Consider the following 71588-nt stretch of genomic DNA (forward strand, 5'->3'; position numbering starts at 1 on the left):
AAAAGTAACATAGCATCAAGTCACTTGAATCCCATTTTATACAAATCCAAAAATAGCAGATCGATAAGTTTACAACATGTCGAGAATGCGACGGGGCTCTGAGCTTGTACTATGGATCGGGGGGGAAAAACACATCACATAACTTATGAGGGTCCCTGGCACAAAATCTTTTCAGAAACTGATCCACGGTCAAATACAAATCGATTTGGGTGTCCTTGACATCATAGCAACATTTCGGTCAAAAGACCTTCTTCAGATGCCTGAAGAAGGTCTTTTGACCGAAACGTTGTGTAAATAATCATTGTGTACTGTGCATTTTTTGAATACTTCTATGAGTATATATATACACGTCTATGAGCCGATCAGGTGTGCATAAGACTGTTTCGGTCCGACGTCCTTGACATGAAAATGTTTGAGAACCACTGTTGTTTTACACTGGAATACAAAGACAGTTAGGTCACACAGCGTACGTACCGCCATGGCCTTATGGAGTCTCTCTGCGAAGTAGGCTGGGGTGTTCCTGATGCATTTCACTGCAAGGTGACAGGAGACATGAGTGTTCAGCAGTGGTGGGAAAAGTACTCACACGTTTTACGGGAACCCATCGTCCAAACAAAATGGAAAAACAGCACCCTCTGCTGTTTGTTTCCTCAGAATCTGTTCTTGAGAGATTACTGGTGTTCAGACACTAAGAACAGATAAGATGCTTCACTTCAAAACACCACTAACATCATAATGGAACAGTGTCATCGTCGTACATCTGATAAGTGATTCAGCCAAAGCTCGCTAATGTGCACTTCTGAGATTTAGGTCATTTATATGATATGCAACCTTTATTTAACCAGTGAAAAATATATTGAGACAAAAAGTCTCTGCACAGCACTGCTGGACAAGAGGCTGAAACATGCATACAAGACAAACTCCACCAAAGAAGAGCAGACAGACTACCGAACATTGCTGTGAGTTAGTTTACGTGAGTGTACTTGAAGAACTCACCAACTGCCACCATGCCACCCTCCACGTCTCCAGACATCTCCCTGCAGATGCTCTTCTCAATGTCCCGGCCACACATCTGCTGGTACTCGTGGAAGACTGGCGGAGACAACAGTTGCCGGTTATAGTCAAACAATATCGTACATACCACTAAGACATTATTAGTAGTGAAAATAACAGGTACTCCCGGTAGCATACCTGCACGAAGATGAGGCTTACTGCGAGCACATAAGATCGCATTGAACTGAGACTCATCAGTCCCCACTTTATTTTCCCCAGCAGCATACAGTTTCTGTCAGAAGCAAGCACGCACACACAATTACTATCATTGATGCTCTAATCAATGGATGTTGGACGTTCTAAGACAATTATCAGTTTTAAAATACAATCGTCACCTGAGCGTCCTGTTTGGCCATAGCGACATCCACGTTTTCCCTCTCATCTCGGTTGCCCTGGAAAAAACCAACAATTTTCGTTTCAACAGGCGGCGGCGCAAACAAATCTTAAATCTAATGCATTACTGCTGCCTGGTCAATAATTCGACGTCGTCCTCCTGAGTGCAGGACGCTCTTGTTTGAATAATAAACTGCAGCAGAAAGAAACCTAGTACCTACCTGACAGAGGGAAACCAGGAGTCTACGGAAGTGTCCCGAGGTGTCATTGCTGATGGAATCCTCCAGGGTCTTTCCATACTCTGAAGGCAAAAGTAACAATACATCTGATCATCACCTTCACAGTATACAACACAGAGTAAAGTCCACATTACATACATTCGTTGAATCGTTTGGTTACTAGTGTCCTCCATTTCATTTACTTTCGAAGCTTTTTGTACACCAGAGGGCACTGAAACCGCAAAAAATAAACCTGTGGTGAAACACAGCTGAACTATTTTACACATGTTGTACTTAAAGGTTAGTATTTTTTGTGTGGCCTTGGTCTTTCCCTGATGGAGTGATCGAGGGTAACTCGATCGAGTGCAGGACTGCACGAGTATGTTCAGATGCAAAATGTGTATCGTCCCACAAATATGTTAAGAATCTAAAACATGTGACCTCTTTTGGTACACAAGTGATGGCAGGGGAGGGCGCGAGCTGGGCTTGGTTTGAAACACAGCAGCTTATTGTGATTGGCATTGCTTATTGTAGGAGCTCTGTGAATCCCACAATGCAGACATTATACAATCCAATTACAATCATGTGGTGAGTACATACATGCTCATCACCTTCCTACCTACATGGCTGCCTGCCTAGATATGTCCCAAACCACCCCCTCAGGCCTTCCACTGCTGGCCTACTCGATGTGCCTAAAAAAATGGCAACTAAAAACACAAACTCCCACTATACCTTCGACAGGCAGCCTCTGTAGACTTTATTTTTATTTTTAAAGCACAGCTCAAGACCTACTTCTGCACTCTTGCTTTTAGTTGAGCTTTTTAAATCCTTGTTGTTATTCATGCCCTCACTGGATTGCCTTATTCACTGCTATTATTTTAATGTTGTTTTATGCCTTTGCTTTCTTTTTCCTTTTCTTCACTGCTCTGTAAAGCACTTTGTGCTGCATTTGATGTCATGAAAAGTGCTATACAAATAAAGTATTACCTGAAACCTGAAACAACAGAAATAGATAGATAAGAGTGCGGGGACACTCACCAGATTTGTACACCTGATTGATTGCACATATCTCTGCATTGCTGCGAGATGACAGGATCTCGATCAGACATGCCTCATCGGTCCCTGCACCCTGCACAGGAAAACACATGCATTATGTTATACTTTAACTATTGAAAAATAGCAGATCTACAAGCTCATAGCGAGGCACCGAGTGCCACACTATGAACTTGTAGATCTGCTATAATCTTGAAAATGTGGCGCAAATCATTGAATGTGATTTGTTTTTAACACAAATCTTTGCTTCTGGGCTTCTTTCCCTGGACAACATATTTTCTGATGGGGGTCTGCAGCCAAATACAGATAATTCTGGGGGTCCTTGACATGAAAGGGCACCACTGACATAGAAACATTAGAAGATTTTTTTTTTTTGTCAGCCTCAGTCCTAAAGTCCTTTAGTCAAGTAATGCAAAGCAGCTTGTGTGATAAAGAGAGAGCATACAGTACTGGCTGTTTGTTTCACTCATGATTGAATTTTCCGTGTATCTGATGACGGCATTGTCAGAAGGGACGGAACTTCTTCTGGTCACATTGCGTGATGATGAGTCACACCCATTGCTGACGTACCACTGTCTCCCAAAACAAATATTGTATCGTCTACTTAAAAAAAGCCATGGAATTACTGAGCTGCCCTCTGCTCTTACATGTATGGACTCTCTCAGTTCAGACGCATCAAAATGTGCAGACGCCTGCAGCATGGCAACGACCAGTTTCTCATAGTTTCCAGTCAGCTCCGACTTCAGATCGTGGAATAGATCCTATGTGGAAAAACAGACAGACAGACAGACACTCAAGATATAACTTCCACTTAGAGTTCGGTCAGCCTCTATATAGGATTTTGTCTATTGTTTGTATTGTTTCTATGGATCCCCTGAGTGTCTGGAATAAAGTTTGAATTGAATGGCCAAAGGAAGCATGTTTAACTGTAACTCCTACCTTCCCATAAGTGGTTTTGTAGGCAGCCACCAGTGGGACCCTCTGCTTACTACTGCGACTTCCCAGAAGTTCAGTGATAGCCGACTCATCAGTGCCTGTTCCAAAGAAAATGTTAATAGTTGTTTTAAAAAGGGATTGCATGTATTATTAACCCCATTATTCAAACGGGTGCAAGGATATAATTACTGACCAAATCCCTTCATTGCTTTGCGGAGAACTTCAACATCCCTCAGTGGATCAGCTCCTGCATAGTCTTTAATGGAACCCCTGAAACCTCTCTAATCAACAAACATAAGACAAACACACACACTTAAAAAACAATAAAACATTTAAAACAACTTGTTACATATAAAAAGCATAATACAGGTTTTCACTCGCATACAAACATTTGAATCAATTATCATTTTTTGAATGAAATTTGCACATTTTACCCCTGTTGTCATGGTAACGAGAACACTATTGGGGTTTTTAGACTTGAAATTGATTTTATTGGATTCCTTGACCCCAGAAATGTACACTTTGACATACATCTTTTTATTATAGCTTTAACAGAGGCAAAGATACGGGCTATGCTGTATTGCTGTAAATGGTGACGGCCATTTCGAAAAATGTGTATATTTCACAAATGAAAGGTGATGCAGCTTGTCTCTTTGTATAAATCTTTTCCTATGACCCTAAGGTACTTCCATGCCAAAGAGGAAACTAAATGAAAGCTTTAGAGGGTGAGGGGGTAAAGTTACCCTGTTAAAACGTATTCTTTTGAATTAAATTTGCATATTTTACCCCTGTTGTCAACGAGAAAACTATTGGGTTTTTTATTCTTGAAATCTATTTAATTGGATTCCTTGACCCTAAAAATGTATACTTTGACACCAATATTATTATTATAGCTCTAACCAAAGCAAAGATATGGGCTCTGGTGTAATAGTGGTTCATTTTTTGGTGGCCATTTTGAAAAACGTGCATATTTCAGTAATGAAGGGTGATGCAGCTCGTCTCTTTGGATAAATCTTTTCATATGACCCTAAGGTACTTCCATGCCAAAGGGTTTCTCTGTATCATGACTGATCAAATGTGCCTTAAACATTCCACTAAATCCAAAAGTTTTAGTTCGTACATTAACAGGAGAGTGAGGGACAGCAGGGGCACCTCCTCCGTGTCCCGGACTAGTTGCTGGGGCACCGGGGTAACCCGGCATCGGCTGTCCTGGCGCCGGGCCCCCTCCATATCCCTGCGGGGCCCCTTCCGGGCCCCCTCCATATCCCTGTGGGGCCCCTCCCGGGCCCCCTCCATAGCCCTGCTGAGCCCCTCCATATCCCTGCGGAGCCCCTCCCGCCGGCCCCCCTGGATAACCCTGCGGAGCCCCTCCCGGCTGTAAAAAAAAGAAAGGGGAAGGGCACTGTCATTAGCGCTATAAGTACACAGTGACATAACTTATCTATAAGAACAAACCAACGGCCATGGTGGGAGGGACTTAGTAGAATGCATGTACGTATAGTAGGTGTTTTTGAGCAAATAAAGAGATTTCACATAAGTCAGTCCATATGCTATTAATCTCTCGACAGTGTGAGGTGAGGTGGGTAGATAAGAGATTAAATGTACCATTCCAAAGCCGCCTGGTGCTCCGCCCCATCCTCCTCCTGTGGAGACAAGGGATTGGTTACATAATGCTCAAATGGAGGCGGGGTTTCGCTTACAGGCCAACCATTAATTCGTCAATTCGACATATCCTATTACACAGTCAGTTGTTTATGATTGACATTGATTCTGTGAACGAAATAAAACAGCGGCATTTAGCCTTACCTCCTGCTGGGGACGGGTAGCCCCCTGCTCCAGGTTGTTGCTGTGGTGGGTATCCCCCAGCTTGGGGAGGGTAGCCCCCCCCGGCCTGGGGTGGGTAGCCCCCGCCTGCCTGCTGAGGGTAGCCCCCTGCCTGGGGAGGGTAGCCGCCTGCCTGGGGAGGGTAGCCGCCTGCTTGTGGAGGGTAGCCCCCGGCTTGGGGTGGGTATCCACCTGCCTGTGGGTAGGGTTGTCACGATCATATTTTACTTGACGATTAATTGCCATACATACAACAACAACAAAAAAGTGTGAACCACTTTTCAACCTATGTTCATATAATTGGTCCTCACTAATGTTCATGGTAAAGTAGCACCATTTTCTTCCTACTCCGTTTCTCATAGGAGGGCTGTGGGCAGTTCAGAAAAACACCATCCTTAGGCAGATATTGTTAAGATTACACTGGTGGCTTGCTTCCATTATAGAATTGTAACTTTTCAGGAATTGAAAGCCTGCAGCTTGGATTCCCCATCAATAGAGCACCGAAGTCTGACGTCACTTTCAGTAGAGGGCGCCAATATAAAGTACACGAACCTGTGGATTTGTGCCCTCTACTGACAGTGACGTCAGGACTTCGGTGCTCTATGTCTGTCTCTGGAAGTTCAGGTTAGTCACACAGACACTTCGATGGCTTGCGTAGGAAGAGAGCTTTTTTGTGCCTGGCCCATGCCCCCGCCACCCCCACCCAGAAACGTGCCTGCACAGCTGAGTATTATCATCTTACTTGAAATGTGATGTGATGTCTTCTCTCCCCCCCCCCCCCCCTCTCTTTCTTTCTTTTCTTTTCTTTTCTGAAGATGCAAGTAGGCCGGGCGCAGCGCACGCTTGCGACCAGCAGCAATAACTTTGGTCTGACTGATGTATTTATATGTGTTTCAAGCCTTATGACCTGCTGTAAAACCTTTTGCCCTTCGGGGACACTAATAAACAACCTTGAACAGACAGGTAGGAAAATATTGTGCAGAATTGGCATTAGGTAAAGTTGTGACAACTGTACCTGTTGTGGGTAGCCCCCTGGTGCAGGAGGGTATCCCCCAGCTGCTGGAGGGTAGCCCCCCGCTTGGGGTGGGTATGCCCCTGGCTGTGGCGGGTAGCCCCCACCTTGAGGATACCCACCAGACTGATCAGGGTATCCAGGATAGCTCATCTTTAGGACCTATAGGGTTGAGAAGGAGATTATATAGTCTCAGTTTAGTTACCTTGTTGTAACGTTTCACTCAACTTGCGATGCGATTCGGTTAAGGAATATCAGACTTACAATCAAAAAATGGAAAGAAGTCGAAGTCCAAATCAAGTAAAAGGTCAAAAGTGAATGAGAACACAATCACTGGTTTATTACAAGACCGGTCCTGGAGCAGCACAACACCGGAGTATTATGACAACTCCCAATTACAGGTTTCCATCCTCTCTTATACAATTCGAGAGGGTTCAACAAGCAACAAGACACTTCTTTAACACATAGCCTTATATGGTTTAACACATGTCCTTGTATGATGTTGTTCTATTCTGCTAGTCTAAACACAAATAGGTTGTTCACTGCTGGTAACAGGTGGAAGAGTATTTTCTCTCAACAGTTAGCTCACATAGACTGAAATGTCATTTTTCCATTACAATTCGAATCACGATACTAGGTTCACGAATCACGATTTTACGATGTAAAAAAACATATGTTATTTCATTTCTCTCACACAAATCCAGTATTTTCTTTCTCTTCAAATGTTCTTGTCTTATCCTCTTTTCAATATGGAAGCAAATGACTGAAAACTTGTTTTGTTTGTTTATCAATTATTTCTCTGCTGCATCGTGATACAAATTGTGATTTACTCACGATGTAAATGGTCACCAGTTTGAATTTGTTTTTAATTGATTTACGATGTATGACGTTAGTCATTACACATTCCCAGATGCAGAGACAATACTGCAGGAAAGAAACATAAATCAAAAATAAATAAATAAATAATACAGTCAGATAGAACAGAGATTAAAGAAAATAGCTTGCTTAGAAATTGGCCAAACAGTATTTGTGTTAGCAATGTCTAATATAAGAGAAGAAAAAAAAGAGGAGAGGGGAGAAAAAATAAAAGAGGGGAGGGGGGGGGGACCACCTGTGTAGACACCGGTTTACACGACGTTTATGATTAAGAAAATAATAGGCCTATGCATTCACCATTCCCTAATTAAAATATCGTTCATCTCTGGAACTCTTTACATGGTCCGTCTGGTTAAAAGAGAAGTAAAGGAGATTATTTTCTTAATGTATGGAGGAATATTAGTCCCTGGGGGAACACCAAATAGGGCCATTAGCGGGTCGGGTGGGGTGTATACGCCTAATATATCAGAGTAGGATTTAAATATATCTGTCCAGAAATCCACTAACCTGGGGCATGACCAAAACATGTGTGACAGGCCAGCAGCGGGTTGTCTACATCGGTTACATGCATCATGAAATATCTGTGCTAGTCTTGCGTTAGTGTAATGAACCCGACGAATGATCTTACATTGTATGAGACTATGTCTAGCACATATTGAGGAACTGTGAACTGGACTCAAAGCGGTCTTCCATGTCGCATCGGGCAGTTCTAACCCCAGGTCCTGCTCCCATGCTCTGCTGCCTAAGACGGTTATATTTAGAGTTTCTGGGTTCATTGAATTAAGTTAATTATATATTGTTGAAATTAAGCCCTTTCTATTTAGGGTTCAGAGAAAGTATAGAGTGCACTGCAGAATGGCTGGGATGGATTGGAAAGTTTGGAAATTGTCTTTGTACAAAGTGTCTGATCTGAAAGTAGCTAAATAGATGGGAGCCGGCCAGCTGGGCTAACAGAATTTGAGAAATGTGAGAATGGTGCCATAATCCTGTACAGATCTTTAATAGTTCTGATCCCCTTGTCAAACCAGTTTCGGAAGACAGGATCAGTACATGAGGACTTGAACACATCATTACGGTATATTGGAGATAGTAAAGATGGACTTTTGAGACCGAAGTGCCTCCTGAATTGTGTCCAAATTTGGATAGTGTGTGTAACAGGGCATAGAGCTGACTACAGGGGTAAGCGGAAGGCCTGAACATATTAGTGAAGAAAGAGAGTTTACAGCTCTAGCAGTGATTCTCAGCCATTTTAATTTCAAGGACCCCCAGTTTGACATTAGTCTACCCCCATTTCAGGGCATTTCTATGTCTAGGATGACACAGACTTAGAGAGAGACCCCAATTTATATTGTAAAATCAATGTTAATTTACCTCTGAGAGCGTACAAATGGAAACAATGGCACTCTCTGAGTTACAGACCTATAACTAGGGTCCATTTGGTTCCTAACTATCTGTCATTTAGCTGGGGACCCCCTGGAGCTCCCTCATGGACGGACACCACTTTGAGAACAAATGTATTAGCCAATACTGGACTTGGTTTGGTGTGCCTTCCTGTGTTATTTGACTTGCTCTGTTTTCTTTCCTTCTCTAGTACACACTAACTCTTATTCCTTCCTGTAACTGAAATGTTGAGTGCTTGTTTTACGGTTTGACACTTATGTGATTGTGTGTGTGTGTGTGTGTGTGGGTCTCTTAAGTTTTCTGTTCTCTCAAAGTAGCCTATATACTTCAATTGGTTATGCAAGAATTTGGTGTAACGTCAATTTGAACATATAAATGAGTAACAGAAAGTTGTAACAGAAAGTTGGTTGTTATTATTAGGTGCAGGCCATCAGGCCCCGCCTCGTCTAGGCAAATTAGGCCTGTAATTTCAATGTGGAAAGCCAAAGGCGGGCACCTGTTGCAGTCATGCAGCAAACAAACATCGATCAGAAACATGACACCATTTCCATGATGGGGCAAAGGAAAAGTTTGTTCAAGGACATGCATGTCCTGTACTCCTCTGATACTAGGCAACGCCCTTCCCCCCGCTCATGTACTGTCTGATTACTACCGTCTCTGATCCAACATGAGGCCCACACACACGCAGCAGCCTAGCATAACAGGATTTGCATTTAAAGCTTTCTAGTTCAGTCGAACTGGCTATAGGCCTGTGAGTGTGATTTGTGAATCGCCAGTAGTTTGTAAACACAGATTTACCCCCAAGCCATAATCATCTGTACATACACAACGTTACAGTATGTTGTTTGTCGCCATCCACTCTCTCTGCACTGTCTGTTACATAACATATCATCACTGTGCCACATATCATCAACTGCCACCGCTGAAGTTGCGGACACTGCACTGGTCTATCGTCCTAGCATCCGGGTGACGGCCGTAAACAACATAGATCATTCCGTCAGTCACTCACTCATCATTCATTCATCACATTCATTCACTGCGGATCTGATTACAGTATCAGGTTATCCCGTAGGCACCAGTCAACCGACGTTCCGTTTAGATTGGCTTTGCTTGCCTTTTGAATTGATCCTCCACACACTGTAGCTAACATTAACCTGACCCTGCCTTCTTCTTCATCGGGCTAACGCCGACGCAGCTATATTGTAATCCAGATATTAGTCTGATGCTATAGTCAAACCACGTACGTTTCTTACACTTGTTATTAAATGACACGTTAACGATTTACGATGCCAGAGCAGAACGCTCTGAACGTTATTATATCATATAACCAGCACACTTTAAATGGAAAAATACACTTACTGTGGAGGAGAGCAGTATTTCAGCAGAGCAGATCCAGGAAGGGAGAACAGTGTGTGTGTTTAGCTATAAAGCAGCTAAGTGGGTGGGTCGGACTATGCGGGTCCACAATGTTGTTTCCGTTCTTTTACAATAGCCTACTAGACTGTAATAACCTTTGAACAGCTTGCACTGACATTTCAGAAATCATCAATACTTTATGGTGTCGACCACAGTTAGCAGCACAAACAAACGGGACTTTAATTAATTCCACTCCTATGCCACCAAAATGTGTAACGCCCTACCAACAGTCATTAAGACATGCGAATCCCTTGACTCCTTCAAAACCGCTCTCAAAGGGCACCTAGGCGGCTGCAATTCGAAATTGGCCCCCGTAAAATCCCCACCCACCCACTCTTTTTTCCCCTCACTGTATATACCCCCCCCCCCCCCTTTTTACCTCCTCTATAATGATTTCCTGTTTATGGCTATAGCCATACACTATATAGCCTAGAAGTATTTGTACGTATCTAAATGTTATGATGAATTGAACATGGTGGAACCTATTGTAAACAAGTGTAATGCTTTATGGTGTCGTCCACATATGCAGTTAACAATTGAGTTGTGCTTGAAATGTACCCAATTCTTCAATCTGTTAATAAATCCTACAATCAACACTTGTATTCGAGTTGTGCCAGTAACACAGTAGCCTACTTGTGCGCTCTGCTTGCGCAAATAATAAAATCAGATGGACACTTTAATGCAATTACAAACCAATAATATGATTTTGAAATGGACCGTTCTGCATAATGATGGGTGCTTAATTACTTTTGCTTTATTTTAATGCTGATATAGATATAGTTTTACTCAAGTGTTTTGTATAGCACTCCCTGAAGCACATGCACAATCATAAACAAATCATAAATGTGACACACATACAATATAAAGCATTTTGCAATTAGCCTATACAGTCAGATTGTAATCTGTTTTTACAAGTATTTGTATCTGTCTGCCTGCATCCCATACATGGAGTTCTTGTCAGGCATGCCCTAAAACGAAATGCCTGCCGACTTCTCAATTTTGTATTTACTTGCGCAAGCAGAGCGCGCAAGTACTGCGATCGGCTGGGTATGTATGTTTTGTATGTCGGGGTATGTATGTTGTTGTCCTCTTTCAGCCAATAAGGGACCACCATTCTTGGTGACGTAACTGTACGTTTCAAGGTTGATATAAGGTCAATAACGGGTCTAAAGGATTTAGAACAGTTGTATTACACATTAGTTAGTAGCACTCAAAGTAGAGAGGATTTAGCCTATATCCTATAAGGGTGATGCTAGTGGTGAGTGCACAAGTCGCTCTGCTTGCACAAGTATATAAATGGCCATACTTGTACATGGCCCTTGTGTGCAAGGCTCAAGTTGGCAGCTCGACAGAGTGCATTTCTAGTTATATTTTGTAGACAACCATGGTTAAAATGCATTTCTGTTTATTTAGTATTTTGATGGCCTGATATGTAGGCCTATTTATTATTTTATTATAATAAGGCTCGGTTTACGTTTTATTATATATGTTTGATTTACATTTGATATGAAGTAGGCTATTTGTTTTGGAATATATTTTATTTTCTATTTTACAGATATTGTTGGTCTCCTTTGTTTTTGCCAAATTCACTGTATGACACTTGGGGGAAATAAATCATGTTAAATTCTGCATAACTGCGTTGCCTTGTCATCCTGCCTTAATGATGTATTGTATATGGTCGAACTATTAAGGGCACAAAAGGTCACACGGTCACACCCAGCCGAGACAGCTGGGGTGTGACACGTACACACATAGTAGTATAGAAGTAGGCCTATAGCAGGCTATAGCCTGAGAAAACAGAAAATTTAGGAATCAATTTAGAGAGACACACACACACACACACACACACACACACACACACACACACACACACACACACACACACACACACACACACACACACACACACACACACACACACACACACACACACACACACACACACACACACACACACACACACACACACACACACACACACACACACACACACACACACACACGTGACACGACCATACGCAGCGACAATCTACACAGAATATAATTGGTAATTACTCACTATAAACACTAGATGGCAGCAAACTTTAGACGATTGATACCATATGACTGATTGATAGCCTACCATAATTTTCTTACTGTTTTTATGATCAAAAGGTGGGCACTATGTTTATTGAACAAGATTATTTATCACCATGAAACATTAACAAATATTGATTTTTGTGCACATTATACCTACCCTAACCCTTTAATTTGATAAGGAACACCAATTTTGTCTACAAATGGAACCAAATTGACATTTGCATTTGTGTACACTCTCAGAGTTAGAGACCAGGGTCCATTGTTTCAAACTATTATTAACAGTTTTGCCTACTTTAGCTTAAGGGCAGGCAGTATAGCCGCCCTACCCCATCAAGACAATATGAGTCAATGACCCATTGACCCCTTTGGAAGTTGGGGTCCCATGACTCCCCGGGCCCCACTTTGAGAATCACTGGGCTACAGGGCTAGTATATAGGAACCATATTGCCCCCCTGCTGGACCTCCTATTATATGTGTGACTGTGACGTAATAATCGGGACCGGGAGAATATGCAATATGCGAGCAGCGTTCATCCTGCGATCATCAGCCTGGCTGGAGCGCACAGAATTTGGGACTGGCACCGCACATACATTCTGCCCTGTCATGCTTTCACTGCGCTGCCTCCGTGATCGTAACCCAGGGACCACCGGGACGGGGGTCCCGTACGCAGAGCATCTGAAGCGAATGCATTGAAAAAGGATCAATAATCCTACGGATCGCAAGAAAGAAGTGGAATGATTGAGTGAAATCGACTATTCAGAAATACAGCTGTTCTGACGGAGCAGCGCAGAAGCATTATTTCTTTCTTTCTTGCACAACAACCAAAAAAGGCCAATATGATGTCGGGTCCCACGTCTGTGTACCACCAGCCCGCACACCAGCTGTTGAACTGGGTCTACATGTCCCTGCAAGACACTCAGAGTACCAACGCTTTTGACGCGTTCAGAACCGAGTCCACTTCTTCCTCCTCTGCACCGGACCTGAACAACGCCAAGCGCCAAGCGGTCGAGCTGAGCTCCAACTATCTCAACAACTTCCTACAGCTGAGGAGTGAGGTACTAGAACTTGTGTGTAATGTGTATATGTGTATGTTTGTTCTTGTTGTAAAGCAAACGTTAAAACCTTAGTGGTCATCAAACAACGAAGAGTGTAAAAACTCTCACAGTTACAAATGGACCAATTATATTACCACAATGTCAATATTTTACTGTGTAGTATAGTCTAGTTTATAAAGGTTTTCATATCAATTCAAAAGCTTATACAATAAAAAACAGTTGAAAATGGGGAAAGTATATACAGTTGGAGAGTAAACAGAGCTATTTCACATTTCATGTAACATGAGATTTAGCCTCTCAGACCCACTTTATAGAATATTTTTTGGCATTGGATAAGATTTTGTCCACAATTTGCATGCTGTCTTGATGTTGGTACCATTATAGGAACAACAGCCAAAAGTTAACTTAAGTAGGCCTAATGCAGATGATTAACAATAATTTAATCTATAAGGGTCCATTTGGTTATATCAACTCTCCATCATTTAGCTGGGGACCACCTGGAACCCCCCCCCCCCCCCCCCCCCCAAGGACCACTGGTTGAAAACCACTGGTGTAGTCTACTCTATTGCATGGTGACTGACTGAGTGATGTCTTTCAATATTAAAGGCTTTCCCGTGGATATATTAATATGAATTATTATTATTTATTACACGTTAACATTTCATGTTGCAGGTTTTTTTCTGCTGCCCATAGGTCAGCTGAAAACCTCTCGCTCTGCATTCCTCCATTGGAGTTGCACTGCAGTGACAGAGTGAAGCCCTTTAGCATATGAATATGTTTTTTGTACCCAGGCTGTATACTGCCCGTGTGTATTCACACTGTGTCAGTAGTCTGCTGCTGAGGAGGGAGGTATGGCAGGTTGGGAGAGAGAGAGAGAGAGAGAGAGAGAGACACACACACACAGAGAGAGAGAGAGAGAGAGAGGCCTCTGGCAGGGTATTAACCCATTTTGACCTGAGATCAGATTCTCGATTCTTCGATTTTTCAAAAATAGCAGACCAACAAGCTCGTAGCGCGCGGCGCGCTATGAGCTTGTGGATCTGCTATTTTTCAATAGCTAAAGCATAACATAATGATAACACCAAAAGGGGTTCCCGCCCAAAATGGGTTGTAAAACGCACAGTGGTGTAAAGTAACTAACGAAGTACATTTACAAGTAGGCCTACTGTACTGTAAAATGTCAAATAACTAAATACATTTACTTTAGTACTGTACTTAAGTACAATTTTGAGGAATTTTTACTTGAGTATTTCCAATTTCCAGTACTTCTAGCCCACTATACATCTCAGATCCAGATATTGTACTTTTACTCCACTACATTTATTTGATAACTTTAGTTTATAGTTACTTTAAGTTTGAATGGTGTTACAAAACATACATTAAAACCACTTCAGCCCTATATTTTGGCCATTTGAAAATAGCCGATTTACAAGCTCACAATGTGAGCATCGTGAGCTTGTAGCTCTGCTATTTTCAAAAGATTATTTTTTTATACATTTTGAACTTGTGAAATGGGACATTCTGCATAACGAGTATAGCTACTTTATAATTCTGCACAATGAGTATTTTGATACCAATACTTTGGTACTTTTACTCAAGTAAACTTTGATTACCCTACTTTTACTTGTAACAGAGAAGTTCTATTTAGCAGTATTGATACTTTCACTTAAGTAACAAATGTACTTTTTCCATCATCACTGGATGTAAAAGGGTTCACCCAGGTCGACCCCCTTCCTCTCTTGGACAGAGGAGTATGTGCAGCGCTCCCCACATGGAGCCATACTGTATGTACATACAGCAGTGCTTCCCAAACCTTTTCATGTCAAGGACCCACAAAATGTATATGTCAGGGACCCCTTGGTGTGGTTATGTGCAATGAATTATCTTCCCTTTGTATTTAGGGTTTTTCCTGGAGGCTGAAACCTTGAGCAGTCAAACGTTCCAATGAGAAAACTAAGTGATATAGTGACATGACATCACAATATCATTATGTCCGATTGTCATTATTAAATTGATCCTTTTTTTTATCATACAACCACAGCTGTGGGTGCGGCTTCAGTTCAGGTGGATCACCACCCATCACCACCCACCAGGTCATACCAGGCATACTTAATGACCTGGTGGGCGTGTCCACATCAAAACGACATTTTAACAAATACTGTACACCTTTTAGGAAAACTAAATCTTCCTCCTTATAATAATACCCCATGATCATGTTTTAGGGTGGGAAAAAAATCACGGCACTTCATCTTTAACCTTGATTTACCGAGTTACAGAAAAAAGCATTAGTTGGCGGTGGCATTTTGCAATCCAGAGTTGTATGGTTGTTTGAACTCTTTCATCTGTGCCTGGTTGGTGTTTAGTCGACGGTTTATTAATCGAGGGAAGCGCGTGACCTGATTATAGCAGACTGATGTCTAAGACAAAACATCAGCCTCGGCAACGGACATCACATCACTCTGTTATCCAATTGCAATACAATTCCCTTTCTGTGATGACTTGAGAGTAGCTACACTGTGTAGCCTGGTTCTTCTTCACGCTTTCTCTCTGGTACCACAGAACCCACATATCCTCAAGAGAAACAAACAATGGCGCTGATTGTTATCATCCCCAACTCCCAACAGGACCAGTTGGAGAGAGAGAGAAAACCCCCCCCCCCCGCACGACAAGGGCATTTTGTTCTGTTAAGGAAATGGACACTATAAGCTTGTAGAGTAAATGTGGCGCATCTGCGGAAATGAAATAACGTCTACTACTGTCTGTCCTCTGTACAGTGGAGAAGAGGACTGCTGGCTCATGACAGTGAAACAATCAGTGTGATGGACTGATAGGGGAATGGCCTTGTCGAAAACTGCTCTTTCATGCAATGTTGCAGATGTGTGGTCCCATGTTTCTGCAGAGATATACAGGGGAATGCTGGAATTTCTCCTCGGTTTTCTTATTTCCTTCTGAAGTTACACTTGTAGCCTACTAGAATGCCAAGCGTCCGTGTTATTATTTCTCCGTGAATATCGTGTGTCTGAGTGAGACACGGACAGGCGAAAATGGCACTTCCGCATAATCCGCATACTCTGCATACTCTGCACACATATGATTTGGCCACCCAAACTGCACGAAGCTGTGCGCGGCTGCGTGCACAATAGATAGATAGATAGAAGACACATTCACACCACTTTGTTATTAATCTGAGTTCCCATAAGTTTTATTTTTCGCCACTCTTTGTTATCAGTGATATATATTCTATATTTTCTTCCTTTCTTTGACAGGCCCTGAACAATTTCTATAAGGGGTCCTCGCCGTACGGGTCCCTCAACAATATCGTGGAGGGCCTCAGCTCGTTGACGGACCATTTCTCCGACCTCTCCATATCCCCAGAGTCGCGCAAGTCCAACAAACGGCCGCCACCCAACTACCTGTGCCACCTTTGTTTCAACAAAGGCCACTACATCAAAGACTGCCCTCAGGTGAGATGTTCACGATATGGATTCTGACACTTTATCTGTACTGCCACACTGTCAAAAGAGCTGCGGACGTCCTCGGCTGCGGACAGCCGAAAAAACGGGTTTTTAGACAGCTGGTGGATGGAATAAAAGCTCCACTTCCGCGACTTGCGCGACGGCTTGCGGACGACCGCGGACGACTTGCGTTGAGGAGAGCGCAAGTCGTCCGCGGAGGTGGAGCTTAATTCCCATCCACCAGCTGTCTAAAAACAGCTGCGCACACGCCGTCACAGCTCAGGTGTGGAAACCCGGTATGTCTCTTTCACGCACGCACGCACGCACGCACGCACGCACGCATGCACACACACACACACACACACACACGCAATTCCGTACATACACTACTAGAAAGAAACCCAAATCTGTACATATTACACTATTACTGTTTTGACCGCGACGGAGGCGTGGCTTTCACTAGTAGTGTATGTACAGACTTGCCAATCCGTGTTATGTCATCGTGTTTGGGTGAGACCGGGTTGCACACACACACGCGCACACACAGTGGCTTACTTTGAAACAGGTGTGTCATGTATCATGGGAGCTGTATATCAATTTAATGTATTGAAGAACGGCTGAAGTGCTGCATTCTAACAGGATTGAAAGATTCAACTTCCCTCATCATTGCGAGATTTTGCTCATCTGTGTTTCATTTGAATTTATTGAACATACTGTAAATAATCACATTTACCAATCAGCAAATCCGAATCTGAGATGTTGGCAGGCTTCTTTCAAAATGCTAAAGTGATTCGACAGCACATTATTGTATATGCACATATTTGAGTTAGTTGTGCCACCACAGGTTGGTAATGAAGAGCAGATGCTAGATTGGATCTGTATTCTGTAAGCCAGCGTTAATGAAAGACGATAGGCTTTTCTGTGGACCTAAGCAAAAAGCTCCACTCTGAATGGGCCTGAAATATTACCACAACCTTTAGTGCACCTGGAGTTGCCTATTGATACATTTTCAAAAGGAAATACCTGACATTTGTCAGATGTAATGAAAATGGATCAAATGATTGATGGGCAGGATGTAAGAGGTATGCAGTGTTAGAAAAAACTTCACGTTGAAGTCCAGTTTCAACTCAAACAGGTACGTAAAAAGGTAAAATTCTGTATGCACTGTTAAAGTGTAATGGTTTCATTTTGTGAGCCAAATGCAAAACAGATTACTTAATTTGATCTTCTCATGTGTGGCAATTAAATATCTACTGTATCTGAAAATACAGAGTACCTTCCATATATTATTATAATCGAAAGAATATATTCTCAGAACATCAAACGATCATTTAACAAAAAAGTCAGTGGTGGAACCTCAAAATTATTATGTATTTGGCCTCCGACACCCATCTGAAAATATGTTGTTCCAGGGACCCCCAGAAGCAAAGATTTTAGTTAGAAATGTTGGCTATGAAATAATATATATTCAAAGATTTACGCCACATTGAAGATCTTTCAAAAATAGCAGATCTACAAGCTACATAGCGTGGCACTCGGTCACTTACACTACCTTAATTTGTCTGTGTACTACGACACACACCGGCCTGTGGAATGCCCGTAACAGGCCTCCATACATAGCTGAGTGGATTGGATCGGAGCAGCGAGGGATAGGAATCAGAGAATGTCATGGCTCAGTAAGAATGGAGAAGAAACACACAGGAAATGGGTCTCCTCTCCGCTTTCACAACCTCTCAGCCCGAGTCACTGAACTCTGAAAGTCTGTCTCTTTTATAAGACAACGTAGTGGGAATCTATGGCAAGTTGTTCTCAAACATTTCAGAGAGGGATCCCCAAATTGATGCGTATATTTATTATGTCCGCGGACCCACATCTGAAATATTTCGTGCCAGGGAGTCAGGGACTCCCATAAGAGAAGATTTGTGTAACCCCCTCCCACTCGCTCCATTCCATTTGAAAATAAATTCAGCGTTTTTTAAATAGCCGATCTACAAGGTTGAAACGTGTTTGTAGCACATTCCCAAATTCTGAGGAGAACTTTAGCCAAAAATCAAAGAGGTTTGATTGGTGTAGACTAGAGGGAGAGAAGAAGTACAGACTAAGTATTGACAGTGGTTAATTGTCAGAATATCTAAATACACATTAACGTGAATCCAACACAACGCTTGACAGTCAGTGCTGTCAAACAAGTATTAGCTTCATCTCTCTCTCAGCTAAGGGGTCTTTGGCCCGAAAAACGTTGAAGACCCGTGGCTTGGGCTATAGTACTCTGAGATATTTACGATTCCCTTCACAGCCCCGCCCATTTAAATGTGCAAAATCTGGAAGCCATCTCTGCTGGCTTGATGTTCCCCTTTGCTCTCTCTCTCTCTGTTGTAAGGAGGATGATGTCAGACGTTTATCATGTGTTGCTGAGCTTCCAACCCAAAGCAGTGATTAAAGAGCCGCCCTCGCGACAAAGAAGCCCTCAGTTGAAGCTCAGCCGAGTATCCCGTAGTAGCTAATGAACACACTGCTTGTTGTGGCTGTCGGGTGGAATCTGTGGCATTTTGTAGTGTGTTCAAGTCAACTGTCGTACAGTATGTACAGTATAGATTGCTTTAATGTCTGTTGTTGACAGACAGTCTGTGGCACAAGAGTAAGACACAGGTGCACGAAGTGGACATTTAAAATGACAAAATAAGACATCACTCTCTTCAATATCAGTCCCCAATCAGCTGTTTATGTGTCACCTGATGGCTGTTTATTAATATTTACCCAATCATTCTGCATATTGTAATAAACATGTCACCGGTCCAGCCTGTTACACCCCCTAGCCCCAAGGTCGTAACATTCCAGTGACCCTTTACCAATTAAGCTTCTGAACCCAGTGACTGTAAAAGTGAATAACACAAGTGACAATGTGCTGACAGTGAATGGCTGCATGATGGGGAAGGGCTTCTTGGGCTAAATAAGGAGCGCATTGTTTCTGCAGAGGGGCCGGGCAGGCGAACCAAAGGTCAGGAAGTCAGTCGGGCTGTATTGTTGGCTGTGCACTGCGGACGCAGGCCGCAGTCATGCAGTCATCCCTAGGGGGTCTAAACTAAGTACTGCACCCCATGTCTCAGCCGACCGTCCCTCTGCCAGAGAGCCAACTGGTCCCTCTTGCAAAGAGGCAGTGGTCAGATACACAAAGATGTCCAGAGCATCATGGTTTTGGGAGTCACTCACAGGCACAGCTGAGGCCACGGTGTGTCATTATTTAGGGTTTAATAATGTTTGAATGGAGGGTAGATGACATTATTTATTTTCTTTTTTATATATTTTTTGTCCCACGATTTTGTAACCCATTTTTCACCCCTGTGTCAATCATCTAATGTGATCCTGGGCTCTACACACCCTCCACCAACCTAGTCCCCTATATATGGGGGACATGGGGAGAGCAACGGACTTGAACTCATGCTTCCTTCATGCCTGAGTGTCCAAGTTGCTCCTTTACACCTGCGTGGAAGGAACACGTTATTCCAACCAGTTCCTTTCCCCTCCATCAGGCGACCAGGATTACTGCATGTTTTTTGTGAGGGTACCTACCCTAGGGAACACGGGGAGAACATGCAAACTCCACACAGAAAGGCCCTTTCGCCAACCCCACCTTCGGGTATGGGCACTGATGACGCAGAGGAGGAAACACGCCGCCAGCACCCACAGCGCCCTGAGCGGGAATCGAACCCAGGACCTTCTAGCTGTGAGGTGACAGCACTACCAACTGTGCCACCGTGCCCCCTAGATGACAGGTTTGATGAATGACTTCAGACAGAGAATCCTTCGGTGATTGAGAGAGGGTCTAGTCCGTGCTGCTTTGAAGTTTGAAGTCCTCTCGTTTCTCACCGCGGTTCACGTTTTTTGTCAAATGATATAAGATATTGGCAAAATTGTGAAAATAGCCGACCTACAAGCTCACAACAACGCCACGCAGTGCGAGACGTTGTGAGAACTAACTAGAACTAAATAAACTAAACTAAATTGAATGCCTCAACTCCTTGTCAGGATGGGAGGGGGGGGAGTTCAAATAATATGATTATTTTGGGGGAAGCACGGCTTGAAAACCACTGGTGTAGAAGAGAGCGATACAAGTGGAGTGGTGCGACTGCCTTGTGACTCTCGACGCTGCGTGGCCCATAGAGATTGCTTTGGTCCTTTTGTGTTTGCTGTTGATAAAACATTGTTATCTCTGCCCTGACTCCTGAGCACGGTCTCTGTTGCTCTTGGCTGGGGAGTCTGCTGAGGATGGAGCAGGAGGATGAACGAGATAGAGAGAGAGAGCGAGAGAGAGAGAGAGGGAGAGGGAACATTGGAATGTGGGCTAGATCAGTGGTTCCCAAAGTGGGGTCCGGGGTCCCCCAGGGGTCCCCTTCAGGGAGTTCCAGGGGGTCCCCCAGCTATGATGGATAGTTAAGAACCAAATGGACTCATGGATATGTAACTCTGAGATTGTACAAATCTGTATTTGTACACTCTCCGAGTTAAACTAACAGTGATTTTACAATATAAATTGGGGGTCCCAGAGATAGAAATGCCATCAAATGGGGGTCCGTAGCCTATTGCATGTCAAACTGGGGATCCTTGAAACAGGTTGAGAATCTTAGGGGGGTCCTTGGCATATCTTTTCAAATGGGGGTCCGTGGGCTGATTAGTGTCAATTTGGGGGTCCTTGACATGAGAAAGTGTGGGAACCACTGGGCTAGATACTATAGACTCCCTCCCAAGGCCCATTCTTTATTCTGCATTTGGGCTACGGACCACAGGGGTTTACTTGTTGCTGGTGGGTGAGCTACAGACCACAGGGGTTTAGTTGTTGCTGGTGGGTGAGCTACAGACCACATGTAGGGGTTTAGTTGTTGCTGGTGGGTGAGCTACAGACCACAGGGGTTTAGTTGTTGCTGGTGGGTGAGCTACAGACCACAGGGGTTTAGTTGTTGCTGGTGGGTGAGCTACAGACCACAGGGGTTAGTTGTTGCTGGTGGGTGGGGGACAGTCACATTTCTGCATTCAATGCAGGAATGCTGTGGCCTACATAAAATTGTACCTGTGTGTGTTGTCTATAATCTATACATCAGGCTGCATTTCATACGGGCAGATACAAAGATACAGACAGTGCACCATTCATTTTCAATGGAAGTCAGCGACATGTGGATACTGTTATGACCTGGCTCTTGGGCCATAACAAAGGAGGAAGACACACGGCTGTTTAAAAGTGCACAAAACAATATTTATTTACCATATAAACAATTATGAATCAAACAATACTAAAGTACTAAGGTGGAGTGTGTTAATCAGTAGATCAAGTGAAGTAGTGTGAGGCCCCTTTTCCACTATGGGGTGGAACCAGAACCAGAACCAGAACTTTCCAGGACCCAGAACTACCAAGAACCATGTGTAGTTCCAGAACCAAGTTCTGCTTCCGTTTCCATATAACCAGAACCCAGAACCTGTTAAGTCTGCCCCCCCCCCCCCCTATTCCCCCACTGCTGAGTAGCTCGGCCGGCAGGGCCCCCTCCCCCTTGGCACGGCCGGGGGGGTCCCGTAATACAGAGATATTCATGTTTAAATAATGACTGGTTATTATTCAACAGTGGTGGAAAGTAGCTGTATATAGTATTCTACTTAAATACATTTCGGCCATTTGAAAATAGACAAACTACAAGCTCGATGAGACACGTGAGCTTGTAGATTGTCTATTTTCAAATTTATTTGCTTTATTGTACTTTTTTAAACCAATAATATGAACATATTTTTATATGCCACAGCTGTGGCAGCCACATGCCACAGCTGTCACATATATTTCCTATACATAATAGATATACTGTATATGCACATACTGTAGTTTATATGAACATGGATATATGCAGCAATCATTATATAGGCTATATTTGCCGATATGGATTTCCTTTCCATGTGGGGAGTGGGACAACAGTAAAACACCCGTTTTAAATGCATTCGACCAGTTGTTCTCCAACCTTTAGCCTACCTGTCTACAATATATTTGCTTAAACTGCAAGAGAAAAATATATCTCATATAGGCTATAGCTCATATGATGATAAATGATAACCCACCTTTTGAATATAGCATTTAACATTGTGTGGGTTGCAATTATAGTGCCTCTTGAGCAGATTGAGCAAATTGTGCCATAACATCCAGTCCAGTTGTAATGTCAATATCAAGAAATGTGCAAATACAAATCATTTAACCGTTGTGCTAGTTGAATTTAATTCTTCCAATGTGTAGTATTGTGTACAGCACATTTCTAGTAATGATATGCCTAATGCATTGCCCTGAAAAAGAAAGACAATTCTGTTCTGGCAATTTAGAATAGATTATATCGCTCTCGCGCGCGAGCACACGCACGCAAACACATACACGCACGCAAACACATACACACACACACACACGCACACGCACACACACACATCTGCAGTTAGCCTAGCTGTTAGCTGTAGTGTAGAACAACAACTGCAAGCAAACAACTCGTCGCGACAGCTTTATGGCTCTCTCTCTCTCTCCCTCACGCACACACAAGCTCTGTCTCTCCCTCTCTCGTGGCCATAGTGTTTCTGTGTGCTTTTCCAGGTTATTTTTATGTGTGTCCGCTGTCGCTGTGTCGCACTTAGGAGTTTAAAATGTGCGCTGTTGTGTTGTGTGCGCTTCTCCTCGCTCCGGTCTCCTCAGTGCTCAGAGTGCTGTCACCTCAGCTCGACCAATCGAGAGCAGCAGCGCTGCTGGCCCCGCCCATAGGTTCCCAGAACTCAGCGTTAGTACTACCTCAAAAGCAGGGCCGAAAAAAGGTTCTGAGAACCTGGTCTGAAACCGTGCCGTACCGCGCTGTGCGCTGTGGAAACAAACCCAGAACTAAAAAAAATAGGTTCAGGTTCTGGATAGTTCTGGTTCCACCCCATAGTGGAAAAGGGGCCTAAGTGAGTGGATGTGTGGTGAGTGTAGTGTGGGGTGTTCAAATCAAATCAAACTTTATTTGTATAGCACCTTTACAACAGCCAGCTGACCAAAGTGCTGAACAGAGTAAAACAAGACAGTAGAGCATAGCAATATAAAACAATGAAAAGAGACAAAATATAAAACAGAGCATACAATAGCACAGAGCAGGAAATCAATATACAGGTAAATCAGGTGCAGTTAAAGGCGAGGGAGAACAGATGAGTGTTGAGGAGGGATTTAAATGAATGGCTGTGCAAACACATGCTGCTGCTCTCATGGAAGGAGAGAGAGAGTGAGGCCGGCCAACTCCCAACCCTTTATAGAGCACACTGGGAACACTGGCCAGGTGCTCCCAATGCACTGATTGGCAATTCCTCAGGACCTGTGAGAAACAAAGACCTAGGCCTACAGGAATACACACAGGCCCTAGTAGGCCAACTGCAGGGGCTGTGACAATACAAAGATGCCTCTGACGTTTGTAGCTGCTGCAAAATCTACAACAGCTACAAAAAACAGTTGAGCCGGTTTCAACTTCAGCTACAAAGATACAAAACTACAAATACGCTGTCACTGTGTGTAGCTTTACATCTTTGTATCTTCTGCCAGTGTGAACGCAGCATTATAGCCTATACGGTGGGGGTGGCGCCATGCGTAGAGCCAATCAGTTTCACCAATCTTCTCCATTTGGGTCGGTCCAGTGCTAGGGGCTCGGCTTCAGTCAGCGACAGGCCCAGTTGGTGTAAGTCCCTGGTGTGTGTGTGTGTGGGGGGGGGGGGGCGTTTCCAGCCAGCAGATTTTGGGTCAAAGTGGAGGATAGTGTGAGTGGGGTGTTCAGGGGGGAGTCTTTTGGCATGGCCATACCAGCGCATCCGTCGCTGTGCTGCCAGTTGGGACGTGGGGGGCCGTTGGGTACGTTCCCGCAGCGTTTCCATTGTGGTCCTAACAAACATTTTAAACATTTTTGAGTGGCCAAAATAATGCCGCCGGGTTGTAAGTTGAAAAGAACATAACATAACGCTGAAGAAGAAGACGAAGAAAAGAAGGAAACATCCACACTGCCTATATCTCTGTGCGTGTCAGTCTGGGCATTGCTCTGGTGTTTTCCTCTCAGTAACACCTATATCTCTGTGCGTGTCAGTCTGGGCATTGCTCTGGTGTTTTCCTCTCAGTAACACCTATATCTCTGTGCGTGTCAGTCTGGGCATTGCTCTGGTGTTGTCCTCTCAGTAACACCTATATCTCTGTGCGTGTCAGTCTGGGCATTGCTCTGGTGTTTTCCTCTCAGTAACAGCTGGGCTCTGCTTGTGTGACGTCGAGGGTCCCATGCATCCAGATGAGACACGGCCAGGGAGAGAGAGAGAGAGAGGGCTTTGGGTTTGTTAGTGTGGTAGTAATTGACCGCACGGTATCCAATGGGTTCGCTGTTCTCATGGTCTTCAGGATGGATTGATGTCCCGCGGGAGTGGAGGGAGAGAGGGGAATGGTGAAAGACAGAGAGAGAGAGAGAGAGAGAGTGTGACGTGTGTGTGTGTGTGTGTGTGTGTGTGTGTGTGTGCGCGAGCGCTCGCGCGCACATATGTGCGAGAGAGAGGGGTGTGTGTATGTGAGGGGGGGCTTCCAGGCTTTGGAGAACCCCATTGTTTATCCTGATGGTTTCCAGATGATGGCAGAGGGAGGTGGCTAGCCTCCCGGGCCCTCTCACACACAAGCAACAAGGATCCCAGACCCAAAGATCCATTCCTGGCACAGATTTTTACCTTATTGCCACAAGGAGATCCCATTTGACCCGGAGAGTGTCTTGTGATAATAGACTAGACTAGAGGGAGTGTGGAGAGAGACTAACCTGGAAATGCACTTGATGGAACACGTGTTGTCATAAATTCAACAAAGTGTGACGCAACGTACATCTTGATCCTAAACCGTTTCACATATGTTGCGGTTTCTACATACAAAGATCTGTGATAGAAGATGGAATAATAATAAAAAATATGCTGAAGGGGGGAGGGGAACATATGGACTCGGCAGCAAGTCATGAAATAATCAAGCCTTCTCAAATAACATTTACATACTATATTAAAAACAGATCCTCTCTGAGATGACGACACACCGTCCTTAAAGGAGTTGCGCAAAAGCTTCGCAAGGCATTACTGTTGATTGGCAGATGTTTTGTATCATTATGCCAATAAAGCTCCCTTGGGTTGAATTGATAAGTCCCGGAAATGGCGCGCTGTGATTGGCTAGTATAGTCACTTGACGCAATGTGACTTCCGCTTGACCTTCTGCCTTCGTTCCTAGCTTCGTTGGAGACACATCGCTCCAATGAACTTCAGCGACCAATGAGGCATCCTTTTTTGAGAGGCGCTTTGAGGGTGTCCAGCTTTGAGGGAACACAAACATTAAATGCCATGCCATTGACAATGAATGGCCAGGTTTGACACATAGTGTGACATGCCACACCTGTGGCCCATCAACCATCAGTCCCAATCATTATCACCATTCAGGTGACATTGACAAATGTACAAGTCTCAATGTATATATATATATGCATTGCATTAGATACATACATGATACATTCATATTTATCCCAACATTTTAAATGTAAGCAAAACAAACAGGGACAACAAAATACCTTATGCCCTGCCCACTAACCTCCCACAGTGCCACACTGTGGCAGAAGCAGCACAGCTACAGACCACTAATCACTCCAGCCTAAACCTTTTCATGTCAAGGACCCCCAAATTGATTCTCAATCCGTTTAATTTCAAGGACCCCCAGTTTTTACATGGATATTAGTCTACAGACCCCCATTTAATGGCATTTCTATCTCTGGGACCCCAATTTATATTGTAAAATCATTGTTAATTTAACTCTCTTGTATACTCTTAGAGTTACAGACCCATAAGGGTCCATTTAGTTACAAACTATCATTTAGCTGGGGACCCCCTGGAACTCCCTCAAGAACCCCTGGGGGTCCCTGGACCCCACTTTGGGAACCACTGGTGTACAGTGGTATAATGCAGTAGCCTGGGCAACATTCCTTTTCAGGTTCATGATCCGGTCGGGAGCGGATGATATCACTACGTCATGTTGTAGTATTGTTTTGTAGTCATCAATCTCCTGGAATCTTTCTTTTCCCTCAAACCGATTTTTCGTAGCTGCAGGCTACGAGAGCTTTTATTGTTATTCTTCCGGTTTAAGGGAAAAGGAAGTATACCGGATGACTACAAAACAACATGACGTAGCAATATCATCCGCTCCAGACTGGTTCACACGGCAATTTTGTAAGAGGCTTTCCTCAGAGGTGTGGGTGTGTGCTGGGGACCCCCTGGAACCCCACGAAGGACCCATGGGGGTCCCCGTACCCCACTTTGCGAACCACTGGTATAAGGAATCCTATCCACACTTTTCCTGGGCTGTGTGTGCTCCAGTTCCTGTCGATTTGATCCAATGAAAGCCAATGAAACTGGTCAGATGACCAATGACATCCAATGAAATCAACAGGAACTGGAGCACACACAGCCCAGGAAAAGTGTGGATACAGACCCTAATCTGAGGAAAACATCCAATGAATTGCGACGCCACGCATTGCGAACTTGACCTGAGACCAGATACTACAAAATGTCATCTAAATCCTGATCGTTTTCAGAAAAAGCTATGTTCAGTGGTGCTCAAAGCATTTCATGTCAATGACCCCCAAAATTATATGTAATTTTATTATGCCAATAATAAAATTAGAAAATATGTTGTTCTGGGACCCCCCAGAAGCAAAGATTTTAGTTAAAAACGTTTGGTGTGAAAGATTTCCACACGTTATCATGATTTTCAAAGATAGCAGCTATGCGGTTGTATATCTGCTATTTTTCAACATCTGAAGTTTAAAATAACCCTTGTCTCCCTTTTGACTGATACCTGTCCATTCAAACTCTAGACGGGCCTCCCCCTAAGTTATTAGTGCAGCCTCGCCGGGCAGCCGGCGAAAACTAGTGTTCTCAACAGGCCCGGAAATGATGATCTTACCCCCCATGCCAAAGCACCAGTGCTCACCAGCAGTCTGCCGTCACCCAGGCGGATATGTTGATCTGACCCCCCATTCCAATGTGCCAGCGCTTGCCCAGCAGTCTGCTGTCACCCAGGCAGATGCGTGCACGAAGTACTGTATATGTCTCTGATGTCTTGCTACAGTGGGCAGACTGTAATGAAGTGTAGCTCAGTCTCTACCTGGTGTGTGTGTGTGTGTGTGTGTGTGTGTGTGTGTGTGTGTGTGTCACAGCACAGAATGTGATGTATGATGATAAGAATGCCCCTCACTTCACACAATGTGTGTTTCGTATTCCCTTCCAATGCATGGCTTTGAAGATGGCAGCCAAGTCTATGGACTTTTAATGTTTGTATAGCACTAAATGATGTGGCCGATATACAGACACGGGACAGACGTGAAACACATGTTTTGTGTATGACTGATCAAACACTCTGTAGCAAATGCTTACTATCAGAATATGACTGTAAGTTAACTAAAGAAATCACACCCGTGTGAAGTGAGGGGCGCTCTTATCATCATCCCATTCCGGCCAATCAGAATTTGCGTCCTCACCCTCGCCTTCAATGTTTGTGTTTTTGTATACACATTGACAAACACTCAAAGCTGGTCATGCATTAATTGTCGGATGTGCGCATTCAATGTGTGAGTTGGGACAAACGCTCAAAGCTGGCCATAGGAGGGGCTAGCGCCGCTCAAAATAAAAGTTCTAACCAAAAACACATACAAACACCTACCCTACCTTTAACTCATACTTCATGTACTTCATACATACTAAATCGTACACATATGGTCTCACTGTGATATCATATCAAAACAAGACTCCCATCCAGTTCAGTACAAACCTGGCTCGTCGCCCCAATTATGACATGCCCTACTTTTCAGCCCAAGTTGTATTTAATTGGATGCAGCCTTGTTGGGAATGATTCTTGTTTATGATTGGTTTAGGGATTCTGTCATTGTGTTATACAAGTGCAAGCCGGGGTTCATCTGGGTTTGATTTCCTTCTCGCTCCGAGTTCTCTCCGAGTCCTGATTGGCTGGCCAGGGCCAGCTGGGAGGGATGTCATGACAGAGAGCCTGAGGTATTTTCTCCTGTTAGTTTTCAGATGCCTCTCCCATTGGTTCCTTTCCTCCACAGGCTCGAGGAGGCCTCCTTTATGGTCTCTGGTGAGCACAGCTGGAGGGAGGGGAGCTCTCAATTCTAATGGGAAAGTTGAACCTCTTCTATATATTTTTTGTGTTTATTATAAATAAATAATAATAATACCAGGGATTCTCTACCTTTTTATTATAGTTGTTGTTGTATCTTTTATCTCAGGGAATCTACACCGTAAAATCCTTTGTTAATTTAACTTCCATGTTGTACACTCTTAGCCTGGCTAATAAGCAAGACTCATATCACACTGTCGAATCCACCGGCAGGCTATTTTCTTTTTTGCCAGGCTGCATGATTCGCGTCTGGTTTATTAGCCAGGCAAGTACACTCTCAGAGTTACAGAACCACAAGGGTCCATTGGGTGGTTCCTTCCCAGTCCCAGACATGAACTTTAAGAACCAGTGAATTAAACCCACTATTGCTCCGCTATATTCCAACAACCTTGCCCTTGCCATTAAAGTGTTATTCTGCCGGGGTGGAAAATCCCCATCTACACCCGGCCGTGGTATAGTAAGTTAGAACAGCAACTCAGGCCGATACAAATGTGTGGCGACTCCTCCAGGATTAAAAAGTATACCGGTAATGACACATTTCCCAATGTGGAATATTCCCAACCTTCAAAAAGTAAATTTGTCTGTTTTCCCTCATGCAGTGACAGAACCCCTATATCAGCATCCTATTCCCCACTGCCAAAGTCCTCCCCCTCTGGGCCACCAGCAGACGCCTGCCATCAGTTCCCCTTAGAATCACACTGTGCTTTGAGTTGGCTGCCGGCCAAAGAAAGCCTTGTAGGTCAGTCTCCTACGGTAAAAGGTGACGAGAAGCAAAAGCAGAGCGTTATTCAAAGCCTTTGAGTTTTACACATTGAAACAAAGTTGCCCCATAATATCCTAGTTTGTCGACAGCTTGTAAATGGATGACATTAAGGTGGTAAACATCGTTACCCGATTTGGTGAATGCAAGCATCTGATGTATTCATATTGCTTGATTACTTGGTTGCACCAGTGGTGAAAAGTAACTAAATACATTTACTCAAGCGGTGTTTTTACTTTACTTAAGTATTTCCTTTTTTTTATTTTATAAACTGCTATTTTCAAAAAAGGTTTTTGTACTTTAACTAAATTACAAATTGGAATGCATGTTTTACTTGTAATAGAGTATATCTTTTTTTTAATTGTGGTAATGCTACAACTTTCATTGTCAATGGCATTTAATGTTTGTGTTGCCACAAATTTACGTAAAATTTCAGGCACGTGAATTCCACCACTGGGTTGCACATCGTGTCAAACAAGTATATCAAGTATAAATCAGGCATTACTTTTTTGTTGTTTGAATTCAATTTATTTTGTTCCACAGGCTCGACCAAAGGGTGAAGGTTTGACCCCCTATCAGGGAAAGAAGAGGTGCTTTGGAGAGTACAAATGTCCCAAGTGCAAGAGGAAGTGGATGAGTGGAAACTCCTGGGCCAACATGGGACAGGAATGTATAAAGTGCCACATCAATGTTTACCCTCACAAACAGGTAATTATGATCCATAATCCAATCATTCTAAAAGTTCCAATGTGCTCAAACTCATAATGTTGATAATGTAAGTGCTGGCTCCTCAACCCTAATTTATACCTGAACGTACATTTTCGTGGGGAAATGGATTATGTGGTAGTGGTGTGGAGTGATGGTTGTTTGGTTATTAGAAGGTTCACAGTTCAATCCCCAGCCTCCCCTAGGTTAGTGTCCTTGAGCAAGACACTGAACCCTTGACCCAGAAGGGTCCATTTGGATCCATTTCTACACTCTCAGAGCAGAGGCGTATTTACAATAAGGCGAGGGCAGGCCGTCTGTCCAAGTCTCAATCTCGCCAGTCCTTGAAAACAGTGATAAAAAAGAAAGAGGCAAACTTAGAACAATGGGAGAGCATGTTGCTCCGACTAGCTCGTCCGTTGACTACATTCGCCCCTCGCCCATTCACGGCCCGGGCATGTCCATTACGTGGCACGACCCCTCCCATAGACATGCAAATACAACGCCTTTGTGTTCACACCTTGCTGTCAAAGAACACAAGGGAGATACTGTAACAGCCGTTTAGTCATGTAAGTCATACTACTCATTTTGGGCTCACAGAGCCATTCTGTCTATCATTCTGTCATGCACTTAAGCCACTTTGTATTTATTCTGTAAACTTCGTATTAAAGTAGATACCGGTACTCTTTTATGAGCCGTGTTGTTCTTTCATACATGTTACGGGCAGTAAAACCCCAGGCTAGACTTAAACAATTCGTAACAGATACATTTGACACATTGAATCCCCCACCCACCCGAATGCACATTTATCTGACCAGTCTATGTAATGGTGTCACAAGCCAAAAATAGTGGATAAAAATGGTAAATGATGCATTTATAAAGCGCCCAAAACCGCCCAAATCCAAATCGCTTTGCACTGTGCATTACACTCATCCATTCAGATACTATACTGTACATGTTCATTGTTAACACACCAATGGTAGAGGAAACCATGCAAGGCACCAACTTTAACCTTGTTAAAGAACAATCTGGCCTGGACGGCTCTCTCTCGCCATTTCCTGTCAGTCTACTATCTCTATCAATAAAGGCAGAAAAGGCCCCAAAATAAAAAAGAAGAAAGAATTCAACAAACAAGAATGACTCAGTCATAACTGCCTGGTGCAACAAGCTCTTGTAGCGCCCGTTTTCTTTCGTTTCCAACGATCATTTGTTGGTCACTTTGGTTGTTATGGCTTTCCTCTAGCTCGTTAGCTCATAACATTAGCTTCTGTTGCCACTCGATCCGCATGGGTTTTGCTTCCATAAGGAGGCAGCCAATCATGACTAGGTTGTCACTAAAGTCGTCTTTACGGTCGCCAGTAGTAGTGCGTAGTAGTCCAGGCACTTTTCAAGCACCTGGCAAAAAAAGACTAACAATCTGTGATTTTGCATTTTAGCGACCTCTGGAGAAACCTGATGGGCTGGATGTGTCCGACCAGAGCAAGGAGCATCCTCAACACCTGTGTGAAAAGTGCAAAGTCCTTGGCTACTATTGCCGCCGTGTACAATGACACTAGCTACTCACCAAATGTTTTACTTAGGTAAAAGTATCAATACTGCAATATAGAAATACTCTGTGAAAAGTCTGGAATTCAAATTGTATTAGTTTTGTACTATATTGGCATCAAATATACTTAAAATGTATACAAATCAAATCAACGCATTGTGAGCTTGTTAGATCGGCTATTTTAAAATGGCCAGAATTAAGTGGTTAATGTATGTTTTGTAATAACACAAATCTACAAAGTAACTAGTAACTAAAGTTAGTGGAGTATTGGAAATTGGAAATACTCCAGTAAAAGCACCTAAAAAGCACTGGGTACAAGTGCCTTGTGCCCACAAAGCCTCCCAAAAGCTTAACCAAGAAGAAGACTTGATAAGAACTATCCCCCATAATGTGTGCTTCTTGACAATATGGCACAGTATTAGAAGTTCTCTGTGGTGGAAGGTTTGTACAATACCTCAGCGGAGTCCAATAGTTTTATTTGCTGCGGTCTTTTTTAATGGTTTATGATGATGTAAATAGTTTTTTAAGTCTTAATACTGAACAGTGCATCATATCAACTGTGAATTAAGAAAATGTGGATGTTTTTTTCTCACAGGCAACCCGTTGGACCCAAGGGTTTGGACTGAAATGTCCATTTCCACTATGTATATTACAGAAATAACTTTATAGAAAATACATGATACCATGATATTTGTCTGTATAAAATATGCAACCATTCTTTACTAAAAGGGATAAATTGTGTATTTGTATTATGATCAGTGTTATAGATGGTACCATTTTATATATATATTTGAAAAGCCTTATTATTGTTTTGATTATTATTACGGCATCATGCGAAGGATTCCTATAACCAAGTAACGATTATATTTTTTGTTCCAAAGGTTTTAATAAAATTATTGTAGCACCCTCTTCCCCTCCAAGTGTGTGTGTGGAGGGAGATTATATGTACCTACTTCTAGTTCAAGCAAACACCAAAGTGCTCTTTTCAGAGATATAGCCATGTTTACTGGAACAATACTGCACAACACAGAAAGATAATGGAAGGCTGGATGTGCATGCTTTGATCTTAACGTTTATTTCTTTGTTCTATCAAGTAAACTTCAGATAAAAAGGGTTGGTGTTTGTGTAAAACACCATTTTATGTGCCTTAGTTTGAGTACCCCATGAAATGGAATTAATGATATTATATATTTGAAAATGTTTGTATTAAAAATATATTCAACAATTTCTTGGCTTTTATACGCGTTAGTTTTTTTCTTATGTTCAGTGAATCCCGAGGGGCGGTGTGCAATTATTTAATACAGAAGGATGGTCTTCCTGCTTTCTTTGTCGCACCTCCAACGGTGCCATGGAGGACTATGCATGGCAGGGGCGTCCTCTTCCCTGAACCAAGCCTAAGCCTGACTGCATACCAGTCAGGCTCTTCACATTAATAATGCAAAAAACTCGTCCTAAATGCATTAACTCATTTAGGAATTAGGACTGAGGCCGATTCTAAAAACACCCTCTAAATCCGGACCTAGGTTTTCTGAAAAAATACTCAAATACTGATAAAAAAATGTTATGCTGCTATATAGTGTACATAGCAACAAGAACCCCACAAGGGGTTCCCGTGAATCCCGTCCAGAAGGGTCAAGACACCAAAAGGGGTTCCCGTCCTGAATGGGTTAATATTCTGGCCTGATTATGGCAAAGACGATAACAAATGTTATACTAATAGTTCAAAATATGTCTGAATAATCATACACTATACATCCCTTGAGTCGAGTGTTCATCACATCACCCTGCTCAACAGTGTGGAACAGATGAGACAAAACGCGCAAAAACAATTAACTGTATTCTTTTTATTCTATGGTAAAAGCCCTGCTGTCAACAACCAGGGGTGCCACAGTGCACCCTGACCAAACAGTAGAGCCACTGTGCGACTGACCATTTCACAGCAGGGGGTGAGGCCGAGACCATGCCGGCTCGGATCCGCTCAAGATCTATTATAGCTGTCCAGAATCTGTGATACTGATCCTGGCATTCGTCTTCCCAGACCGAGAACCAAATGTCGCGACTTTTTGGATCACATCCATTCCTTGTTTGACGTGGCCAAACACAACATGCTTGCCATCCAACCTAAGGGAAGAATGAAGAGTTTTATTATTATCACTGTAGTCCATACCCGGGAATATATGCACACTTTGGTTGATACCCTCATGTACGTACTGTCCATGCATTGCATTTGTATTGCCCCGATCTACAAGACGTTTATGAACTGACCCTTACAGGTCCATTTGGTTCTGTACTTTGTACACTCACAAGAGTTCTGGTGGTCCCCGGACCTGACAATGAGAACCGCGGTGTTCTAAATCATCTAATAATTTCCATAAATAAATTAAGAATATAGTAGAGAAAAGAGCCGATCCACAAGCTTGCAACGCGGCGCGTTGTGAGCTCATGTTGTGAGCTCGTAGATCTTCTATTTTCACTAGTTTGGGTCGATCGCGGGCAAAAGTCTAATTTGGGTCTTGAGCTAAAAGGTTTGGGAACCACTGCTCTAGCACTTGCGATGTTCGTCGTCTCAGCACATACCACTCTGTTGGAGCCAAGGTGATGAAGAACTGAGATCCATTGGTGTCGCGTCCGGCGTTGGCCATGGACAAAATGCCTAAGACAGAAAGATAAGCAACAGTGGTGCAAGGATTGACAGGGATAGGCAAATATAAATGGCGCTGGCCCGAAAGTACTAGACCCTCCGGGCCAGTAGAACACACCTTCCACTTGCCCATTTGGGCCAGTAAAATTAATGCCATAACCCCAAACACCTATAAGTGCACATTATTTTCCTGTGGCGTTTTGTAATGATTTTGTGACATTGTCTGGTTAATGAGGGTCAGTTCTTGACTGTTATTAAGTTCAAAAATAATGTTCCTGGGCAAGTATAGCTACAATAGTTGGGCCACTGCCAGTGATCTTGAAAAGTCACTGGCCCAGAGGACCTGTGGCAAATTCCCTTTAATGTGGTTAAAATAACCTTTTAACATTTTCTCACATACCGCACTTAAGCAGAATTTTGAGGTACTTTTACTTTTCCTGCCAGTCATGTTTCAAATTCATCTCAAGAACCAGATAATGGATAAATGATAAATAAATCATCCTTCATAGCAAGCCAAAAATCCAAATATATTAAATCAACAAGATACATGGTGAAATTACACAGCCGTCTTTGTAAATCCAAACCTCATGGTCAAATTGGGCAAAATAATCTTACAATTTAAGCCATGCCGAGTTGATGAAGTTCAGAATGAGCAGTTCATGGAGACATTACTCGCACAGCACTGCCATCTGGTGGAAAGCAGGAACTATGACAATACTATGAAGACAGCTGGACCAGAGAAGGCTAGCTGGGCTACACTCAACATCTGCAAGTTTAAAATACACCACTTAAACCCTATAGACTTCGTTGACCGGGGTCTGTAATAGCTATTTTAGAATGCCAAATAGACTGCCAAATATATGCATTATTGTGTATTTCTCTGCCTTCCATTCAGTCTCATTGTTCACCAATATGCTCATTCTGTCTCAGCCAGAATGAGCTGTCAGCGAATGTATACTACCGGTATTTGTCTGTCGCCCTTATGTTTAGCGCAGATCCTTATATGGACATTCAGTATAGCATCTCTGTTAAGACAAGACTATAAGTGTCTGAGAATGGGGTTGGGGAGGCTTGCGCCCGGAGGGGCTGCTGGAATAGGGAAGGAGGCCTGTTCCTCACTCTGCTGAATCTTCTTAATAAATTCTCAATACTTCACCTTGTCATTCCTTCACCGTTGGAAGATTATTTAATCTACAACAAGTCGCCCGGGGCTCTCTACTCCAGTGGTTCCCAAAGTGGGGTCCGGAGACCCCTAGGGGTACTTGAAATAGTTCCAGGGGGTCCTATCATAATAATCATAATTAGGAACCAAATTAGACCGTTATGGGTCTGTAACTCAGAGAATGTACAAATTGAATGGTTCCATTTGTACATTCTCATTAGATAAATTAACATTGATTTTACAATATAAATTGGGGTCTCAGAGATAGAAATGCCATTAAATGGGGGTCCGTATAATGCATGTCAAACTGGGGGTCCTTGAAATTTAACGGGTTGAGAATCACTGCATAACAATCTTCTCTTATGTGGGTCCTTTGGAATATCTTTTCAAATGGGGGTCCGCGGGCTAATGAGTGCAAATTTGGGGGTCCTTGCCTTGAAAAAGTTTGGGAACCACTGCTCTACTCTATATGCTAAATCTCTTTGCCGAAAATAGCCAATCCTCCAATTGTGAGCTTGTAGATTTGCCATTTTCACCAAATGTTGGCCCCCAGAATAGGGCGCTAGAATGCATCATTTGGATTTCACAATAGAGGGTATGCGCGTGCCTCAGCATCACACCAGGAAGTTATGCGGGAAATTCCGGGAATGCCTACTGAGTGGCAAAAAACGACTTTCTGGCCTTGACAGCCCTATCCAAACAGAAAAGTCCTATTTGCATACCCTCTATACCACCAATGTATGAACATTGCGGATAGTGTGAAGTCCAAATACATTCAAATAAATGGTCTACTGTCTTCAAGTGGAACGCTATAGCTACTATACCTATACCCTATGAGAAGAGTGCCTGAGGAAGAACAGCTTTTATCTAACCACTGGGCAAAGGTTAAATATACACCAGTCTACTCTGTACCTGCTCCAGCTGGAAAGTCTGCTGCCAGTGGTGTGCTGATGTGCCTCAGAGTGAAGTTCTCATCAGCAAACTTGTTTCCATAGATGGACTTTCCTCCACTTCCGTTGTGGTTGGTGAAATCCCCAGCCTTTAATAATGAAAAACAACACTTTGACACCGTGATATCCACAACACATTATGTTTGTTTAAGTTTGTTATTAGTTCAGTTACAGTATACAGGGCTTAAAGCCCCAAAAAATCCCAAGACTGAAAATGATTTTTTGCAAATCTGCAGTGATCTCATTAAATGACCCTTATGAAATCCTCAGGACTGAAATCAGTCCCCAGGACTGAACTTTAAGCCCTGATATACCACTTGTGTATTATTGATCGAGGATTCACAACATCTTCATTCATAACTTACCTGGCACATGAACCCGGGAATCACCCTGTGAAAGATTGACCCCTTGTAACCAAAACCTTTCTCTCCAGTGCACAGGGCTCTGAAGTTCTCTGTGAGTAAAACAATAGTAAAGATACAATTTACAATTTAGGCATTTAGCAGACGCTCTTAATCCAGAGCGATTTACATTAAGCAATAACAAAAAGCATGGCATACATCACATAATAAAAAGCAGTTATCATGATCCGTTCGTAAGCTAAGAATATCTATGTAAACTATACATACTATATTATATTATATATTATACATGTGCTATGACTACATAAAATGCAATTCTAGTGCTGTCTACGTAACATGCTATAAGTCTGTTTAAAATACCCAAGTCGTCTTGTTACCATGGTCACATATTACAAGCTTAATTGCAGCCGGCCTGCATGGCCTATAGGGCAGGCTATGTAATGCAGCAGCCAATTTGAAATCAATTTTGATAGATTGATTGAAAATTGTATAGTAGTAGACTAGTAGTAGTAGTAGTAGGCCTATGTAGAATGGGTATTTCAAACGAAAGCATAAGTCAATATACAAGGCGGACTAAGTGGACATTTCGGCAACACTATGCATGCAATTAAATGCAAAAATGATTAGGCCTACCTGCTGTTATGGGCACAACATCCGCACGCAACTGCAAGAATAAAAAGATACATTAAAGAAAGTGAGATAAAATAAGAAATAAGTGTGAGAAAATACTTAATTAGTAGCAATTAGTTATGCCTGTTTAGATTATGCAAGAACTAAAGACATACTCACTGACCTCGAAAGTTACTCTTCCTATTGCCGTGCCGTCTACAGCGATGTCAAAGTAAACCACTGGGTTCGCATTGGCCGCGACACCACTGCTGTACATTAGTAACATACATAAGCCATATAGCTTGATCATCCTATTTGATAAAAGCATCTCTGAAACAGACTGTACAAGTTACTCAACGGCACAAAAAAGTCACGCGTGCAGCACTGTAGCCTACGCATGGATGAATGGTGAATGCGTGTCTGTCATACAGTAGAGTTGTTGTTATAAGCTTAGCCTGCATGTTAACCACTCCCCCTTGAAAACATTGCAATCTGATATCATCAAGGGGGAGTAGTTAACCCAATTAAATTCAATTAAATTCAATTCAAAGGGCTTTATTGGCAATGGCATGAGAAATATGCAACAATACAATCAAAACAAAATGTATACAATTGAAAGTCAGAATCTCCAATAATTCAATTTCTGTGTACCAAGATCACTCGATGCAGGAATACACACAATGATTAGTCTTTGTGGTTGTGTTCCTTTTGATATCCTTCTCCTATAGGCTACTAGTTTACAATCTGGTTGCTGTGTTTGCACATTGTTGTACTGCAGCAGCTGGAGTTTTTTGTCATTAGTGTGGTTATTGTAACACTTTATTATTTCACTAATTTCTCTAGAGCAGCACTGCCCAAAAGGTAGATTGTGATCACAAAGGCTGTGCAGGTAGACCACATGACATGCCCTAAAACAAAACAAAAAACACTTCTATCAAGGTGACTTGATTGACATCAAAAAGGGCCTGCCAGCTTAAACCCACAATGTACTACTTTGTTTTCAAGTAGAGGGTATGCACATGACATCATCGTACCTGGAAGTTATGCGGTAACGCCCACAGAGTGGCAAAAAACTACTTTCTGGCATTGACAGCCCATTCATCCATTCAAACAGAAAAGTCCTATTTGATTGCATTAAACAATGTTAAACTCACCAACATTGCAGCTGTACGAAAAGCTTGAATTATCCTCTTTCTATCTGCAAAGTTTTTGTTTCATAAAAATCCACCATATAATAGAAATGTTATTATGAGCTACTTTCTGTCAAGAAATGCCCTAGTTTGGAAGTGCTTGTTTTCAATAACACAACGTTTTGCTGCCTCCTGCATTATGTGACATTTAGAAACAGGTGGTACGCAGGGCGGTTAAGTGATTTCCAACGAGCGCTTCCAAACTCTAACACTCCATGCTGCTCAATGTTTTGCCACTCAGTCTAGATGAGGGGGACGTACGTGTCCTGATGGAAAAATCATGCATGTGCATACTCTCTATGGTCACAAACGTCGGTTTCCGTCATGATAGATTTTCCCCCATTTTGAATTTTCTTCAAAACACACTTTTTGATCCTACACCTAGGCCAGGGGTCTGCAACATCATTCATTTATGGTTTCTGTAGGAGGCCAAACGTGACATTTTTACAAAATTGGAAAACTTAACTAAACTAAAATTTGCGTCATAGCATGCGACACACTCAGTGCCGTGCCAGCCAGGTGTCTATTATAAACAAACCGGTGGGTGTGTGAGGATGCTGCCTGCTACGCTACTACGGCTTCTACAGGGAGGAAAATAAAGATAGCCGACGAAAAACAGAGGATTTAACAGTTCGTGGACAGAGGCTTTTGCCTTCACAGCCAATGCAGATTGACTGCCTGTATGTTTAATCTGCAGTGAGAAGCTATCAAACAACAAAAAAAGTAACGTTGAAAGACATTTCCAGTGAAAGCATGCTAAATTCTGCTAGTTTCGTTGCAACCCGGGAGATAATAAAGTTTGGCAAGCTGCATTATAATGCGTACATTTTCTTTGCGGCTCCAGATAGATTTTGAATTTATTTTTGGTCGAAAATGGCTCTTTCAACATCTTGGGTTGCCGACCCCTGACCTAGGCTGACGACAGAGTTTGCTACACTAACATACAACATTCTGCATACACATGTCAAAATACTTCATTCAACAAACCAGTTCATTCAACAAACCACGTGCAACCCAGATTCGGCTCAAACAAGGACTTAAATTCTTCAATCACACAATGGTTACAGATGAGTAGCCGTGCTCAGTTGCTCACGGTGCTCCTGGGGGTAAACAGAATCAGTGTCATGGATATATTTTAACCCTGTTTACACTATTTTGTTAACTCAAAGCTAATAGTTGGATACTGACACGAGGCTATACTTTTCAGGTTAAAGTTTGCACAGATCATTTGCATAGCCACAGGGTAGCATTCTGTGTAAAGACAGCTGTCTTTACACAGGCCCTGATATAATCAGTCGGGTGCATTGCATTGCTTTAGCCCTGACCATTAGGTTCAATGACATAATGGCATTGGCTATTGACAGGACATGTGTTAACAACAATGGGCTGCAGGCTAGGTGTGGACTCTAATTAAAAATTCTTTGCCTTAATAAAAGGCAATGCCAAGGCTGCAGGAAATTGCACCTGACATCTATTTGGTGCAGCGCACAAGTATATTTGTTGGCCCAAAGGCTAGGCTGAGCCCTTGAATAGCTTATAGTGTGATACGTACATGCAGCCACATTGACCGTGTCCTTAACAGTTCACCAATGTGTGAGTTCACAGAGTTGTCATCTGATAGGTCAGTTTCGTCTGCTTTATCGATCAATAATTGCTTGCATTCAAGGTTAAAGGTTGTACTTTGTTACATCCTGTGTACATACAGAGTAAAACTATTTTTTGCTGGGCTTCCTTCAGACAATGCAACAGCATAGATAACAGCAAACAGCAAACACGGAAAACAAATGGATAGAATAAAGAGTGCAAAAAAAAGAGCAAACAAAGAGTAAAAAGAGTATAATTATGTAGATGTGCGTATTTCCCCTGTAGTAGCAAAGTTAGGTGAGTTTGTGTGAACAATCTTACAGTAGGCTATGTTCCATACTGTATATATACATCACATTTAGTTTCGAAAGGTGCAATTTGAGCATAATAGTGCAAGAAGAGGGTGAGGGAGGGGGGGCTAACGCTTTCCTTTGCCCTGTTTGTCTCCACCAGGCCGAAGGCATGGGGGGAGAGTATGTTTTGCACTCCGTCCGTCCGTCCGTGTGTGTGTGTGTGTGTCCGTGAGCAGCTAATCTCGGCCACCGTTAACCCGGTCGATGCCAAATTTTGCACACACACTCCCTGGATGCCAACGATGAACCTCTGCCCCAAACTTTCCAGAACGGCCTGTTATAGCGCCACCAGGAGGCCGCTTTGTGCAAAACAAGTTTTTGCACAGTACACCTACACAGTCTCTCTAGAGCCATTCAACGAAACCGGTCTTTCAGATTTCTCAGACTCCATCCTGATTGGTTAAGATTGGCTTCCAAAGTTCACAGGAGTGCTCAGTTTCAAACAAAATGCTGCAAATCATGAACACATCGCGTGATTTCCGTGAAATTGTGCACCCACATTCCCACTAGGCCGAGGACGAAATGCCACATGAACAATTTCAACTCAGCCTCAAGGTGGCGCTATAACTGGCCGAAAAGTGTTTTTACCTCTAACTGCACGGATCTGTGGATAACTTTGTATGCCAACTCCCTAGAGGCCAAGGAAAAACCTTTGCCTGGAATTTTTCACATCTGCTCTTTATAGCGCCACCAGGAGGCCGACATATGTAAAACACATTTTCTATTATTATTTACTTTTGTTGCCCTTTTATCCAACCACCAGATGAAGGCAATGTCCTACATTCCTATCCTGGTGGAGACCTGTGCCCAGAAGGGCACTTTTTCTAGTTCGCTCTGGTTCTTATCAGTTCGTTAATGTATCTTTTCAAGTATGTTTTTTCATGTATGTTTTCGTACTATTTACTTAATCCTAGTGTCATCTCTCGCCCTTTCCCCTAGAAAGCTCAACCTGACTGTCATGTGCTTGAAGTGTCATCGAATGATACCTCCTCTTACTCTATGAGCTGGTGACAGTGTCACAGCAACAGACTTGACACTGACTGTTCTGTATAAAAGCTGTCCATTTTTAGTTGTCTGTACCAATAAGAAGTGGGGTGGGACCACATTCACTTACCTCCCGATCCGATACCTAGAGTGCAAATTCGATTTATACAGCGATTCTTAAATATATTGCGATTTGATTCGATATTGCAATTTATTGTGGGTTTTTTCGCAAGTCACTTTGCTTTAGTTTTATTATTCTACAACATTTTTAAAACAATTCTAAACAATATAGAGAACAGAAAAGTTCAATCATACATTCAATGCAGCCAGATCAGTATGTCTTTCTGACATGAATAAATAAATAAAAAGCGATTCTGAACTTTGCGATTCGTTTTAATATCGTGCCGTGGCATTAAAAATTGCAAAATATCCATGAATCGATATTTTTGCCGACCCCTTAAAGAACTATGTGAACCATTTTTGAAATTTGTTTTGCTAGGCAATGACTTTTTGCCCCAATCCACGCACTGTTTTGGGTATTGTTCTAAAAACTAACCTAACATCAGCCAACAGCTGAAACGGACCCTCCCAGTGTGACCTCCAGTCCTTCCTGTGGAACTTCCTGATCAGTACATTTTAACAGTGGGTGACAGCCAGACGTATTTTTCGGAAGTGCGTTATTTGTCTATGGGACCCGGCAGCTACTGCCGATAGCAGGCGATAGTCGAAAAGCGGGCATACCACCTATACGAGGACATACTGTAGGTAATGACAGCAGGAACGCTCACTAGGAGATTTGTATCGTCAAGAGTCGCCGTTGTTCTCTTGCTGTTACAACGCACTGTCACCCTGTTCGATGTGATGCAGAGGACCCGCCCACCACTGGAACTGTTGGATGTGATGCAGAGGACCCGCCCACCACTGGAACTGTTCAATGTGATGCAGAGAGAGGACCCACCATTGGAACTGTTCAATGTGATGCAGAGAGGACCCACCACTGGAACTGTTGGATGTGATGCAGAGAGAGGACCCACCACTGGAACTGTTGGATGTGATGCAGAGAGAGGACCCACCACTGGAACTGTTCGGTGTGATGCAGAGAGAGGACCCACCACTGGAACTGTTCGGTGTGATGCAGAGAGAGGACCCACCACTGGAACTGTTGGATGTGATGCAGAGAGAGGACCCACCACTGGAACTGTTGGATGTGATGCAGAGAGAGGACCCACCACTGGAACTGTTCAATGTGATGCAGAGAGAGGACCCACCACTGGAACTGTTCGGTGTGATGCAGAAAGAGGACCCACCACTGGAACTGTTGGATGTGATGCAGAGAGAGGACCCACCACTGGAACTGTTCAATGTGATGCAGAGAGAGGACCCACCACTGGAACTGTTCGGTGTGATGCAGAAAGAGGACCCACCACTGGAACTGTTCAATGTGATGCAGAGAGAGGACCCACCACTGGAACTGTTCAATGTGATGCAGAGAGGACCCACCACTGGAACTGTTCAATGTGATGCAGAGAGGACCCACCACTGGAACTGTTCAATGTGATGCAGAGAGGACCCACCATTGGAACTGTTCAATGTGATGCAGAGAGGACCCACCACTGGAACTGTTCGATGTGATGCAGAGAGAGGACCCACCACTGGAACTGTTGGATGTGATGCAGAGAGAGGACCCACCACTGGAACTGTTGGATGTGATGCAGAGAGAGGACCCACCACTGGAACTGTTCAATGTGATGCAGAGAGAGGACCCACCACTGGAACTGTTCGATGTGATGCAGAGAGAGGACCCACCACTGGAACTGTTCGATGTGATGCAGAGAGAGGACCCACCACTGGAATTGTTCAATGTGATGCAGAGAGAGGACCCACCACTGGAACTGTTGGATGTGATGCAGAGAGAGGACCCACCACTGGAACTGTTGGATGTGATGCAGAGAGAGGACCCACCACTGGAACTGTTGGATGTGATGCAGAGAGAGGACCAACCCACCACTGGAACTGTTCGATGTGATGCAGAGAGAGGACCCACCACTGGAATTGTTCAATGTGATGCAGAGAGGACCCACCACTGGAACTGTTGGGTGTGATGCAGAGAGGACCCACCACTGGAACTAGTATAGTGTTCGATGTGATGCAGAGAGAGGACCCACCACCACCGTCTCACCTCCTGCAAACATTTTTGAAGAGAAAACACGCCGTGTTTAAGTATTAGCAAGTGTCACCATCAAATAAGCACTCATCTAATGCTCATCTAACTCATGTCATCTAATGCAACTGGTTCGTTTGGTTCAAATGGGGATATATACTGTATCCCTGCCTAGGATCTCGTTCCAGAACAAAAGAACCCATCATTCTTGTCACGAATTATGACCTTTAGCTGCTTGACCCAGTCAGCATATTGATATCGGTGATATGACCACCACCAATTGGTCGTCTCTGATTTTAATGTATGTTTTTACATTAGCACCCTCATCCCTTGCAGACCTCATTTCTAATTACAACCCACCTAGGGTTTTGAGGTCGGCTGACCAGTTAAAGCTGGATCATGTGATTGCGACTAACAAAAGATCAAAGGGTGACCGCCGCTGACCAGGCCTTTGCGGCAGCAGCCCCCAGGCTCTGGAATACTTTGCCTTTTTACATCAGAGCTGCCCAGTCCATATTTACTGTATCAGAGACTGACGTGACGTCTGTGCACAATGGTACGAAATGCATGTTCTGTTCCTGGTTTATTCTCATATAGTTCTGTGTGTGTGTTAAGTTTACTCTCTTTGGACATGAAATGTTATGCATTGGCAGAGGAAATAGCGGGAAGGGCAAGGAGAATCGAGGCACATAATAGAATTGTAGGCACATTTTCAGCAGCAGTGTTTTCATGGCCAGGCCTCCGACTGAGGCAATCAATGACGACGATCAACATGTGTGCATCTTGCCATTTTGGTGGTCAGCATCATATAATCTTCTAACATGATTTGCTCAAAAGGGACGGTCACTTTTGGAGACCACGTGGCCTACTGCAGGCCTCCAGGTGTCAGAGCTTCCGAGCAGCAGCAGTAATAACTCTCACCACTGTAAACCACTATTTGTTTAAAATCACACCCATGTGAACTGAGTGGTGCAACCCCCCCCCTCTCTCTACTCATAGTCACATGTTAACGTCACATAGGTTAACACAGACATTGCTGAATTTGAAAAAAGCAATGACTCTTTATTCCAAAATTAGGTTATTGAAATGTTGGCTCATATCCCAACATGAAAAGCTTGAATGTAGCTTTTTTTTTAATGTTCCAACAATTGACTCTTTCGAAAGCTTCCCCAGAAAGCCTTCATCACAAAAAGCTTTTTCAGGCTTTTTAATTTTATTTTTCAACATAATTATAATAAAATTAAATATCTGCTATTATCCGATATATTATTTTACCTATACCGATTACTGATTAATTGGTTTAAGGCCAATATCGGCCTATTGCCGATTAATCTCCCATCACAATTTTTTTATGTTTGTATAAAATATATTCAACAATTTATTGTCTTTTAAATGATTTCTTGTTCTTATGTTCAGTGAATTCAGTGCAAGATATAGACACATAGTCTAGTGTTCATCACATCACCCTGCTCAACAGTGTGGAACAGATGAGACAACAGATAAATTATCATATTTTAATATGATGAAATGTAGCCCTGAATGAAATGCATGACGATTCAAGTTTACACTTTGTTTTAGAATCCCAAATTCACATTGTTAAGTGCTTGTTAAAACACAACCCGTAAGAGTATGAAAATTACACCCAAGAATCCACTAGGTAAACCAAAGTTAAAAAAAAGAAAAAGAAAAGTACTGACTGACACCTTATCCCTGTTAGGTAAACTACTGTCAACAACCAGGGGTGCCGCAGTGCACACTGACCAAACAGTAGAGCCACTGTGCGACTGACCATTTCACATTGAAATCACAGCAGGGGGTGAGGCCGAGACCATGTCGGCTCTCCGCTCAAGATCTACTTTAGCTCTCCACAATCTGTGACGGTGATTCTCTTGGAGGTTCGCCCAGACCGAGACCCAAAAGCCTCCACTTTCTTGATCACGTCCAATCCCTCCTTGACACTGCCAAAGACAACATGCTTGCCATCCAGCCTAAGGGAAGAATAGGAGAGGTTTATTATTATTATCATCATCATCACCGCCCCGGACGGTGTCAGAATTCATATTACTCTCTAACCCAGTGATTCTCAATCCTTTTCATTTAAAGTATGCATCAGTCCAAGGACCCCAATCTACTCTGAGAAGTTTATAAACTGACCCTCACAACTAGCGATGTCCCGACTCCCTATCAAGATATTTTCTGCCGATAACAATTTTTCCTGATCAGATATTACATTTTTTAAAGAACACTTAAGCCATATCTCACACAATAGTACAATATCCAAAATCACAGACAATATTCAGTCTAACATCATGATATGGATCCAATATTTTGAAGGGACAGACAGTAGGCTGACAGGAAACGGGAGAGAGATGGGGGAAGACATGCAGTAAAGGCCGTGTCGGGCTCGGGAGTCGAACCCGCGGCACACTGCGACTGGATTACCAGTCGGGTGCCCAGACGGTTACGCCACCGCCTGGGCTTATGGATCCAATATTGATACTAGGGATTTGACTATGACTTTAATACATTTGTGTATTTTATGTAATGATGTTTTATTGTTGTGATGTATACCGACTGCCAGTGTGCCAAAAGATTTCCAATTTATGTCATGGACGATAACGTTTTCAGGGGACCAATGAAATACCATGTAAATATCTCCTTTTTTCTGTTACAATCCCCGGCCGGTTAATACCAAAGACTGAGAGCCTCCCTGCTTGTCACTCAGCATCAAGGGTTGGATAGGGGCAAGTCCCTGTGACATACTAGCGTCATGTCACTCAGCATCAAGGGTTGGATAGGGGCAAGTCCCTGTGACATACTAGCGTCATGTCACTCAGCATCAAGGGTTGGATAGGGGCAAGTCCCTGTGATATACTAGCGTCATGTCAAGTGGGTCGGTGTACTTGTACATCAAGCTGCCTCACGCTACAGAAACGGGAGATAGTCCTGCCCTATGGGCCTCACGGCTTGGCAAGACTTATTCAAATATATGTGATACTAGAGAAAATAGCAGATCCTCTCTATATTCACTAGTTTGGGTCCCGGGCAAACATCTCATTTATTTTGTTGCGTCTTGAGCTAAAAGGATTGGGAACCACTGTTGCGATGTTTGTCGTCTCAGCACATACCACTCTGTTTTAGCAGTGCAGATGAAGAACTGAGATCCATTGGTGTCGGTTCCGGCGTTGGCCATGGACAAGATGCCTAAGACACAAAGATAAACAGCAGTCAGTGGTGTAAACTGTAAAGCAGTGATTTTCAACCCTTTTCATATCACGGTCCATTATAGTTTAGTTTTCCTGCCAGTCAGTTCCAATTGATCTCAAGAACCAGATAATGGAGCTGGCATGCAAACTTAGCTTCTTATCAGTGGACAATTTGGGTAAAATGATAAATAAAACATCCTTCATAGCAAGCTTCAAAATATATCAAATCAACAAGATACATGGGGAAATTACACAGCCTTGTTTGGACAAAAATAAAATAGGTCATCTCATGCAAGCATATGGAGTTGATTATGTTCTGAACATGGAGACATTACTCGCACAACACTTCCATCTGGTGGAGAGCAGGAAGTATGACAAATTGACAATACCACAAAGACAGCTGGGCTACACTCAACAGCTGCAAGATGGACTTTATGACTGGGGTACGTCACCCAGGGCTGTAACTACCCCTTTCCCCCACGCTAATTAAAAAAAATAGCCAATGGTGAGATTGTAGATCTGCTATTTTCACCAAATATTTGACGGTTCGACCCCAGAATAGGAACGCTACAGTTTATGTGATTAAAGACATTTGAATGCATAATTTGGATTTCACAATACCAGCAATGTAGGAACATTGTGGATATAGACTCTATATCCACCCGGAAGTTATGCGGGAACGCCTACTGAGCCCCATACATCCAAACAGAAAAGTCCTATTTGATTGCATTAAATGACTTTAAACAACCTTAAATTTGCCACTCGATCTGCCATTGACTTTATGCATGCTCATACCCGCTAGTGAAATCCAAATACATTAAAATAATACATAATTAACCCATTAAGACGAATGCATTCTTAATCAGTAATTCTCAAACCTTTTCGTGCCATGGACCCCCAAAATGTATATATGTTTGGCCACGGATCTAAAATTCTAAATGGCACAGATGCTTTTCCGGTTTAAACGGCTTAAGCCTTAAAAGAATATACAGCACTGCACTCAGTAGTCAGTACTGTGTGTTCAAGTGGAACGCTACCCCATGCAGGAGAACAGTGACTGAGGAAGAACAGCCTTCATAACCACTGGGCAAAGGTTAATGGTTAGTCAGACGGTGGCCAGTCAACCCCCGTCCGTAGGCACAATATACTGGTTCCGTAAGATTGCATTTGGAAAACATGGTACTGGATGACTTCATAAGCACTGTAAGCCGTTGTTTCGCGCTCCAACATTTTTACTTTCCACTCCAAATTCTATCCTCTGTAGCTCTGAGGAAATGTCTTTACCTTTTGGATACGACACTGCAAAAAGGGGTTTTCTCCACTCCTCTTGGGAGGGCTCGGTCCATTTCGACCTATGCAGGGAAATCCTGACACAGAACCCCTTCTCTAATACAGTGGTTCCCAAAGTGGGGTCCTGGGACCCCCAGGGGTCCTTGAGGTAGTTCCAGGGGGTCCCCAGCAAAATTATATTTTGGAACTAAACAGACCCTTATGGGTCTGTAACTCCAGGGCTGCCATATTTCAGAAAATGTCAAGAGTGAGACTCTAGTGTCTTAATTGGCTTTTTTAATGTCGATTTGGCCCGTTTTAACGTTGATATTTAACCTTAACACTGATGTCTTCACCTCCATGCCAGCTGCTCTCCCTGCACTGACAGCCTCCTCATGCTTAAAGTAGAAATGAAAAAGATATCTATCTATGCTCCTCAGACCCAGCCAGCCAGCCAGCAAGCCACACACATAGTGCTCAGACCCAGCCAGCCAGCAAGCCACACACATAGTACTCAGACCCAGCCAGCCAGCCAGCCACACACATAGTGCTCAGACCCAGCCAGCCACACACATAGCTCCGTAAGGGAGAGGTTGCACCACTCACAAAATCTTCAAAAAACTGAAGAGGCTACTGGAGATTGGAGAACCTGATTTGGACATGATCTGATGCAGGACAATGTCACTATGACAGAAAGAGAAGATGGGTCTGGCCACATTCATTCACCCCATAATCTCAGTGGAAATTGGGGAATATGTCAGAAAACTGGAATGTGGGAAAATTCCTTATTTTTACATTTTCTTAGTTCAAACACATATGTGGGCTCTCTCTAACCTGACGCTGCCAGATCCAAGAAGCTTGCTAGGCTCTCTCTCTCTATGAACAGAAACAAGTCGTGATGCGGCCCCTCCCCCTTCACTTCACTTCACACACACACACGACTTTGTCCCTATAATGTGCACGGGCTATGGCACCGTTCCACTTCCTCATATCACGCAAGAGACGCCACACACCAGTATAGAAGAGAGATAGTCACAGGTCACTTACTCACTTGTTGTAACTTGTGGGGGCTATATTGTCTTCCATGAAAAATATTTCGAAGCTATGTTAAAATCCGCATGGCTCATTTCCATGCGTCACACAGTCAGGGACCCTGCTGACGATTTTGGTCCACTGTTTACCCTCCTGCATATATCAGCGCTGCGAGCAGATCGGCTATTTTACCGTTTGTGTGGAGCGTGCGTTATTACGCGGCGGAGCCGCAGAGAATTTATTTATTTATCATTATAATGCGTGTGAAATGGCATGTGTGGCGTGGTGCGTGGTAAAGGGTTAAATTGCGTGACTGTCACACTCAAAGGGTGAGACATGGCAGCTCTGGTAACTCTGAGTGTACAAATGTTTGTTGTCATTTCTACACTCAGTTAAATTAACTGATGGAAATGCCATTAAATGGGGGTCCGTAGACTAATGCATGTCAAACTGGGGGGGGGGGTCCTTGAAATTAAACGGGTTGAGAATCTCTGCTAGAGCTGTAAAAATCTTCTCTTATGGGGGTCCCTGAAAATGGGGGTCCACAGTTATACACTGTACCTGCTCCAGTGTGCTTCAGTTTGAAGTTCTCATCAGGGAACTTCCATCCATAGATAGATTTTCCTCCAGTTCCGTTGTGGTTGGTGAAATCCCCGCCCTTTAATCAGGAAAAACAACGCTTTGACACCATGATATCCACAACAGCATTCCGTTTGTTAGTTTAGTAACTTGTATTGAGGATTCACACATTTCACATCATTCATGTTAACTTACCTGGCACATGAACTGGGGAATCACCCTGTGAAAGATTGACCCCTTGTAACCAAAGCCGTGATCTCCAGTGCACAGGGCTCTGAAGTTTTCTGTGAGTAAAACAATAGTTAACAAGTCGTCTTGTCACTTGCTTAATGTAAATCGCTCTGGATTAAGAGCGTCTGCTAAATGGCTAAATTGTAAAATTGTAAATTGTCACCTCACATTTATTAAGACATGTGAAGTCATACAAGGTTGCAGCCTGCCCTGCATGCATGGTATGTGATGCAGGCTCATAATAATACTCTTTCATGTCAATATGACTGCCATGTAGCCTATAGTAGTTACCTGCTGTTTTGGGCACAACATCCGCATTCAACTGCAAGAATAATAATTAAAAAGAGAAATGAAAGACAGTGGAAGAAAATACTTAACTACAATGACACATTTTAAAACAAATGGCCAATATATGGCCATTACACTAAATTTGCAACGTGACAATTAGTTATGCTTGTTTAGATTATGTAAGAAGTGAATACATGAGTATATAGTGAGCAGTATTCACTGACCTCGAAGGTTACTCTCCCTACTGGCTCGTTGTCGGCAGCAATGTCAAAGTAAACCACCGGGTTCTTGTTGGCCGCTACGGGACCGCTGCTGCACATTCGTGCGGCCGTGAACGCCAGCGAACATAATTTGATCCTGTTCGATATTAAAAGCATGATCTCTCTGAAACAGACAAGTGCTTAAACTCGCGTACAGTTGTACTGTAACTGTACACATGCATGCGGGTTCATTCAAGCTGTCAGCCGTTATTCAGGAAGCACTATAGTTCTACTTCCTCATCTTTGTTCTTCTTCGGTTGAGTTTTATGTGTTCCTTTATCGCCATCTACTGAATACTAAAGGTTCTACTACTACTAGCTTCACAGTGCAAACTATTACAGTCAAAGTGCATAATGTTTTCATGTCAATAAATAGATCTACATAAATAAATATATATTTTAGGATATCATATAATGCATCTGTATTGGGAAATGATTGAGCAACTGTGAAGGAAGTGACGAATAAGTCTACCGGTATAAAAGGTCAGCTAGGGTAAAAAACCCATAAATCATACAGTTACTACACTTGACTGGAAGTTTCCTGAGTGGAAGATTAGCGCAAACAAAGGCAACGCTACAAGTCTTCATCAAACTTCATCATGCAGCAGGTAACTTGTTTTATTTCGATATTCATGCCTCTCCCGTGTCATATGAGCGTCGGGAGATATATTTTTTCGGATTGATTTGCTTTGTTCACTCAACAAAAAAAAAGAACAAAATAACTTCATTCACTTTGAATTTCCTGACTGTTTAGGCTAAGCCCAAGACTGTATGTCTCGTCAGGCCTCAGGGGATGAGCTCCACCACCTCAGCAGCAAACACAAAGTGAGTCAAACATGCTAACAGCCAAGAATGATTTAATTTCATTACTATCAGTAATGATGAATATAGGCCTACTGTATAAGATTCTGACATGCATTACGATGGTTTGATTGATTTCAATATTTATTAACAGTTTGCAGAATAACAGTACATTTCAAGTAAGCACAAACTCAATACAAAGACTGTTAACTGTGAGTGGACGACCCAATTAAGCATTACACTTGTTTACAAGAGGGTCCACCTTGTTCAATTCATCAAAACATTTAGAGACGTACAAATACACTTTTACAGTAATTCACTTAAAGCAACATTTTAGTATTTGCATTTTGAGTGATGCCAGACAGACACAGTAGTTTAGTTTGCAGACTTTGCACATGTTGCCCTATACACCCAAACTACTAGCCCCTCTCGGAGCCCCTCCATAAAGCTTTTCTGAAATTTGGATGTCGCTTTATTGTAGGGTCCCTGTTCATAACTATATTTTCGTATGGGAATTTCGGAACTTTGTTTGACCGATTTGGTCGCTTTATTTCTTCTTGTTTGTTTACCGTTTATTGTACCGCCTCCCGGTGTGCGGTAGGCTTGTGCAGCTACGTCCCTGCCTCTGATCTGCTCTGTCATAGCTATAGCGCCACTAGCTAGCCAGATAGGCGGTACAATGAGGTGTCAATAAACAAGGAAGGAAGAGAAGAATCAAAGTGACCAAATCGGTCAAACAAAGATTAAAAATACTTAACGGCTTCCGCGCCACAGGAGATATTCGCAGCGGCATGTATAGGTACTTATAGTTCACAGATTCAGAAGCCCTCACACGAAAAAAAGTCGTCAAAGAGCGCAGACAGGCCGTAAACACAGTGTTTATGTTTTATTATGTCCGCGTACCAGGTGGCAGGATACTGCTGCAACAGGACCCCATGGTCTGTGTCGTCAAAAATGTCAGAAACTTCAGTACCATTGGGTTCTGCTTGGAGGGCTACCAAACTACATGCCCAGGACAGTGAGGACAGCAACATTGAATTGAGCTGTGGAACACCATTTGAAAGGGTTTTCTGCCTGGGACCACCATAAGAGATTTTACTAGATTAAAAAAATGCAAGCTCCCAATAGCCACCTAATTTGCTCAGGGGGCACAAGCTCTTGGAGGCACATTATAGTCCGTCCGTCTGTTATTTAGTCACCCACGCCTCCATATATGGTCACGCCTTGTGACATCACATCTCCATATATGGTCACACCTCGTGACATCATGAAGACCCTTAGATCTCCATGGCCTATATGGTTGTCAGTCCATCATGCTTTGTGACATCACGCTCCATATGTCAATCTGACATCAAACCCTCTACTGGATAACCATACATGGAGATGACTGGATCATCACCTAAATCTGCATATATATGGAGCCGGCCAGCAACTCTAAATCTGACCTCAAACCCTTAAGGCTCATTCATAGTCTGGATTTTCGGTGGTGAGGTGACCACCGAACTACAACATGACGTCACAAGCCGCGGTGAAGAGCAAACCACCACCACCGTACCAGCCCTTCTCTGTTTTTACTCGCCACCGCTCAACGTTATTTCAGCTCCGCTGGTTACCTCACCACCGAAAATCCTGGCTATGAATGAGCCTTTAGATCTCCATAGTTCTAATGGGTTTCATTTAGAGCTATGTTACTCTCGACTCCCGGGGCTTGCATGAATGCAGACCAGCCTTTCGTCTTTAGTGTAAATAAAAAAGCGTTTTTGCTTCTCACCAAAACAAAGGCGGGTTGTGGCATTAGAAAGCCTAGTTTCCTTAGTGGAAGCACTCTGAGCACTCACACGTATACACATTACTTTTTGGCCAGAAAGGGATTTTTTTTCCACTGGAGGTTAAATATTCTCTATGAGGCAATTCTCGGTAGAAGGCGCAGTGGAGTAACTAAAAGTTTTTTTTCCCCCGGTGGAAACAAAATCCCCTTTTGGCCAAAAAATACTGTGTATACGTCTGGTCACTGTGGTGGGCCGAATATTCGGTGCATCACCAGTTAAAATAGTATGTTTATACAGAGTAAGTAAAGAATAAATAATCTCTCAATCACCTGGTAATGACTGTGACACAGTCCTGTAGCTGAAAGGTCAGAAGTGCAGTTGCAACCACAATGTTTCCAGCCAGACGGGTCTAGTCCAGAATGCCACTTAAGCACTATATACTTTGTTGTACAACAAATAGCAAAAATAGTTGACCTACAAGCTTGTAGATGTTTGGAAAATTTGAACGATTTAGAAAGCTTTTGCCTATAATGCCATGTTGAAAGTGGTTATCACTTAACATACTATACCTACACCCGCACAGTATAATTTGTATGAAGTGTAACTGTTTTAGTATCCCCACTTAACCCATTAACCTGAGTTTGATTCTACAAATGTTATGTTATGGTTATGGAAAAACCTAACTTAAATAATAATCACTTATGGATCCATAAAACATTTATTCAGCTCTTTTGAATGCATTAATTGCATACACTATATTTCACAATTGTATATCTGTTGTATTTCTCAGATACATTTTAGTGTCTCTATGACAAGGAATGTATATTCCAGAGCCTCTTATGAGGCCTTATAGTCATCTTTGAGATAAACTCCTCTTGTATGTGAACTTGAGACATCACATGACCATGATCCCTACCTCTCATATCACAGGGACAGGTCTTACTTAACCCGTGTTCCCCTACCCCCTTCTGATTGGTTGCATGACTCTCTGGCACCCACCATACGGGGCAGCGGTGGCCGAACCGTTTGCGGAGCGGTCTTGATATCGGAAGGTTGCTAGTTCGTATCCCCGGACCGGCATGTTAAAATTACCACCTCTGAAGTGCCCTTGAACAAGGCATTGAACCCCTACCATGAAATGTTCTATGAGCAGGGCCTGGCTGTAAACAAGTTCTTGAGCTTAGTCCAGTTACCCTGGGTAAACATAGTAACTTTCTTTCTTTCTTACTTAAGTGTGAACCATTATGTGCTCTGTATTCCCTGATGAAGGCTTAACTGCCGAAAAGTTGGATTCATTTTTGTCTTACCTGCTGTCCTAATAAAATATTGGCACTCTGGCTATTGGCGTGTGCGGCCACCTTCTTGTTTTTTCAAGATCTCCTCTACAGTACAGAATTCACTCCATAAGTTGATCTGACTTCCCATGCCAAAGAAAAGAGCTAGCGCTTGCCCAGCAGTCTGCCGTCACCCAGGCGGCTGCATGCACGTGACCTCGCCCTTGGTCGCTTTTCACCCTCAGGGCTTAATGGTATATTGCTAATGGAAATATTTGTTCTATAGGTATAATTTATTTGGCTCCAATCCAGTATTGCGGTCATTAAATAAATCAATGTTCTACTAGCTCAGAGCTTGTACTCGCTGTCTTTTTAATAGCCTGCTGATCCCCTGAAGGACTCCTGTCGGTCTTCAGACCCCACTTTAAGAACCACTGGATTATGGTATCGAGTAAAAAAATAATCTGAATCTTAATTTTACTCTGTCTAACATAAAAATCTACATTTTTGCTGATGTACAGAAAGAATACAAAAGGCTAAATATTCCTTAATCAAATTTATTTGACCATGTGGGATACAGGGCCAGGCAATGGTATATTTTATGAGGAATGAAAAGTCTGTCTGTCACATCACATGCAAAAGCAGAGACGTTTCTGTGGCTACCAAGTGGGGGGTACTTTATTTTTTATTTCGTTATTATTATTTTAACCGGCCCACATATGTGTCCCTCACACACACGCAGACATCCTTACATTCACAGAAAATTGCTCAATGATAGAACCGCAGTATCTTCAATGAATTGTTAACTCTTAAGAATTTCGATTCAACTTAACTAAACATCCCTAGTATGGAAGCAATTTGTGCCATATACATTCTTCATAGTGTTGTCCAGTCTGTTGTTCAATCCCCTGATCGCTATTGTCTGTGCATCCTTCTCATCAGGAAATGGACTCTGAATGATTTTGAAATTGGCAAACCGCTGGGTAAGGGCCAGTTCGGGAACGTCTACCTTGCGAGGGAGAAGTCGATGAAATACACTGTGGTGCTGAAGGTGTTGTTCAAATCACAGATCGAAAAAGAGGGCATGGAACATCAACTCAGAAGGGAGATCGAGATTCAGTCCCATCTCAGGTTGGTATTATGTAAATGGGATTAAAAGGATTCCTGCATGGCAACTTGACTTGTTGTCATTTGAACATGTGTGGTCCAGCCCAGCGTGAGTAAAATAGACCATTTCTAAAATAAAGAGAAATATTTAAGGTGTTTTTAATCTTGGGTATGGCAATTATGTATTAAGCCATAATGCTTATTAGCCAGGGATCATTTTATCAATCCTCCTAATCACTCTCGTAAGATGTTGCACTGCAAAACCAAAACACAATTCAGCACCCGTTTGCTCTGTGGACAAACGTCTGATAAGAGTCAGAAACTGAAACTAAAGTAGCGTCTGGCTCCATGATCAGATTTACCACTGATTCAAAAAATTAAATTAAATTAATTAATTAAGTTCATGTTAAAGTATACCATTCAGTACATCTGTATAGGGATGTCAAAGGTCATCAGCGTTAATGGGTGGTGAGGAAACTCAAGCTGCTGTAATGTAACATACCCGTTCTGCCATGTCGTGGCTCTTGTGCAACCGCAGTGTGTAGTCTTTCTGTTTTTTGTTGTTTTTTGATAATGTTTTTTTGTGGCTTTCGCCTTTATTTTATATTTTTTATGGAGGGACAGACAGTAGGCTGACAGGAAATGGGGGGGGGGGGAAGACATGCAGTAAAGGCTGTCGGGATCGGGAGTCGAACCCGCGGCACACTGCCAGACTGGATTACCAGCCAAGGTGCCTGGACTGCTGAGCCACGGCCCAGGCCTGTCTTTACATCAAATTGCAGGTGCCTTCAAACTCTTGCTTTAATTTCATTCATGGATTAGGTTTTTGGTCGGCTCAGACAAGCAACATGTTTTCAGACCTGACCATCAGTATTTACTATGTGGCTATGCATTAAAATAAGGATTTAAGCAACTTAATTGTGTGTGGATGTTGCCATTAGAGGTATTTCTTTGTCTGGTAATGACTGTGCAAATTAAATATTTAATTTCTTCTAACTTTGACTCCTGCAATGTCACTCTTCCCTCTCCTCAGACATCCAAACATCCTTCAGTTCTACAACTATTTTCATGACCGCACACGAATCTTTCTGATCCTTGAGTACGCCGCACGTGGTGAGCTATACAAGCTGCTGCAGAAATGCGTACGATTTGACGAGCAACGCACTGCCACGGTACGACTCAAACGTTTTAACCACTTAAGCCCTGTATGCAATGTATATCATTTCAGACACATAAGACCATATCTAACAACAGAGGCAGCTAAACTCTTCATGCATGCACACATTTTTTTCAAACATTTTGCAGATGCTCGTCTCATTTTTAAGATCTTAAATGGACTTGCACTGCCACCACTGAAACAGTATAGATCGAAGGGACAGTGGTGACAGAGCAACAACGGCAACTACCAGAGGGGACTGTGCCAATCAGACGTATTGTGTTTGGTAAAACAGTCTAATCTGTTAGAGCCTCCCATCACTGGAACAGTCTCCCCACAGAAGTAAGGGAGACCTCCAACTATCTGACCTGTAAATTCAACCTTAAGAGGTGGCTAAAATCAAATCGGCACTATTTAATTTATCACTGGTGTCATTTTTCACTTCACTTCACTTTGCGGATGTTCTGTCCCCTGTACCATGTTTATTTGTTCCTGTATTTTATATTGTAGCCTATTGTGTTTTTGTATGGATAGTTTTATCATTTATTTTTAAGAGCCTGCTCGGGGACTACAGATGAAAATTAGCTTCAGACTAACTCTGGCCCATTAACATTGATGTGAAAACTGACATGTTGATTAATGAGCTTTGTCCCTGTCAAATAAATACTTGTCGCACGATGACGAATAGTTTATGAAAAACTACTTTCACCTGGCCACTGCAAGGGGTTACTTTAACCATAACATCCCTTTTCTGTTACTAGCTAACAATGTGTGAGCTTGTAGATCGGGTATTTTTGGCAAAGATTGGTTAAAAACAATATAGAGCCAACTCGGGTCTTTTACCAAGTAAGAGTTTTAAGTGGTTAGTTGTTGTTTTTTGTAGCTAAGTTGATTGAAATGTGACCTATTTTATTTATGTAGTCTAATTCTAACATTTTAAATTGTCAGTACATGGAGGAGGTGGCCGACGCACTCAAATATTGCCACGACAATAAAGTCATTCATCGTGACATCAAGCCAGAGAATCTGCTTCTTGGCTTTCAAGGGGAGCTTAAAATCGCAGACTTTGGGTGGTCCGTCCATGCACCATCTTTAAGGTAAGGAATTCACTGTTTCACACATAATCCGAGCTACTGTGATGTGATTTAGCCAAAATGTTACTTTAATGAAGTGAAGTGAAGATGTTTAATTGGAATATATTGTTTTACTGCTTAAGTATACTGTAATGTCTGTCGGGTGGAAACCTCATGTGTCCAAAACTGTTACTTTTCAGGATTTAATTCAAAAGTAGCAGATCTACAAGCCGTGCGGCATTTCGAGCTTGCTAATGCTGTAGTATGTAACATTGTGGTAACATTTGTAGGCGACGTACCATGTGTGGGACACTGGACTACCTGCCCCCAGAGATGATCGAGGGGGAACCCCACAATGAGAAGGTGGACTTCTGGTGCATTGGAGTCCTCTGCTACGAATGCCTGGTTGGCAGCCCACCTTTTGAACAGCAAAACAACACAGAAACATACAACAGAATTAAGAAGGTTAACATCTCTTTATTTTGTGGGGGTTAGACCTTTTGACTTATTCCTCTGGGCTATGAAAGTTTATGGTGTAGCTTACCAGCACTCGTCTTGCCTCCACACTTCCACAGACTATTTATTCATACTCTGCCCAGGCTTATTATCCTGCTCTCAAATCTTCACATACAGTTAATATAAACCACATTATTCAGGCACATTTCAGCCACCACTTTTGCGCATTTGGACCACTCTACACAAAGTCATCAAACTGCGACGTGCTCCTATGGTAACATCATTCTACAGGCCACTTTATTTTGGCACTAGAGCGAGACCGGCCTTCTAGTCCTATTAATTGAAACCTATTCACATTCTTCACATAAATTTGTTTTAGAAACAATTATCACATAGATATTTGTCAGGTGAAAGAAGTGCTGTCTCCGTTGTGTTCCACCCCCCCCCCCCCCCCATATTGGTATTATTATTATTTTAGTAATATGTATGTTTGATTGTGTGTCAAAACCTCGCGGCCGTCGTTTGCGTTCGTTTCTGACGTCCTGTGTGCTGTAACTGCATATCACCAGGCTGTGAGCTGGCTGTCTGCCCCCCCCCCCCCCCCACCGCGATGGCATTGGTTCCACTGTGCTGTTTCAGCTGCGTTTGGTTTGAAGTTATATCGAGTGATGTTCGAACAATGGCTACGTTTACATGGACAGTTAAATCCCCTTTTCATTCAGAATAAAAGTTAAATCCTATTAAAAGTTGTCATGTAAACGCATACAAAAACTTAAATCGGAATGAAAATGGCCAATCTGATTTAAACTTAGATCTGATGTAACTGACCGGTTTATTCCATTTTAAAATCCTATTGAAACAATTGTGGACTCATGTAAACACTCATTTGGATTTAAGTTCATTCTGGTCTTTCTGTGCATGCTTGTTTCCATGTAATTGGTATGGCTATATTATGCTCTTGTTTTGCGATTAATTATAAGAAACTAGACATGTTTAATTTCACATCTCTGAGAGCAACCTCTCATAGGCTACAGGATACATCAAATATAAAGTAATATGGCAAGTGTTTTTTTATTATTTTGTTTTACCTGAAATGTAGTAGAGTAGAAGTAAAAGAATTGGAAATACTCAAGTAAAGTAGAAATACCTCAAATTTTTCCCATTGGCCAGAGGGAGCTTTGCCGTACCATTGGCTAGAAGCAGTCAATCATGTCCCCACGTCAGTGTGACTAGGTGGCGATCTTGTCGTCTACATTTCATGAGCTTTCACCTGACGACAAATAAAACCAATTGTCCCCAAACGTCCTTCTCGGTTATTCATTTACAACGTAATGTATAGAATAATCGTTAGTTGCAGCCCTAAATGGAGACAATATTTAACTTGTTTGATATTTTCAGGTGGACTTGCACTTCCCATCGTTTGTGTCGGAGGGAGCCAGGGACCTCATTACAAAGCTTCTGCGCTATCGTCCAGAGGAGCGACTGCCCTTGCAGAAAGTCATGGACCACACCTGGGTGCGTGCAAACACCCAACGAATCCTACCCCCTGCCTTGCGATGAAGACTCTTGTCCATGTTGATAAAATGTACTGATGTTGTTGTTGCATACCTGACTCGTACATTATTTTGGTATAGCATTCAAGACTGTGCAGACCTTTTCCTTCTATTTAGTGTGGTTGTTTGTCATGTGTCCCATGTGGGATAGAATTCGGTTTTATTTCACATTTGTCCCTGTCAGTATTTGTTTTCTATTAAGTCGACGTTGTAATGTTTTGAGGTCAAATGCTTAGAAAGTTTATTATCCTGTCTGTGTCCTTGAACTAGTAAATGACATCTTGTGATCAAGTTCTCATTTGTTTCAATGACGTTATATTTGAACAGCCAAAGAATTTGGCCCCAACCTACCTCTATGTGTTCAACGGACCAAAAGGGTGGCTCATCCATGGCTGGTCATGTTGAAGCACAGAAGTATTCCTGGTACCAACTGTAGATGGTCATGCTGAGCCTACAGGCTGAGGGCACTGTTTTGCAGATGGGTTCACAGATTGTGATGAGCATTGTTTGTCAAGCTCACATCCCAAGTCTGATGTAGGCCAATCTGAGACCCCATCGGCAAATAAAGGAGAAACTCTACAGAGCCGAACAGAGTTTTCTTTAATGTTCTAAATTCGAATTAATATATGATTCTGAATATTGCTATAATTTCTATCACCTGCTATCATATTCCTAAACATTCTCAAATGTTAGGATTTGGGATATAGGATTAAAAAGCACTTAAGTCATTCTATGGTCATACAACAATTATGTTCAAATAAAATGGACAGTTTGGTAAACAAAGGACTACTTCCTCCGGCGGAGGGACTGGAATCTATACCTGAGAGGGGAAGCAATACACGACGTCACAGCTAGGCGTCACAATTAATAGGCTCTGTCACAGTCGCGCCACTTTTAAAAGCTCCGAGATAAAGGTGAGCTTTCAAACGGGACTTGCTTGAAAATTGTATTAAATGTAACAGTTTGTAGAATGGGTAAGCCTATAGGCTATAATATTTACATGAACCGCAGGCCCGCAGCACCGCTCGAAGAAGCTGCCAGCCATGAATGAACAGGTAAGTCAGTGTATGGCAGGCTGTAGCCTGTATGCAATTAGCCGTTTGCTAGTTTTCTAATTTAGGCCTAAACTAAAGGATGCCGCTTCAGTGACGCAGTTTAACATTCTATTCTTACATACACCCCCCCCCCCCCCCCTATTTCTTTTATACACAGAATTCCATACCCATGTGATGTGAAATTAATCAAATGATTAACTATAAATGCCCAGTTGAAACCTGCTGCCATGATTCCATTTCCATTCCATGCCCAATGTCTGGCAGAGATGGCTATACTCAACTGCGTCTTCACCACCGGAGAGAAGAGCGAGATGGTAGGATACATGTTTTTTTCAAAGTTATATTCTATATACTATATTCTCTGCTTTTTGAAGGGGAACCCGTTTCGTTTTTTGTGTATATCCTAATAGCCTCATCATTGCAAGCCTTGTATTGAGAAGATGAGATACACTTACTTTTTTGGAAGACATAAATTATTCTGTGTTCTGTCTAAGACCTAGTTCTTTTGAGATTATTTTTGTTGTAATGGAAATACAATACATTTTCATACATCTTATGAGTCTTTCTTACTTTTGATAAGAAATTAGTCAAACAATCTTATAGGATATTTTGGAGTCTCACCAATTTGTATGTGTGTAAATGTCATTTTAACCATAACTCAACGATGTGGCATTTCATTGAACTTGTGAGTTCAGTGAGTATCAAATTCCACGAATCCCCATTACATGTCATCATTTCCTCATTTTACCACATATCTCTCTCCACTAGATGGCACTAGATGACACCGAATGCATACACCTGTATGTTTATGGAACTCAGGAACTGGCTGTCTAATACAGGGGTTCTCAAACTATGGGTTGGGACCCCCACATGATTGTTGGGGGGTCCCCAGATGACAGTGAAGTGACAATTTAAGGACTTAAGATCTTTTTGACTCATTTTATACATTAGTCAAACTGTAAAATAATACAAGAAAGAGGCAATAATTGTCAAATTAGCCACTAGCTAGCTGCTATTTTCACTATTTATCTGTTGAACTGAGTCAACTTAAATTAAAATCCTGAACTGCAATGCAAGTGAAGTGCCGCGGCCCCCAGTTCAAATATGATTTATTTTGGGGTGTCGTTGACTACACCTGAAAAAGAACTACTTGTCTAATAGGTTAGATTTTTATTTGTATATCTTTTTTTTTTGCCTTTTACTGATTACAGTAGTCTGACAGGAAATGGGGGGGGAATTTGACACAGCAAAGGTTGTTGGGATCGGTACCTATAGGTGTCCAGAAGGCCACGCCAGCAGCCACTCTGGCCTCTAATAGGTTAGTTTGGAGGCTAAGCCAGCAGCCACTCTGGCCTCTAATAGGTTAGTTTGAGACATGTGTGTACTAGTACATGTGTACATCTCAGTGGCGTATCTACAATAAGGCAGGGACAGGCCGCCGCCTGTCCAAATCCATTTATGCCCTGGCCAAAATCCATACACTGAGAGAAAAGAGAGGACAAACATTACACCAGACCTGAGAACTATTATTGGGCAGCTGATTGGCCGTTGCGCGTAGAGCGCGACCCTCAATCAGCCGTTAGGAATGCAAATGCATGCCTTTTCAGCCTTTGTAGCCTACTCGTCTGGCAGGTATACTGTATCTCTTTGAGTGCTTTTGATGCGTCGGGGACGACGACAACAACACATCTTGCCTGGCCAACATGTAATTCCTGGAAACACCTCTGGTACATCTGTAGTAGACTCACTGTCCGTCTGAAGATTAAAGCCACAGGATAAAGGTAGCTTGTTTTTGTTTTGTTTTTGATTGATACAGGAGCACGTCCAGGGCGGTCACCATCATGCACCACTGGTTCCAACTGGACGTCCAACCTGGAGTCGTTGCAGTGAGGCCATGTGGTCAGCGTGTCAACAGGTTGGGCCTTGCATGGTAAAGTACCCCCCCAGTGGTCTTCTCAAACGTTTTCGTCTCAGTTGCCTCTGTAAATAACTTTTATCATCCACGGCAGTGGTTTTCAACCAGTGGTCCCTGAGGGGTTTCCCAGGGGGTCCCCAGCTAAATGATGGAGAGTTGATAACCAAATGGACCCTTGTATCTTTAACTCTTGAGCGTAAAATTCACCAAAAATAGCAGTTTGGCAATTTTTTGGCGAGGTTTGGTGGTCTGTCTTACTATTTGTAGTTAAACTGTGATATGGATAAGTTCCACATATCAAAGTATTCTGAGGCACCCCATGACTTGTGTCACAGCACCCTATAGGGTGCCCACTTTGAGAAGCCCTGAAGTCGCCTTTATGGTACACTAGTCTGCGTCTGTGTCGCAGTGCGATCCGAGTGAGACACACACACACACACAGTCACACACACTGTACATTTTGAAAGAAGGCAGACAGCGATTTATCTTTGCCCACTGACTGCGTGTTTTCCGTGCTGGGCAGGTTTGATGGATTGATTTTGAAATGTTTATTTCACAGTATGCAGAATGGGTACATTTCATGGGTACATTTCAGTGATTGTATCGGGCCATCGCATCACGAAAAGGGAAACCACACAGCTTGGGTGAAAACGCAGAGGTCAAAGTTCAGTGACTTATCACGGCCGCAAAGCACAGGCGTAAACGGCACTTCCGCATACGTCGCAGTTTGGGTGGTCATGTCTGACAGTTGCACTTTTGAGCAGCGTTAAGGGCTACAGTGCAGCTGTTGAGCTTCACACTGACCACTATAACTATAACAATAACTATAACAATAGCACAGTACAGTACAGAGTACAGCATTTTCACACAGGTGTGATTTTTCAGACCGTATATAATATACCATAACTCATATTCCCTCACGCACATGCTCATGCACAAATATACTCGAGTGTGTGTTGTTATTACTTTCAATACTAAATTAGTGTGCCATCATATCTATTGTTAACTTGACGTGTAGAGTACTTTGACACTCTCATGGCCATTGTCACCTCAGTAGCCACACCAAGCCTTCACATGGAAGTGCTCGGATCTGAAAAAGGAGATTGAAGTATACACATTCCTCCTATCCCCAGCCCCCCAGCGTATCAGATAAGATAGAATCTTTATTTGTCACTGTATGAGACGTACAACGAAACTTTGTTTGGTGCATCCATTCCATACCAACAAACAGTATCAACAAAGAAAGAAAGAAACACTGGTGCAGCAACACCATGTCATAAACTGTTAGTACATCATTGTCAAGTCAGTCTATTAATACAAACATCTGACTATGATGCACGGTTAAAAGTAATAAAATACAAAAATAAAAGGATAGGTAAGGGGGGACCACAGGGAATCTATCATATCATATATTGCACGTGCATCATATAAATGCAGAGAACAGAATTCACATGCATCTTCAATGTTCAAATAAGGGGGGGACCAGGGGGAATCATATAATATATGTGTGTGTGTGTGTGTGTGTGTGTGTGTGTGTGTGTGTGTGTGTGTGTGTGTGTGTGTGTGTGGAGTAGTGTTTTCACAGCCTTTGTAAAAAAGCAGTTTGTGGTTACAGAGATTGTACTATTTTGAGTAAAACTACGTATATAGTGTATGCTGGTATAAAACGCCACTGGTTATTCATTATCATTTACAAATGCCAAAGGAAGAGGGTCTACTCTGAACACAGGGACCAAGTGTTAATTTAACCAACTTGAACTTTTTTTTTTTTTTTGTCAACATTTACTAATGCCCAAAAAGTCAGTGAAAGTGTTAAAAAAAGGGGGTGCATACTTAGTTTAGACTAGTCATTGGTTAGACATGGGTTAAGGTTAGGTTTAGGTGTGCTGCCCCGTGCGAGGTTAGGATCACTCATCACATTTTGCAGCGTATGGTGGCACGGTGTGCAATTATGTGTAAAGATAAAATAAAATGCTCATATTGCCTCCTTTAAAAGGAGATGAGAAGGACGAGTTGAAACACTCAATCACATACACTGGAGCCTTTATAGTCTAATCATCTGCACGCACGCACATTCGTATTACTACATTTCATTGTAAGGGTAAGGACGTCAACATTTAAGGAGTGCAATTTTACGAATGCCATTTTCGCAATTTCTTTCCATTTTTAAACCTAACCCTAGAGCCGTCATTGCGCAAGGCCGGTTTTTATCAGGCTTGACTCCATGCCTAAACCTATAACCTCTACATGTCTAATCCTGACACCAAACGGACCCTTAATCTTTTCTTAATTGTTATCCTAACTTGATCATAACTCGTCATATTTAACCTTAAAACAGCAGTTTTGTCCTTTGCCTATAGTGGTAGTATAGTAGGCTATAGCGCGCACACACGCACGCGTGCGCACACACTTACATACACATATAGGGAATTCTCTGTGGAGAAATTAAACCTACACATAGATCTGGATAGATCTGGCTGTGCAAACCAGATGTCTCTCATAGGACATACTAGGAATGAGCCGTGCAGGGAGGGACTTCTCATCGATGTCATATCTGTTAGAAATCCCCCCCCCCGTCCTCCGTGCATGGTGCATCTCTAACGTTTGTGTTGCAATCCCTGGGGGTTGTTCTGTGACTGCAGGGTGCTTCCTTTAACTCTATTGACTGTGGCAACATGGCTCACCTAATGAAGAATAAATAATTGATTTGAAATTGCAGTCAAAGCTATGGTGAGAGGCCCTGGAATGAAAAAAACAACACTCGTGTGAAGTGAGGGACGCTTTTATCATCATACCTCATCATACATCATCTCATTCTGGCCCTGGAAAAAAAAAGAACATAGAGAAAGAATGAATGAATGAATTATGGCAGCGGTTCTCAAAGTTGGATCCGGGAACCCCCCCAGGGGTCCTTGAGGGGGTTTCCAGGGAGTCCTATGCAGCTAAGTTAATATCGAACCACTTTAACCACAATATCAGCTATTTGAAAACGGCTGAAAAGATGAAATCTCTTTGGACTTTGCCCAAATGCATATTCATTTGAGGGGTCATTTGCATGGAAATGTTCGAGAGCCACTGAATTACGGTATACGAGTGTTGATTTTGACAGCAAATTTTGATTTAGTTTTAGTCATAGTCTTTCGAGTGAAATTTCATTTAGTTAGTCATCTGAAATGTTTTACCGCTAGTCTAGTTCTAGTTGACTAAATATCATGATTTTAGTCGACTAAAATGTATTTTGTCAGGCCTTGATGGCGTCGTATTGGATGATTTTACACTTGGTTACATGCTTGTAGATCGGCCATTTTCAGTGTAAAAATGACGTATTCCCGAACTCTTGTCCACTAGTCCCTCCCTAACATTTTAGTCTAGTTTTTATTTGTTGACAAATAATTTGTCATTATATTTAGTCATGGTTTTAGTCATCATAGCTTAGTTTCTATTTAGTTTTTATTTAGTTGTCGTCCGTGAAATAAGTTCGTCGACACACATGTTTTTGTCATAGTTTTAGTCAACACTGCGGTGTACAGAGAAGAGCAGCACAGAGACATATCTCATCCCTATCACCTGACACGTCTATCACTATAGCCTCCACATAACATCCCTTCCAGTTATTGTGTTTACTTGTACTGTATATTAATGCATTATGCAGAGCATAGCAAGCAGATCAATGTGACCACCGTCTTTGTGTAATTAACATGAGTAATTGCGGTGCTTAATTTGCAGAGCCACCCAAGGTTCATAATGGGGCTCTGCGACACACTGACCCATGACAATTGATTGATCCGTCCCTCTCTTAAAACCGTTCTCCTCTTCTAATGACTAAGTAATGAGGAGATAGTGTGTGTGTGTAGCCTCGCTGGCTATAACGCCGCTTTCAATCTCCCTTTCCTGATTGGCTCATTCTCTACCCCCCACTCCGTCCACCACCACGCTTATCCTGCCTCCTCTCCTCTCCTCTCCTCTCCTCTCCTCTCCTCTCCTCTCCTCTCCTCTCCTCTCCTCTCCTCTCCTCTCCTCTCCTCTCCTCTCCTCTCCTCTCCTCTCCTCTCCTCTCCTCTCCTCTCCTCTCCTCTCCTCTCCTCTCCTCTCCTCTCCTCTCCTCTCCTCTCCTCTCCTCTCCTCTCCTCTCCTGCCCTCCTACCTACTCTCCCCTCCCCTCCCCTCCCCTCCCCTCCCCTCCCCTCCCCTCCCCTCCCCTCCTCTCCTCCCCCCTCCTTCTCCTCTGTTCCTCTGCAATGGTGTCAGCTCCTCGCTTGGAGGCTCTGTTCCTTCACTTTATCCTCACTCTCTCTGCCTCTCCCCCCCCCCCCCCCCCCCCCCCCTCCCCCCATCTCTGTGTGTGTCTGCTGCATGCGTGCACTCCTCAGTAATCAGCCACACAGACTCGCCTTTGGTGGCTGGAGACTGATTCAATATTCCACTGGGTAATTTATGCAGAACTAATTCTCTACAGGAATGGAAGGGCTTGGAGGGAGAGAGAGACAGAGTCAGCGAGAGAGAGAGAGAGAGAGAGAGAGAGAGAGAGAGAGAGAGAGAGAGAGAGAGAGGGGAGAAGAAAAAACATAGAGGGGAAGAAATCTGTGGTGAAATAATTATCCCCGGTGTCACTGTAGCAACATTCTGTGAAGTTGCTGTCAATAAAATATTGAACTACACAATCCATTGCAATTTAACCTCAAAAGGATGCTGCAGTGGGGGTTTGGTGGCAGTGAGCACTGTGTGTGTGTGTGTGTGTGTGTGTGTGTGCGCGTGTGCATGCGCGCGCGTTTTAACACACTTTTAACACACACACACACACACACACACACACTGAGGTGGTGCATGGCTGGTGACGTGTGCTGCCTACAGACTGGGCTGGGAACGAAGGGAAGCACATCTCGTAACGTTGCCTGTACTTGTTTAACTCGTCAAAACAGCGGGGCTCCTTGTCTCCTCACATTTGGATTTAGCAGGCTCGAATTAGTGCAAAAGGAAAATGAAAAAGAGGAGGTGTAGGTAAAAAACGAAACGAGGATCGCTTTCCTGTGAGAGCCATTTCGGTCAGAAGAATACCGATTGCGGTCACTTGTGACCAACGTGCTTGTACAAGTGGCGTGCCCTAGCTGCGCCGGGCCCGGCCTGTATGTATGTAGCTCGTACATACATGTGCACACTAGGCTTTCGTGGTATTTGTCTTGCAGCTGATGTCATTAAAATTGGATGCACAGCCATTCATTCTTGGCAGGTTCCGGGGGAAGAGACTAGGAGACACACACACACACACACACACACACACACACACACACACACACACACAGAGTTGATCATCAATCAGCGCACGGCTTGTCTGAGATGCCATGGATTTGCACCACTCCTCCTCCTTCATGAGCATTTATAATGGATGCAACTGTATCCACCCACAGGCAGGCAAATGCTACTAAGCCACGATTTATATTTTGTCGTAAGGCGGCAGGTGTCTGCGCCCGCCCCCGAATAGAGGCGATCGACAAGCTCACGGCGTGCCGCGGGCGTGGCACGCCGTGTGCTTGGAGATCGGCTTTTTCTTTCAGGGGCGGGCTGACACGGTCGTACGGCGGGAGCAATAAATGAAGCATTACAAGAGGACGAGGTAAAGACTGATCTTGTCTTGGAAGTCATTTTCTGCCTCCCGTACAGCATTCAATTTTACATTACCTTAAAAATAATGAGCTCCCCGCTCTAGTTACAGTTCCCTGTCCAAGGCTATAGTCGATACGCGAAACCGAAAGAGGGGAGAGACACCTGAAGGACTCTCGACAACGCGGTGTACCTCTTTAGTGTCTGTCTAATGCCTGTAATTGGCCGCGAACAGACAAGACGGGCCTTCTCTGAATTATTACCTGACAGATATGGTTCATCAGTTGTCAGTCACCCTGCACGTGTTGAGCTATCTGTTGTTGTCACCAGTCACCACAGCCCATTTCTTTTTCGGACAGATAAACAGTAACACAGGCTGTGTGTTGAATTTGTTGCAGGGGAAAAAAACTGTCCCTATAGAGTGATGCTGTGGAGCTAATGATCATCCTAGACGATTTGAATAATCGGACGCTAGCCTGACAGGTTAGGGAAATGTGGGAATAATTTGCTGCTACGCCCGTTAATGCGCACGAAATCTCCACACATCACCGTAGGAAATTTCTTTCTTTTTATCCCCACCTCGTGCTCTCTCTCTCTCCGTGGACACTTCGCACACTGCTCCGAGACACCAACTCATTATTTTGCATCTTCGTCACTCTTATTAAATCCATACATCTTAGCTCAGGGCAGCGCGATGGAATACATATACATGTCAAAACATTAGCGATGTATGTGTGTGTGTGTGTGCGCACGTGTGTATGCATGTGGGTATGTGTGCGTGCACGTGCGCATGCGCAAAGCTAGCGCACTGCCCCTGCACTCCGGAGAGCCATGTGCAAAATGAATAATTTATCCAGATGAATTATAATGCCAGTATCTCTCTCCCCACCAAGGCTTTTGTCTGCGTGTGATTCCCGCTCACATTTCAGTTCATACAGTTGGCCTTGCATAAACTAGATACCTCTCTGGACAGATTTGCATAGAAACACCCTGGAACGTGGAGAGAGAGAAGGGAGCAATTAGGATGCATGACAGTGCCTCCCCCCCCCCCCCTCCCCTGGATGCTCTGCTACCATGTGAGACGGGCATGCAGGAGCTGATTGAAATGGAGGAACGTTACGTGGCCTTGTTCGTTCGGTGTGTCTCTCTCTATCTCCTATCTCGCCATCCTCCTGGGAGGCAGGGGCCAACTCCAGCCTTCGGGCCCGCTCGGTCAGTCGGTCGGTCCACTCCTCTCCTCTCTTCTCTTCGCCCTCCTCTTTTTCCAATCCCCCTATTCATTGTGATTCTCTGCCAGACCCAGTTTAGCGGATCCGAGGGCCCAGGGTGGGACTTTCTTTAAATGACCCTGGCGGAGTGAACGTTTTTGTGGCACACAGGTTAACAACATCATCAAGCACTGTGTGGTTAGTGCTCTAGTTAGTAGAATGTGGCGGGGTCACATTGTGCATGTTGTTTTGAAACGGGGTGATGTTGAATGTCCTCGCTGCGTTTCCGTCTGGGTGGTGTTTGGAGCGCGCGTGGGCGGAGGTTTGACACAAATGAGCCTTCCTTCCAACTCACAGAACCAGGAACAGATGGCGTTGGAAAATGAGGCACCTCTCAGAAGCATTGAAACCCCCCTCCAAGGACCACCCCCCTCTCTCTCTCTCTCTCTCTCTCTCTCTCTCTCTCTCTCTCTCATATAAATGAACCAGACCTTTGCCAGGATTATTTAACAGTGACAGTGTGATTGTCACTTGTGCGAGTACTGTGCTCTTGTTTTTGTTTTGTTGAGCTTGTAAACTGTCATATGCAGACAGGCCAGTCAGTGGAGGAGTAAAGGTCCCTGCACTGCACACAGTGCGTTTTTTTCAGATTTTTAGCTGCGTTTCTGTGTGTAAAATCAGGAATTACATTTTGGTCGACAAAATAAACTGTGCGGTTGACAATATTCTCACTATATTTAGTCAAGTAAAACGAGACTAAAACTAAAAGATGACAAAAATGTGACTAAAACAAAAGGTATTTTTGTCAAAAGACTAAATCAAATATAAAGATAAAAAAAAATCAACACTGGTTTGTGGGTCTTTCACCGATACGAGGCTTTTTGCACTCCAGGATGGACTGTACCAGATAGCCAGGCTGGGTCACAGCGCCACCTCCAGGGCAGTGTTGTTTTTAGTTTATTTTTATGTGATTTTGTCGATGTGTTTTGGCGGGCCTTGATGCCGTCGTAATGACTGACTTTACACTTGTAGATCGGCTATGTTCAGCATGTAACCAAGTGTAAAATGACTTTTACTTATGCTGGATCTCTTATTCACTATAGTCCCTTCCTAACATTTTAGTCTAGTTTTTATTTGTTGACAAAATCGACAGTAGGCCTATATTTAGTCGTAGTTTTAGTAATGATGGCTTCGTTTTTATTTCGTTTTTATGTAGTTTTTGTCAGTGGAAAAAGGTAGTCGACGAACATAGAGGAATAGACACGCCTGTTGAAAGTAATTTGTAATTCACACTCGTTGTGAACTGGTAGATCAGCTGTTTCCGGAATCACAATGTCGGAAATGTTTGTGGTTAGGTGCTTAATGCATGTAGTGTGTTCCTTATTGACAATACACAAAAGGCTCCTAGATACATATTTCCTTTACAATATGTTATGCAAATATGTACAAGGCAAGCCAGAGACTCTGGGAATAGCTCAGGAAAAGCCTGGCGTTCACAGTTTGTAAAAATAATTGGTTGAATAATGTATGTAATAAATCAACACGCATTATGTTTTAATTTGTGTGAATGAGTAATGGGCGGCATGCAATAGCCTACAATGTAGTGAGAGTAAATCTTTAATATCGCAAAGCACTGCCTCTTTGAGTTAAGATCTCTGCTTAAACTACCGCTATTCTTTCCTAAATCAACGCCCTTCTTCGTCACACTACTACTAGTGTCACACAAAAGTACCAAAAAATATCTGATATAGAAGCTCTCAGCGCACCGTGCACCACAGCACACTGTGGGCTTGTAGATCAATCAGCTATGTTTGTATTTGATTC

At 43.0% G+C, this 71588-nt stretch overlaps 5 protein-coding genes across 5 annotated transcripts in view; 2 read left to right on the forward strand and 3 right to left on the reverse strand.

The window, feature by feature from the left end:
- LOC310875003 (annexin A4-like) overlaps window positions 1-10307 on the reverse strand; it is a 14006-nt gene extending 3699 nt beyond the window's left edge. The window contains exons 1-14 of the mRNA XM_083788008.1: window positions 10066-10307; window positions 6433-6591; window positions 5400-5613; window positions 5199-5236; window positions 4714-4968; window positions 3787-3874; window positions 3597-3691; window positions 3305-3418; window positions 2643-2733; window positions 1608-1687; window positions 1389-1445; window positions 1192-1285; window positions 997-1092; window positions 475-533 (exon numbers count right to left, since the gene is read on the reverse strand). Coding sequence (XP_083644134.1) covers window positions 475-533; window positions 997-1092; window positions 1192-1285; window positions 1389-1445; window positions 1608-1687; window positions 2643-2733; window positions 3305-3418; window positions 3597-3691; window positions 3787-3874; window positions 4714-4968; window positions 5199-5236; window positions 5400-5613; window positions 6433-6582 — 1431 coding nt within the window. The 5' untranslated portion in view covers window positions 6583-6591; window positions 10066-10307. The remainder of the gene's footprint in view (window positions 1-474; window positions 534-996; window positions 1093-1191; window positions 1286-1388; window positions 1446-1607; window positions 1688-2642; window positions 2734-3304; window positions 3419-3596; window positions 3692-3786; window positions 3875-4713; window positions 4969-5198; window positions 5237-5399; window positions 5614-6432; window positions 6592-10065) is intronic.
- A 2434-nt stretch (window positions 10308-12741) lies between these two features.
- On the forward strand, window positions 12742-33166 carry LOC310874326 (zinc finger CCHC domain-containing protein 24-like). The gene is made up of 4 exons (XM_083787091.1): window positions 12742-13256; window positions 16523-16720; window positions 30232-30396; window positions 31830-33166. Exons 1-4 carry the CDS (start codon window positions 13038-13040, stop codon window positions 31941-31943), a joined length of 696 nt encoding a protein of 231 aa, XP_083643217.1. The 5' UTR covers window positions 12742-13037; the 3' UTR covers window positions 31944-33166.
- A 638-nt stretch (window positions 33167-33804) lies between these two features.
- LOC310874397 (peptidyl-prolyl cis-trans isomerase-like) lies at window positions 33805-38052 on the reverse strand. Its single transcript, XM_083787176.1, has 6 exons — window positions 37848-38052; window positions 37688-37718; window positions 37058-37146; window positions 36655-36781; window positions 34517-34592; window positions 33805-34060 (listed from the first exon to the last, which is right to left on the reverse strand). Exons 1-6 carry the CDS (start codon window positions 37989-37991, stop codon window positions 33928-33930), a joined length of 600 nt encoding a protein of 199 aa, XP_083643302.1. The 5' UTR covers window positions 37992-38052; the 3' UTR covers window positions 33805-33927.
- Window positions 38053-45439: 7387 nt separating this feature from the next.
- LOC310875182 (peptidyl-prolyl cis-trans isomerase A-like) lies at window positions 45440-51018 on the reverse strand. Its single transcript, XM_083788318.1, has 6 exons — window positions 50765-51018; window positions 50544-50574; window positions 50217-50305; window positions 50004-50100; window positions 47064-47139; window positions 45440-45923 (listed from the first exon to the last, which is right to left on the reverse strand). Exons 1-6 carry the CDS (start codon window positions 50915-50917, stop codon window positions 45788-45790), a joined length of 582 nt encoding a protein of 193 aa, XP_083644444.1. The 5' UTR covers window positions 50918-51018; the 3' UTR covers window positions 45440-45787.
- A 574-nt stretch (window positions 51019-51592) lies between these two features.
- LOC310874609 (aurora kinase B-like) lies at window positions 51593-59995 on the forward strand (the record flags this gene model as incomplete). The annotated part of the gene is made up of 6 exons (XM_083787468.1): window positions 51593-51624; window positions 55586-55774; window positions 56784-56922; window positions 57855-58003; window positions 58270-58444; window positions 59834-59995. 6 exons carry the CDS (start codon window positions 51593-51595, stop codon window positions 59993-59995), a joined length of 846 nt encoding a protein of 281 aa, XP_083643594.1.
- Between the last annotated feature and the right edge of the window lie 11593 nt (window positions 59996-71588).

The sequence above is a fragment of the Protomyctophum parallelum genome (genome assembly GCF_964188405.1).
Source record: "Protomyctophum parallelum genome assembly, chromosome: 17".
In the NCBI taxonomy this organism is placed as follows: domain Eukaryota; kingdom Metazoa; phylum Chordata; class Actinopteri; order Myctophiformes; family Myctophidae; genus Protomyctophum; species Protomyctophum parallelum.

What these genes read in the sequence shown, in the direction of transcription:
- LOC310874326 (XM_083787091.1), top strand. Translation starts at nt 13,038, where the DNA reads ATGATGTCGGGTCCCACGTCTGTGTACCACCAGCCCGCACACCAGCTG. An exon ending in ACATCAAAGACTGCCCTCAG is followed by an intron (nt 16,721 to 30,231) that starts GTGAGATGTTCA and finishes TTTGTTCCACAG; the next exon opens with GCTCGACCAAAGGGTGAAGG. An exon ending in ATGTTTACCCTCACAAACAG is followed by an intron (nt 30,397 to 31,829) that starts GTAATTATGATC and finishes TTTGCATTTTAG; the next exon opens with CGACCTCTGGAGAAACCTGA.
- LOC310874397 (XM_083787176.1), bottom strand. Translation starts at nt 37,991, where the DNA reads ATGCTTTTATCAAATAGGATGATCAAGCTATATGGCTTATGTATGTTA. An exon ending in TTCCCGGGTTCATGTGCCAG is followed by an intron (nt 36,782 to 37,057) that starts GTAAGTTATGAA and finishes TCATTATTAAAG; the next exon opens with GCTGGGGATTTCACCAACCA. An exon ending in ACCTTGGCTCCAACAGAGTG is followed by an intron (nt 34,061 to 34,516) that starts GTATGTGCTGAG and finishes TTCTTCCCTTAG; the next exon opens with GTTGGATGGCAAGCATGTTG.
- LOC310875182 (XM_083788318.1), bottom strand. Translation starts at nt 50,917, where the DNA reads ATGCTTTTAATATCGAACAGGATCAAATTATGTTCGCTGGCGTTCACG. An exon ending in TAGGGAGAGTAACCTTCGAG is followed by an intron (nt 50,575 to 50,764) that starts GTCAGTGAATAC and finishes TTATTCTTGCAG; the next exon opens with TTGAATGCGGATGTTGTGCC. An exon ending in TGTTGTGCCCAAAACAGCAG is followed by an intron (nt 50,306 to 50,543) that starts GTAACTACTATA and finishes TTTTACTCACAG; the next exon opens with AAAACTTCAGAGCCCTGTGC.